Source organism: Ixodes scapularis, unplaced genomic scaffold, assembly GCF_016920785.2.
Source record: "Ixodes scapularis isolate PalLabHiFi unplaced genomic scaffold, ASM1692078v2 PGA_scaffold8__174_contigs__length_109621045, whole genome shotgun sequence".
Lineage (NCBI taxonomy): Eukaryota > Metazoa > Arthropoda > Arachnida > Ixodida > Ixodidae > Ixodes > Ixodes scapularis.
The window spans coordinates 20,996,118-21,068,206 of NW_024609883.1; positions in this window are offsets into that span (position 1 = coordinate 20,996,118).

A 72,089-nucleotide genomic window follows, 5' to 3' on the forward strand; every position below is an offset into this window, starting at 1 on the left:
CGTATATTCAATAACGTGGCTCTTGATTCTCGCAGATGATGATGATACCGTGTCTCTAAATCTCATAAACAAAGAATACTACATGTACACGGGACGAGACAGAACAGTGGGAGGATTTCTGGAGCACAAACGAGCACGTACCACGTGACACAACGCGTCGTACCGCGTTCCACGCGGCGGCGTGTGTTTCCAGAACCCCTCCGATTGGTTACATTTCGTTTCTTGTGCATTAATAAGGCAGATTTGGAAACGCCAGAAAGTCAAGGGGGACTCGCGTAGAGGTTAGCACACCTGACCGGACATTTGGAGGCCCAGAGTTCAAATCCTGGCTCCGCCGTTATTTTGGCTTTCGGCGGGTTCCTAAAAACTTTATTTCTTTGATTTATTGGATTAAGTACGGTTCATTTATCTGCATATGTTCGTTTATATCCTCCTCGGAGATGACGTACGATGGTGGGAAGTGCCCGTGTCGTATATTCAATAACGTGGCTCTTGATTCTCGCAGATGATAATACCGTCTCTCTAAAGCTCATAAAGAAAGAATGCTAAAACTTTGAGAACATAATAGCGCTTCACGACAGGGACGAAGATTAGAAACGAGACAACACAATGCATTACTCAAAGAATACTACATGTACACGGGACGAGACAGAACAGTGGGAGGATTTCTGGAGCACAAACGAGCACGTACCACGTGACACAACGCGTCGTACCGCGTTCCACGCGGCGGCGTGTGTTTCCAGAACCCCTCCGATTGGTTACATTTCGTTTCTTGTGCATTAATAAGGCAGATTTGGAAACGCCAGAAAGTCAAGGGGGACTCGCGTAGAGGTTAGCACACCTGACCGGACATTTGGAGGCCCAGAGTTCAAATCCTGGCTCCGCCGTTATTTTGGCTTTCGGCGGGTTCCTAAAAACTTTATTTCTTTGATTTATTGGATTAAGTACGGTTCATTTATCTGCATATGTTCGTTTATATCCTCCTCGGAGATGACGTACGATGGTGGGAAGTGCCCGTGTCGTATATTCAATAACGTGGCTCTTGATTCTCGCAGATGATAATACCGTCTCTCTAAAGCTCATAAAGAAAGAATGCTAAAACTTTGAGAACATAATAGCGCTTCACGACAGGGACGAAGATTAGAAACGAGACAACACAATGCATTACTCAAAGAATACTACATGTACACGGGACGAGACAGAACAGTGGGAGGATTTCTGGAGCACAAACGAGCACGTACCACGTGACACCAAGCGCCGTATTGCGCTCCGCGCGGCGACGTGTGCTTCCAGAACACCTGCGACTGGATACATTTTGTTTCTTGCGCATTATTAAGACAGATTTGGAAACGCCAGAAAGTCAAGGTGGACTCGGGTAGAGGTTAGCACACCTGACCGGATATTGGGAGGCCCAGAATTCAAATCCTGGTTCCGCCGATATTTTGGCTTTCGGCTGGTTCCTGAAAACTTTAATTCTGTGATTTATTGGATTAAGTACGTACGGTTCATTCATCTGCATATATATATATATATATATATATATATATATATATGCGTACTGAGGGAGTTACTAATACGAAGTTTATAACGACGTTTCGAGCGGGGACCGCTCTCCATCAGGTAACGAGTGTACAGCCCGTGAATGTTTATATACCCCTAAGAGAAATCAGAGGGGGTAAAGTGCAATAGACAATAGAAATAACGTTGTCAAATCAGATAGGAGTTCACACAGAAGGGAGGGAAACCCAAAACTTGCGGATGCTAAAAAAAAAAAAAAAAAGACGGTTGGCGCAGAGATTATCTACGCTCGCACAACAAATAAAGCTCAAAAAAAATTTGGTTAGAACATTAAAAGAAATAAAAGGATAAAAAGGTGAGAAGTTTCGAAGCAAAAAGACAAAAACACACAGAAAAAAAGGGGTGTGTCCGAAAGTTCCTGGTTGGGAAGGGGTGGCTCGTCTTCAAAGCAGATATAGGTCATATGTGACCTCCGACACGACCAAATCCCGAGACGTTCGTTTGTGCTATACTTCGTTTCAGCTTCGGTCCGAGCGCGCCCAATGTTATGAGCCAAAGGGCCAATCAAACAGCGCGAAAAGCGCACCGTCATGGCGTGCTCTTTGCGCTTGATAGGTCTAGCCGGCGGAGGAGCGCGCACAGAGAGACGGCGAATACCGGCTGGTCCTATCAAGTGCAGAGAGCACGCCATGACGTTGTGCCCCTTTCGCTGTTTGATTGGCCCTTCGGCTCATAACATTGGCGGCGCTCGGACCGAAGCTGAAACGAAGTATAGAAGGTCGAAGTTTGAGGTGGATTAAAACTTTGGGGGATTCTTCCTTGAATAAGGAGTGGTAGGATGTAAAACTCTATACCTGCCTGGACATTAACCACTTGACCCGCATTGATTGGTTTTGGAGGTTCTCTTCGTACTTAACCGTATTAGGTTGCGGTTTAAATATCGATTGTTAAATTTGAAGATCTTCTAATGTCTTCAGCGTGTGCATCTCGAGAAGCTCAAGGACGGAGAGGATTAGCTCTCCAACACGCCAGCTGCAAACTAAACAGCCTTCTCGGGCTTTCATTAATACCCTGGTTGAAGGTATTAAACTTAAATTACGACTCCTTTTGCTCGCTTTAAATTTTTGTGCTGAAGCCTGATTCCAAGATTACAACAGAAATGTGCTTGATTGAGTGATTAGGAAGAGACAGGTGCTTTGAGAGCGGAAGGTCGAGGAGTGTTTGTGCGTGACATTTGTGGTTGTTAAAGCGTAGTCTGAAAGCCAGTTTAGTGTGTCCGATGTACTGTTTGCTACAGACATTGCAGTGCAGAATACAAATCACGTTTGACGTGCCGCAGACGTAGCTACCCCTTATGTTCCACGTGAACTCTGAATTTGTGCTTGTGGCCTTCTTTGTTTCTGACATGTGCTTCCATACTTTACACCTGGAATTTCGGCATGGTCGGCAACCTAGGCTTGCGGGAGTGGTAGTTTTTTATTTTACTAGGACGTCCCGGAGATTCCTGCCGCGTCGATAGACGACCCGAGGAGCAGCGGGAAAGATTTCTTTAAGGCGGTCTCCTGTGACAGAAGATTGTAATTTTTGCTCAGTATGTTGTTGATGTTTGGAAGATTGCTTGTATACACCAACTCATGTTTACAAACAAACCGGAGCGCCCCTAGCGGACGCCACCGGCGCCTCGCATGCGCGATGGGGGTGTAGGCAAGAAGCTCGCCGTCGCCCATAAAAAAAATCATTGGATGCGATGTTGTCGGCGTCGGTGTGAGTCCCCCTGCCCTTTTTCGCGTTCGAACTGTTGATTCTACGTCTTCCTGGCGATGTCTGACTGCTAGAGCGGCGTCAGCGAAATTACCGAGGCTCGTTACACCACAAAATTTCGCGTGAATAATGTGACATGTGGCGATTCATTCCGCGTGGAATGAATCGCAAACACCGCAGTATGTACGCTAAAGCCTGATTCGCATGATGCGATTCCGCTCGCCATTTTCAGCCGCGACGCCGCTCGGGCTGCAAAAGCGTGAACCGTAGCTGAGATGGTCGACGTCGATACTGAAAATCGCAAGCAGAATCGGACGAAGTGAATTAGGGATAACAAGTCGGTGACGGCTACTGGTAGCAATGATCAACATCTCCTTGTATCTACTGTTTACATCGAGCATGCTTACAAACCTTCAAATTTAAGTCTTTTGAGGCCTGCTCTTACTTCTTATCGTAAGTACCGGGCCCCCATTTGGTCTACGGACCGGCGTCGTCTAAGAGAGCAGACGACAAGCAGAAACGTTTGAAGAAGCAGACGACAGTTCGAACGATCAGGCGGCCGTTTGAACTTGAAGACACACTGAACGTAGTCCGCAGGGGGTCCGCAGAGCTTGACAGTTTTCTGGCGTTCATGTTGGAACAAAACAAATAAATCTAATGACCACAAGTATCCGTGAATTCAACCCAAAGTGCTTCCCGCCCAATCAATCGTTGTCCGACGGCGTCTGTTCTTCCCTTTTCACGGCACATATCCATATTGTCGGACGAACCGAGCACGTGAAAACTGACCTTCAAACCTTCCTCGACACTTTTGGTACGGCACCAGTCGCGGTGTTTTGACGAGAACGCAGGTTTTTGTCTGGTTCCTTTCAGAACAACGCAGGAATACACGTCTGGCATGGGGACTTCTGCCCACAGCCCCAGACCGGAAGTGCGATCGACGCGCCATCACCGCGCTGTGACGTCACAGAGTTGAGTTCGCGTATACGTTAAAATAATGTTATACTGTCTGCTTTCTTGAGGACGCTCTATTCGGTTGCCAATGATGTCTGAGCGATCGAGGTTTCTTGCCTTGTTTATAGCGTCATCAATTACGTTTGTTGCATACTTCTGCTGGGTTAGTACTCGTTTCGGTTCCCGAGCGTTTTGTTCAAAGTCGTTGTTGTCTGAGCATATGCGCTTAAAGGGATACTACAACGAAATTTCGGCGCTCATTTTTTGGTCTATATGTGTTCAAAGGAGCAGCATCTCATCGAACAAACCAATATTTTGTAAAAAAGTCACGAAAAGGAATTTTAAAACGAATTAAACGATTAGCAAAGAGCACCTGGTGGATGTCGCTAACGCCTCGCTTGTAAGAACCTTGACAGCTAGTGACGGAGGTGGTCTCGCCTCCGGCCACGACGAGAAAAGAGGGGCAGGAGGAACTCCCCTCTTCCCGAGAATGCCTTTTGTGTGTCGCAGAAGTCGCTATTGTCCCCCTACAAGATTATAGAAGATTAACCCGTCACTCAAAATTCGTACAAAAGCAGCCGCTTCGGTGGCTGGAACGACTAGGCCATCCTCTCGACGTCAGCCTCGCCGTAGCTTTGCTCGTCCTGAGACGACCTACGTCACGATTGCGTTGGATGTCAAGTGGTCTCCACTGGGCCTTCTCCGAGTGCTTGCCAGAGTGGGCCGTTTATAACGAAAAATACAGCCACCAGGCTCAAAATACAAACGTGCGATTGTCATTTCCGGATATTGTGGATCATATTCAACCTATATTTGAACATGACGGGAATATTTCAAATTTCTTTGAAGTATCCCTTTAAATCTGTGCGCCTTAGAGTAGGGCAGACTAGTCTTACAGTGTCGAGGATGGCAGGTGTTGAAATGGAGGTATTGTTGTCAATCGGTAGGTTTTCTGTAAAGTTTTTCACTGAATATGTTATTAGCGAGTGCTGCCCCGTCTGAAGCCTGCTGTGGGCGGCTGCGACTCCTGCATGGGACATCGTGTTGGTGGGCTGAGAGCCACCGCGCTTTGTGTTGGGCGAGGCAGGGCTTCCTGAACCAGCTGAGTCTGGGGTTCTGGTGGCTCGTGGGGTGTCGCTCCATCCGGTTGGCCCTTGTTTCTAGTTTTGCATGATGGAGATGGAGGCCAAGAAGGCTACACCCTCGAAGCTTGGTTTTAGTCCATCGGCTGAGAGCACGCGCCGCGCTGGCAACTCTGAGAATGCGTGGCGGATGAAGAAGGTGCCCGAGGCTCAGCGGCGGAGTTTGCTTCCCTCGATGTTCAAAGTGTTGACTTGGCTGTTGAACCACCTTACCAATCGGTGGCTAGAGAAGCGCAGGCGGCTGTTGACACTACGGCGTAATACGAGGCTGAGTGAGATAGATACGCTCGATCGCTGGCCTCGCGGATAGGATGTGGCCCAGGAGCTGGCAGAGTCGTTTCAGACTTGCTTGGGTGCCGTCCCTGGCCAGATCGTTGGTTCCAGCGTGCAGGATAAAAGTGCCGACTGTTTGCGGAATGTATTCTAGTAGCTGCAACATATCCGAGAAGCAGGCGCCGTTCAGTCTTGTACACGTTACTTAAAAAAAGTAATCGATTACAATTACTATTACTCTTGGCTAAAAAGTATTCGATTAGATTACTTGATTACTCGACGGCAAAAGTAATTGGACATTACTTAAAGAAGTAATCGTTACTTTTCCGATTACTTTATTGTGTGAAGACACATCCTTAGCGCTCATAACAATGAACTACTTCCAACCTATATTTCACATTTGCACAAGTATTGACGAAGAAAAACGGGTTCCCTCTTCGTGGTCGTTGCGCCTTCACAATGCGGACACAAGCATAGAATTCGTTTGAAGACGTTTAATGATTTGGGCGTTCGCCAGTGTGTGTGTGTGTGGGGGGGGGGGGGCGGAGGGGGTTCTAGATCTTGTGAAGCTTGAGCAAGGGTTGTCGCTCAAAGTTTGCGTCGCTCATTTTATTATTCACATGTGGATGAGCTCGCATGTTATACAAAAGAGCAGCAGCTCCAGGATTTAAAACGGATCATGTGTAGTATCCATTAGCGGAAGAGATCGCCCCGACCACTTCTCAACTCGAAACATTGCTTGTCACAAAGACCACGTAGGGGAAATTGGGAAATATTTCAACTGCCTTTGTTATATTTTGCATCCGCTTTAGGCATTCTTCGGTCCTGGTTCTCCTACGGACTGCGAGTAGGTACCCTAAGCAGGATTTTTCTAATTTTTTTGTTTCTGTGTGTGTGTGCGTGAGGGGGCTAGCTTGAACGAAGGACTCACAAAGCTACATTCTGCTTCCTCAAACTTCGCCCTGAATGGCCTTTGTCACGCACTATGGCTTCCCTGGGGTTTCCCACTCCCAGTCCCAGCTCGAAAAAAAAAAGGACATTCCACAGAAACTGTACATAAAGATTGACCTCGTTTCCTACAGCTCCGCAGAAATCTTTCTTTTTTTCCGTTTGAAAAAAAAAAAAAAAAAAAAAAAAAAAGCAAATTTTATTTTTGTCATTTCATCAAAAAAGAGGCGTGTGCCCTGGTGGGGGGGGGGGGGGGCCGTGGACAAATTGTAACGGTTACAAGTAATTTTATTACTCCAAAAAGTAATCAGATTACTCTTGTGATTACTGCCTAATAAAAGTAATCAACTGATTACAAAATTACTCGAAAAAGTAATCGATTACAAGTAATTTGATTACTTGTAATGCGTACGGTACAAGTCTGGCGCCGTTGTAGGTTACAAAAGCGGGGGCATCGCGGGGTGTGCATTGAAGTGCTGGTACACGTACTTCGCTTGGGAGTCTCCAATGATGACGGTCTTGATCGAGCCCCGTGGAGAAATAGTGCAACCAGCCTCTGCTGCGTCACGCGATGACAGCGCAGCAGAGGCTGGTTGCACTATTTCTCCACGGGGCGCAGTGCCGTCGGAGCCGAGATGCGCCCCGATAGGAAGCCGACACTTAAAAAACCCGTCGAATTAGCGCTATTTTTCAGAAAGCCGTAAAATGCTGCACGTGCCTTCTGTCGTTCAGAAATTTGTTTATTTAGGTATCTTTTGATGATGCTGAGCAATTTTCTAATTGAAACCATGCGCTTGAACCCAATATTAAATATTTAATTACGCAAAAAAATTACAATCTAATTATCAAGAACTTTAATAATTTTCTTAAATAGGCCCCTGGCCAAGGACCAAAGCGACACAAGCCTTTTTTTCTTTTTTTTTGCGACGCGTAGTTTTTGCAATATCGAATTTGTCCACCTTCCGTGAAACAGCCTATATTTATATATATCTATATATATATGTCATCTCCTGACGAAGCTGAGTCTCTCGGCAAAACTATCGATTAAACTTCCGCTGTTTGTTGTTTTCCACTTCTTTATATATATATATATATATAACGATGTGAAAAACTCACGGTGAAAAACATATATATATATGTGTTGATATATATATATATATATATATATATATATATATATATATATATATATATATATATATATATATATAGTCGCGTAGGGTTGGCCGAAGGCGTGGAGTACACGAAGTTGAAAATCCCAAGTCAGAGAAACAAAAACACGGAAGGTTTATTTCAACGTTTCGGCAAGAGTCTTGCCTTCGTCAGGAATGGCCTTTCCTGACGATGGCAAGACTCTTGCCGAAACGTTGGAATAAACCTTCCGTGTTTTTGTTTCTCTGACTTGGGATTTTCAACTTTGTGTACTCCACGCCTTCGGCCAACCCTACGCGACTATATATATATGGGTGGTTTCATCTCAAATCGTGCAGGCAAAAAGGGTCGAATTTTTAATTTCGATGAAAAAATTATATGTTATGCCGCCGTTTCTAAAACCGCAGTCGACACAAACCGCAAGTTCGTCGGATTTTTTCTTCTCGACTTATGAATTTTTAAAGAGGCCGCGGCAAAAAGCAGTGTTTTTCACACCCGTCGTGGGTCGGATGTTTCGCTTGATCTCCCGCCATGGATTTTCAGTCCACATTATATTATCTTTTTTGAAGCACTCTGTGGACACATTTAAAAGGCTCCAATACCATGAAATGATTTTAGGCCTTTTGCTTTTTTTCTGTAAAAATGTCAAAAACGCCTCCTCGGTCAATTGTTGACGAACTTTGACAATTAATTACTGGCGATCTACTTGGGTTACACCAATATTTTTTATGTCCACGGAGAGCCCAAAACACGCTCTTTCTATTTATTATAAAATGCCTTGGCTGTATAAAATATTCTTTGCGGTACGTTTACGTTAATATTATGCAAAAACCAAAAAGTACCATATTTGAAATTGATTTTCTCAAAAAACCCATTTTTTATTTTTTTTATTTTTTGTTCAAATGTAGATATGATAGTTCTCTACACGAAAATCAAGCCTAGAAAGTGTATATTGTGTTTGTATGTTCTACATTTAAGCATCAATATTGTATAAAAACGTGTTTTTACGGCTCGAAATGGACTTGCGAATTGCGCGTCTTCACAAGCTTGGAAATAGTTTTTTCTTTTTTTCAACGTTCCCACATAAAACTGAAATACAGTATTTCCACCCTGATATATTTATTGATTATTTAAATTTTATTATAGGCGGCAAGCTACATCGGAGGAGTTCCAAAAAGAGAAAGCAACACTTCTTAACAGACCAGCAGGTGTCGTAAATTTTTAACGTGTAGGAGTCGGCAGACGTCTTATTGATTCGGGGCCCTCATTGGCCTGCATGAACGTCCCGCCCTTTCGGAGCCAGCAGATGACCAGGACCTTTCGCTCTCGTTGTGTTAGATGGGACGGCCCGTGACAGTAAAGCGAGCAGCGCAGCCTGTGTCACGAGGAGTGAAATGGTACGATTGTTTCGTTGACGCGGCGAACAGTGACAGCCACCCAGGAGGAGTCTGTCAGAGTATTGCACAAGGGAAAGCAAAGGAATCGTTGCCTGAAAGGATGAGGACACCACGGCCTTACAATGTCGACGGTCAACAACTGTTGTGCCAGCCAAAACAACGCCGCGTGCGCGCTAAAACCGGCGGCGCGGGACAGAAATCCCGCAGACGCACACACGAAGATGGGCCGGTTTCTTTAGGGATGTGGGGAAATTTGAAACCAGCCATCCGTGCATGCGTGAAACGATACCGCCTGTTTGCCCTAGCTTCGAGCGCCCTATCCTTACCTTGAAACGGCCGTGCTCTCTCTCTCTCTCCGGGGAGATCCGATAGCACCGAAGGGTTAAGGCCCGACCACACTAGCGTGAACGGCGCCACCGGGCGGCGCCGCCGGGCGGCACCGCCGTCCGGCGTCCCAACGCGAGGAGTCCATATTGGCCTCCGTTTTGCAGGCATCACGTGACAGCACTGGTTCCCGCGGTCGCGCCTCCCGTCGGATGTCCCGCTCTTTCGTCGTCTGCTCTTCGTTACATTCTTCCGTTCCGCACTCGCTGCCACACATGGTAGGAATCCATAATGACCTGGTGATCAGCGTGAATGTGATTATCCTAGCCTGTTCGTTGATCTTGCGACGTCGCCGCGCTCTGAAGAGAAGGAGGCGCAGGTTTTGGGTCCGGCCGAGTTGGTTCTACCGGAACACCGCGGGACAGGACAGGTCTGGCGCGCCGCCGGGGCTTTGCTGCCCCGGCGGCGCGCCAGAGATGAAGGCTACTTTCGAAAGTGTCACCAAATCAACACGACATCCGTCACAACACAGACGACATGCAACAAGTGCCACGGAGAAACTCCCTTGTAATTCCGAATTCCTCTCCTATAATTTCCCAGCGGTTGTTCGTAGCGTCCTTATCTAGGTAGTCTGGCTGCGTCTTGTCATATAAAAAGGGAAACAGTCGCACAGTTTCAAGGAACCGCTCCGTTGGGGAAGGCATCGGGGGAAAATAGGAAGAGCAGACGACGCGAAACACGTCCTTCGGAACGTGAAAGACGAGCCGAGGACCGGCTTGAGCGTTGCCATGGCATCGCGACGTCACTATCTACGCCACTTCCCATTGGCTCCTCTCTTCTGCGGCGTGCGGCGCCCGGCTTTGAACCGCGCACGGAGCGGTTGACTCTGCGGCGCCGTACGTCGCGCCATTGAAGCCGAAAACTGGTTTGGGTCGGCAAACGGCAGCGCCGACCGCCGCGCCGCAGGCCTCCGCGACGCCAATGTGGTCGTGCCTTTATCTATTAAACTTGAGGAAGAAAACGAGAAGGGAGTGTTTAAGTTTAATTATCCCCACCAACCCGCTCGTTCTGTCCTTATCAAAAGTTATCTCTTTTGGAAACAGCAAAGCCCGGAGACTGACATTAAAACGAGCGTGTTGGTAAATATGCTTGTGTTTGTAGTCTGCCCGGAGACTAGTTGGGTCGAAGTCAGCCTCCTTGTCAACTATAACCGTTTGTAAAGAGTGGGCTTCTCCCGAGATGAAACGTTAGCGCCGGCTGACGTGTTCTATTGAAAAAGGGAAGGGGAAAGAGAAAGTTTGAGTAACTGCAGAAACTACCCCGAAAGCTCCTCTCCCGATGTGAAGCTTGAAGCATAGTCTCGGTTACCTTCTCGCGCATCGCCTGCTGGAATCTATCTATTCTTCACTTTCTTTCGTACAGCCACTGTTCCGCACAGCCGTCGTGGATGTGCGTAATAGAGGGAGGAACATATTCGAGCATCATGTGGACGCCGTCATCCTGCCAGACTTCAATGTCGTGGGACCGACTCGTGTGTGTTTCTTCGCCCCGCTGAACTTTGTTTCTCGGGTGCGGTTTTTTCTGAACTTTTTTTTTTTTTTTCAATGTTTTCTTACTAACTGTTTGTTAGCACTGTTCAGTTGTTGGGTTTATTTCATCATGGCGGAGCGGCCTGGCGGTGATGTAGAGAGCGTGTTCGCACGCATTTGGTTGCGTCCCGTTTAGGGAATGCCCGGGGGAGTTGGTTTTTGTTCTTGCTATGTGCGGCTGAGTTTTCCCGTCTTTATTAAATTATTGATTTTTTGTTTTGTTTTACCTTTACGTGCCGTCGACTTCTTTGTCTGACTCTCCACCAGGCGTGGACCTATCGCCTTGCCACCGCTCGAACCTAAATACTTTATTTATTTCTTTTTAACGCAATTTTCGTTAAGATCGGAATTGGGCAATTTAATTCCTATTTATTTATTTTTATTTCCTACCCCTCTCCATGACACACTCTCTGTGTGTTTCGGAACGTTTCTGTGTCACCACTTTTGTGTATTACGGAAGTGAAAGGACATTCCCTGGTGACCTGTGTGATGTGCGGTGAACAAGCCCCAGTGTTTGGTTTCGTAAAGAATTGTATATAATATATCGACGTTGTGGTGACTTTCTTTGTTTTAGTAATATGACAGCTAATAGCTAGTCGTGCTAGTTTACTTTGAAAGGTTTATAAATCGAAACAATACAACGTCTGTGCCTTTTGGTTATTGAAAGTCTACTAGGCCTGCTGATTTGGTTAGATATGTATCTCATGGTTCCCGCTCTTATCAAAACATACATAAATATTCAATATCACAAAATCCGTTTATAATTGATTACAAAATGCAGAAGAAAATTCAAGAAAACTTTTTCACAATTCATAGAAACGCATGGGTCGCTATGTCTGACTTAGGTCTTGCAAAACAAAGACGTCTTTTTCTGATATTGAGGCCTAAATATAAAACATGCAAACAAAATATACACTTTCTAGGCTTGATTTTCGTGTAGACAACTATCATATCTACATTTGAACAAAAAATAAAAAAAATAAAAAATGGGTTTTTTTTTTAGAAAATCAATTTGAAAAATGGTTCTTTTTGGTTTTTGCATAATATTAACGTAAACGTACCGCAAAGGATATTTTTCACAGCCAAGGCATTTTATAATAAATATAAAGAGCGTGTTTTGGGCTCTCCGTGGACATAAAAAATATTGGTGTAACCCAAGTAGATCGCCAGTAATTAATTGTCAAAGTTCGTCAACAATTGACCGAGGAGGCGTTTTTGACATTTTTACAGAAAAAAAGAAAAAGGCCTGAAATTATTTCATGGTATTGGAGCCTTTTAAATGTGCCCACAGAGTGCTTCAAAAAAGATAATATAATGTGGACTGAAAATCCATGGCGGGAGATCAAGCGAAACATCCGACCCACGACGGGTGTGAAAAACACTGCTTTTCGCCGCGGCCTCTTTAAAAATTCATAAGTCGACAAGAAAAAATCCGACGAACTTGCGGTTTGTGTCGACTGCGGTTTTAGAAACGGCGCCATAACATATATTTTTTTCATCGAAATTAAAAATTCGGCCCTTTTTGCCTGCACGATTTGAGACGAAACCACCCATATATATAATATATATGTTATATGTGACGAAGGCAAGACTCTTGCCGAAACTGCTACGGTCGAGTCCTACGGTGCTACGGTGCTACGTTCGAGAGTTACGGTCGAGTCCAAATTTCGGCGGGGTGACGGTTGTAGCTTTCGTGAGAGAGAAGCGTAGGGCAGTTTTTATCCGGGTGAAAAAGCTTGACGGTCGGGGCCAAGTTTCAAGGACGGCGGGGGGACGGTTGTAGCTTCTTGAGAGGGGGCGACAGGGTCACTTTCCGTCCGGGCGGACAGGAGTGACCTGGACGATAGCGTACAATAGATGAAAGTTACAGGCGCAAACTAAAGTGCTGTTTAAAAAAAAAAAAAAAATGATGATGATACTGTGTCTCTAAAGCTCAAAAACAAAAAAAAGCTACATGTACACGGGACGAGACAGAACAATGGGAGGACTTCTGGAGGACAAACGAGCACGTACCACGTGACACCACGCGTCGTACCGCGTTCCACGCGGCGGCGGGTTTTTCCAGAACACCTCCGATAGGGTGCATTTCGTTTCGTGTGCGTTAATAAAACAGATAAGAAACGCCAGAACAATAAAAAAAAAAAAAAAAAAAAAAGAAACGCCAGAAAGTCAAGGTGGGTTAGCACACCCGACCGGACATTGGGAGGTCCAGAGTTCAAATCCTGGCTCCGCCGTTATTTTGGCTTTCGGCGGGTTCCCGAAACCTTTAATTCTTTGATTTATTGGATTAATTACGGTTCATTCATCTGCATATGTTCGTTTATATCCTCCTTGGAGGCCACGTACGATGGTGGGAAGTGTCCATTATGTATATATATATATATATATATCAGGGGTGGCCAAACCGCGGCTCGCGAGCCGCATGCGGCTCTTTGCTGGTCCAAGTGCGGCTCGCGGATCCCTTGCAAGGTGCCCCCCCCCCCTTCCACGCAGCGTTCTGCGTTTCCCAGAAAAAAAAGGAAAGGACTTCAGAATAAAGCACGGCTCGCGGTTTGGCAGCCTTGTACCCCCATGCGTACAGTCGTACAGCCTGTGCCCCCTTACGTACACTCAGACTCTGAACAAAATTTAAGCTTGCCCCCCCCCCCTCCCCCCCCCCCCCCCCTTTCCGCGGCTCTTAGAAGTTTCGTGATGTCGTTTGCGGCTCTTAGGCCGGGTCAGCCTGGCCACCCCTGATATATATATATATATATATATATATATATATATATATATATATATATATATATATATATATATATATATAGTAGAGGAACTTCAAAAGTTATTCGCTACTTTTTACGGTAGTTAGTAATTTAAAAAGTTATTTACGCAAGAATAATTAATCTAATTATGCCGGACTTTAATAATTTTCCTAAATAGGCCCCTGGCCCAAAACCAAAACGACACAAGCTTCTTTTTTTCTTTTTTTTTTTTTGCGACGCGTAGTTTTCTCAATATCGAATTTGTCCACCTTTCGTGAAACACCCTGTTTTTATATATATATTTATATATATATATGTCAGTGTGTCGAACCGAAAAAGATACGGGTTCGTTTACGGTTCAAGTTCAGGTAAATTTATTTCGTTCCGGTTCAGTTCCGGTTCGATTAATTCGATCCGCGAACCGGTTCGGGGCGCTGAACCGGTTCGCGAACCGGTTCGGAAATTATAAATGACAAATTGCAACATCAAAATTAATTGCAAATAAAACATCTGAAATCAGTACATACGAAACGGGATACATCGTAGTGTAAGGCTCAGAGATTTCTACCAGGAATGGTTTCTTTATGTGCACTCAAAGGTTACCTCACCGACGTTTACGCATTCGAACTTCATCTAATTGGGTCCGACGCAGTAGCTGTAAAATCCGCGACCTCCTTACAAACCCAAACCCACTTACAAGTAGAACTCGCTAACTATCCCGCCACCTCGGCGTGTAGTGGGGAGAAAATACAGCTTTCTTCATTTGAACTAGCCTTCGGTAACTCAAATTAGACCCTTAAAAAAGTTTTCATTAAACAATATACGGAATATGAAAAACACTTCACCGAACGCAACGCCAGAAGGACGTAATAGGATAAATATTAAAATAGAAGTGTTCGCTGTCTCACAAATATGTTAGCTTCTAAGTGCATATACGAAACCGGATGCATTATTATCAAACTCCAGAGCCTTTTCTTTTCTCAATTCGATGGAAGCAAGCTTCATGAACTCGCGCGTTCTAGAAACGTGTTATGAAATGAGCACATAGCAGCATTTAGGATTTACGAGATTGTAGGAAAACGAAATCCCGTGACGCGATTTTTTTTTTTTTTTTTGCACACCCTTCCAATTTTCTTTTTTCCGTGCAAGCCGCGACCAGCCCAATACTGGTTCTTATGTCAAGATTCATGGATGCAGCGTCTGTCAAGATTCATGGATGCGGCGTTTATATTCCTAAGACTGAGTGGAGAAGAAAAATATGTAAGCGAGGTGTGTGTCAGTTGACGGCAGTTAAAAAACAAATGGCATTGATAGCACATTCATTGTCAACAGCGCGTGGCCGAACCGTTTTGACATGAGCCGGGAACCGTTATTTTTTTTTCCGGTTCAGTTCCGGTTCGGGTTCATCGCGATAACAATATAACGGTTCGGGTTCGGGTTCAGTTCCGGAAAAAACACCGGTTTGGTTCCGGTTTTCGGTTCGGTTCGGTTCCGGTTCGACACCCTGACATATATATATATATATATATACAGGGTGTTTTTTTTTTTTTATTCTTACACATTTGTTTAAGAAAAAACGTGGAAGCTACACAAATGCGGTTTGTGCAGGTGGGTTATACGGCCAGGCGGACATTATGTGGGTGGCTAATCTTTGCGATATGTCGGCTAATTAATAAAAATTTATTAATTAACTTTTTAATTATTGAAATAGACATATGGCTTCAATTAGAAACTTGCTGAGCACCATCGAAAACCCCTAAATTAACTATTTTTAGCAGGATATAACGCCGGGGCAGCGTTTTACGGCGTTCTGTAAAAACGCTTTATTTGGACGCGTTTCTAAAGTGAGATTTAGTAAACCGTGTTTCCCGCTCCGCTAAGCCCCTCCGCTACCCGGAACTCTACAGCCAAGGCCATCGGCGCGCATGCGCAGTGGCGATTCCGCGCTCCGCTCTGCAGAGCGGCTGCACGAAAACGATGTACTAAAACTCCCTTAAATTTCGGTTTCTTATCGGAGCGCATCTACGCGCCCGCGATCCTGCTCCCCGGTGGTCGCGGCGCGAAGCCACCCCCTCGCCACCCTTGTAGAATGGAGGAAAGTAAGGCGCACCTGTGTTGCGCGTCTCAGCCACCGGAGAGCAGGACCGCGGGCGCGGTGATGCGCTCCCGATAAGAAACCGAAATCTAGAAACGCGTCCAAATAGAGCGTTTTTGCAGAACGCTGTAAAATGCTGCCCCGGCGTTATATCCTTCCAAAAATAGTTGATTTAGTGGTTTTTGATGATGCTCTACAAGATTCTAATTGAAACCATATGTCTATTTCCACTAATTAAAAGGTTAATTAACGAACTTTAATTGATTAGCCAACTTATCCCAAAGATTAGCCACTCACATAATGTCCGCCTGGCCGTATAACCCACCTGCAGAAGCCGCATTTGTGTAGCTTTCACGGTTTCTTTTAAACAAATGTGTAGGAATAAAAAAAACACCCTGTATATACACATATAAACGAATACGTGCAGATGAATGAACCATACTTAACCCAATGAATCATATATATATATATATATTAAAGGAACATCAAAAGTAATTCGCTACTTTTTACGGTAGTTAGTAATTTACTGAATTACTTTCCATTTGAGTGATTTCTACACTACTCAAGTTACGTTTGAGGCCTATACTAAGTAACTTTACTTAATTACTTTGCACAGGAACTTGTACATTTCTGATCCGAGGGACCCGCCATATGAATCTATTTATTCACGAAACTATTGCGCGATTTTCAGGACGAATATAGCAAGGTTATTGGAAAACACAATGGGTCCTAGCAGTATAGTCATCTCATATTTCATATTTGTCCTGTCATAAGCCCTTGAATGCGAAAGAATTCGGAAGAATCACGTAGGCAATCGCAACATTCGGAATCTCCAAGGGCTCGACGGAAAATTCCAACTGTAATCATTGTTCAAATCCCACGAGAAGTGGAATCGAAATAACAACAGCGAACGACACAAACTATAGCATTAAAGCGCGGCTGTTTTTTTATCAATATGGAAACTGTAAAAAATACACGGTGGAAAAGAACAAACCAAGATTTAAAAAATAAACTAAAGAAGTAAAAACAAGTAAAACATAAATTCATAATTGTAACATGCTTCGCGGTGCCTGTTGAAACAGGCACCGCAAAGCATGTTACAGGTTGGCACCTCTCTGTCGCTCCGGCCCATGGCCCTTTTTGGGTCGGTTTTTTCGAAAATGTATTAGGAATTTTCCCTTCAAAACTACCGTCCACCTCTGTGATTTCTACTAGTCTCTTCCTGACCACCCCGTATCATTTTTACGCTCTTTAATAATAATAAAATTGTGAAGAACGGAAATGCGCACGCCCCTTTTATGTCAACCACGTTAGCGTCAATTTGGCCATATATCTCGCTTTGTAACTTTAAAGCCACACAAATATCGCATTACGTTTTTGCAGACTCTGTTAGTACATATCACAAATGTTAATTACGGAGAGTTTAAAGGACATTAAAAATGGCATCTTTTAATGATTTTTGAAATAATTATTGTTAATTTCTCCCACTCACCAGGACAACAATATTTGATGCAATAATCAAATGTATACAGAGCAACGCACTGGCAATGTTTGAAGGCAATAGCTTTTAATTATAGGAGAAAATACTTCTTTAATCCAGAGAGTTATTGCGCAATGTGCCGTGTTTGCGATTTTGTTTCTTAAAATAACAACCCGAATACTCGGTGATTAAATATTTTCTGTCAACCCTTCCTCTGCCTAATCTGTCAGTAAATGTGTCTAGACCTGTAGCCAGACAAGTTTTTTGGGGGAAGCCTCCCAAAATGCCAACATCGCGCCATACGCAAAACGCGCACGCGTGACTGAGAGGGTGGTCACAAATTTGTTTCGCAAAGGTATTTGTTTCTTAAGAGCAAGGATTGATTTTATTCTTCTAGGCATGCAGCCAGAAGAATATTTTTTTCATCAAAATTAAAAATGGTCCCCGGACATGGCTGTTGGATCTTATCTGAAAACACCTTACAGATATAAATGAAAAACGCGTTGCCTGCCACGTGTCGATTTCCCTGGTGCATTTAGAGGGCAAATTTAATTTGTGTGGAGGTCATGTTACATCAATCCAAGTGACGTCATTTTTTTGTGAAATTTAGCGGGTAAACTGAATTGGTGGGGAGATCACGAAACACAGTCGTAACGTCATTTTTCCCGCTAAATTTAGCGGGAAAGCTAAATTGGTGTTGAAATAATCCGACGTCAATTTTTTACGATAAATCTAGCGGGGAAGCTGAATTCGTGTATAGGCCAAGCAACATCATGTGACGTCATTTTCCCCGCTAAATTTAGCGGGGCAACTGAATTGGACGAGGTCACGCGACGTACAAATGTTCCGCTAGAGCTAGAGGGAAAACACAATGTGTGAATAGGTCACGTGACACCAAGTCATATGACGATTTTTTCTTCTCTAAATTTAGCTGGAAAAACACGCCCAGAGACATACGTGAAAGTAAACTGAAGATCCCAAGAAAGCTAATCGCTTTGAAACCAAATTCAGTCATGGCAGTGATTTTTTTTTTCTTTCACTTTAGATCTTTTGTTGCCTGAACCTGTTCTTATTTAATACCATCTATACCCGTTTTTAGCTCAAGAACCGTAGTAAAACAAGCGCGGCTCCTCTGAGAACAATCCTAATTTTCCCCTTTAGGCGTAGAATTAAGATATTTGTAGGTGAATTTTAGATTAGATGTACGTTATCTTATCAAGACGTTCACGTTCCAAACGTCACAGCCATCGCTTTTTTCCTCCGACAACCAGATCTCGTAAGAACTACTTCGCGCCGTGTAGCAGCAATCCGCAAATATTGATGCTGTCCTTGAGGTGAAAACGAGTATAAAGCAAAAATACCTTTGCCTCCCCTTACCTTCCAAGCGTTATCATTGCTTGCGCCAACTCAGCCATTGGATCTAAGCCTGACTTCGAGTCCTTCGACCCGTTCTTTGCAAATGAGGCCCAGCCAAGCACTGACGCTGCACTCGTGTCCAATTTCTCCCCGCGCTTGATATGTCTTTGATGTTTATTTTCAGTAAAATCTGCGTGATCTTCCCAAGATGAAAGTTGTTTCGGTAATGTGGGAAGGTGTTCTGTAGATGTTTATAATAGTTTCAGGATCCCTCATCCTTGCCACGTTTGCTGAAGTCTATCCCCGTGCACGACCGTGCGAGCCACGACCTTTCATCTTACGTGTAAAGCTGGGCGAATTCCCTCAGTTTGCCCAGGATGCAGAACTTGGGTAGGCCCATAATTATTCTTCTAGCTTGATTGCTTAAGACTTCGATGTTCTGCCATCGAGCCATTGTGATCCGGTAATGCCGAGTCTCGTAGCAGATGCGCGATACGGCTAGGGCGTTCACCATTGTTCTGCTGATTACTTCTGTTGCTCCGCTCCTGGAATGTTCGTGTGTATTCTGAAGGCAGATGCCTAACATTTCCGTTTCTTCAATTGTGATTCCCGTAATTTTCCATGACGGGAAAATTGAATACTTTTGCCTGCTAGATAGAGGTTCAGTTGTTACGCAATCTTGGCAAGGCATTGTCTTTTAGGTGTAATTATGGTGACGTTGGTTTTATCGGGAGATGCTTGCATCTTTACTCCCCTTAGGTAGGCTTCGATTGTGTCTAGTCCTGCTTGGAGTGTCTTGCTGCCTTGCAATACTGTTGATTTTTTTTCCTTGTTGAAACCTCATCCGCGCACACAGTGAACTCCAAGATGGCGATCTTGGCAAGTTCGTGGTGCATGGCTGCAATTATGAGATTAAACAGTGTCGGTTATAGGACGGTGCTTTCTGGAACGCCCATACGGTTCACTTTCGGTTTGCTGCCGTGCGAGGCGCAGCGCACGTACTGACAACGTTCTTCCTTCCAAAGTTATTGTGAAAGTTCAGAGGCCTTCTGCTAATGCCGAGTCTGAGCTTCGATAATGATTGATGGGATGGGGACTGCGTGAAAAGCTTTCTTGACGTCAATTAACGATCTTTTTGATAATTGCTCTGTCGGAGCTGATGTTCTGGATTACTACTTGCCAAACGGAGGGCGAGGTTTTTTTTGCGTTCCGAGGCACGGTCGAAATCCTCTCTTGGCAGGATGAAAGGCTTTGGAAAATCCCAGATGCCATGCGACTCTTGCTAGAACACTCTTTAAAAAACATCTAGTGATGAGCTAGTAACTACACCAGTTACTACCTTTTTCAGGTCGTTAATCAAATCAGTTTATTTTTTCCAATCAGCAAAAAAAAGGGGGGGGGGGGGTCGACATAGAATGCTGACAAACTATAAAGGCAGTGCCGGCAATAAAAAAAAAATATGCGCTGATAAGTTTAGAAGCAAAATAGTAATTGAAAATACAAAAGGGCGTATCAGGAGCAAGGGTTAGAAATACTACAACACTGGAACAGGAGAACAGTCTCACAACACAACTTACTAACTTTCACTAACAATTTACTACTTCAAAGGCGCGATAGCTAGTAAAACGTTAGTAAACGCATCATTAGTACATTTTTCTGACCGTTACTACCTTTTTACAAGCTATTTACTACCCCAAAGGCGCGGACAAGATGGCGGCGTCTGGTGCACTTAATGTTTAGGAACGCAAGGGCAGGTATCCACACACGATGATAGCATCAAATATTGTAGGAGGAGGTATGTTCAAGCGTTGGAGCTGACTTTATAACGATTGCAGCCTTCGTTCCAGCACGTAGACGGGTAGAGATCTCGCGATCTCTACCCCTCCACACCCGTGGGAGAAAAAGGCACACTCTTAGAAATAGGGGGTGCACAGGGCTACACCCGTTGGCCCATATGTAACATCTCAAAACTCCATTTCGTCGTTTTGTCCGCTGACGTCGAGCTGGCGATACCAAATTTTACGAGCGGCTTGATAGCTGTTCGATATAACGTACTAAATAGCTAATGTTCGTATGAAAGACTACAAAACAAAAACCACTTGGGTTTTGCAGCCGGGCAAAAATAACCTTTGTTTTCTTACTGTAGCCCTTAATGAGTACATTAGCTATTCTAATAAGCTGTATCTCTCGACTATCAAGCCGCTCGTAAAAGTTGTTATCGCCAGCTCGACATCGGTGGACAGAACGCCGAAACGTAGTTTTGAGGTGTTACGTTTGGGACAAGGAGTGTACCCTGTACACCCCCTATTTCTCAGAGCGCAGTGGTGGACCATCGCCCTATGAAACAGAACGTGGGCAAACACAAGAAAGGCTAAAAGAACAACCCAGCAAAAAAAAAACAAAAAAACGCGGAATCCCTTTAGGACGCCCATCCCGGCTCTGAAACAGCAGGCGTCTACAACGCAGCTTTCAGAGAAGACGGACGAGGCACAGCCATTGCATGGTGTATTAACACACAATCCAAGGCAAACTTTGGTTTTTACAAGAAACACTCGACTAAAGAAGCAGAGGTAACAGCCTTATTACTCGGAGCCCCTGACCCCAGAGGCGTTCAAGCACTTACACCTGTACACGAACTGGAAAGAGGCCAGCCACTTGCCGGAAGCGAGACGGTTAAAAAAAAATTAAAGCAAAGACTTAAATCTAGATAAGTTAAAATCAGAATTTCCTGGAGTCAACTTTCCGAGGGAGGGCCTGGACCTGGTGGTGTGGGGGTAGGCGCGTCCTGGTTCGGGTAGTGACGACCGATGATGGTGCTCGCTCGATGACAGCCCCCGGAAAGTTGATAATAAAAAAAAAATACTAAAAGTTGTTCGATCCCGCTGAACACATTGCGACGTTGGTTGGCTTTACAGTGGCCAGTGTGGCCACGTTCATTATGAAACAAAACAACTCAACAGTGAGTTAAAAATCCCAAAATTAAACCCCGTACTTTGGTTCCCATTCTCCCAAAATCGAATCGAAGCCAATCGTCCAGAATCCCTCTCGGGGATCCTTTTGTAGCCTCGTAGGCCTCCTTTCCCCTCAGGGTCTAACCAATCCCTTCGAATTTCACCACTCCCACGTGGTTCACTGTTCTCCAATGATCGGCGAGCTGTCAGCCTGGCACTTCCAACCGCCAAATCCAGATTCTTTCTAGAATCAACCCCTGCATTTTACGCAGACGGGCTGGCGCTGACAGCTAAATTATTACATCGGGTAAAAAGCGACAATTTGATACTAAGCGGCAAAACCCTCTATGTACAGGCACATTCGGCTAAAAGCTACAAGCCTCTCTAAGCGCGGGCTGTCCCGCTCCCGGTCCGAGCAGGCTCCCGAAACCCGAGACGCTTCTTAACGACCGCGGGGGGAACCGCTCCCGCATCGCGGCCGCTCTGGCCCCGCCGACACAAAAATCACCTTAACTAATAAGCAGGATTTCTACAAACTTAACACCTGGGTCCCGGGCCGAGTCGGAAAAGAGGGGAACGAGAGAGCACACGAAGCCGCCCGGAAGCTCATTCATTCTCCCCACCCCTCCGCAACAGGCCAAAGCCCGATTCTCGACAGCCCTCCGCCCGTACTTACTTAAGAGGACTCTGAAGATGAAGAAAAGCCCGACTGGGATGATGAAGCTACCCTTGCCGAACTTAAGCCATGAAGGGTCCTGCGTAATACCTGAAGACGATGACCCCCTGCCAAACGGGTACGGTCGGAGGGCTACAGAGCGTCTTCGGAGACTCTGAACCGGAACGGCCGTTTCCCCGGCAGTCCGGGCTAAGCTCGAGAGATCTGCGCTCAAGACAGATTAAGAAAAAGAACACGGCGACGGCGGATCTTGCAGATGAATCATGAAACGGATTACAGTAGCTACTACCCTAATTACCGAAGGTCTTTATAATTTAGGCATTTGTTCGACAAGAATGTTATTTCAGCCATCACTCTTAACTCCATTCAGCGCCTATTGGACTCGGATGCTGTATTAGCGTTCGACGTGAACCGGAACCCATTCGTGTGCTTTACGGCGAAAAAAAAAATGGTGAGAGTCGTGTTGCTTCATGGGGATTTGCAAAGGGTCTGTTGTGTCATACGTATAGGAAGTGTGTTGCTATATAACAATGCAGCAACATGTAGTATTAAACTAGTTGCTCAGATGCGCATTTGTTCGTGCAATTAACAAGTTACAGCAATAATTATTTCTTACGACTGTAGTATTTATTTTCGGTAGCTGGGCCCGTTTTGTGCTCATTGATGTCAGTGTGCTTGGATGGTACTATCACATGTGTAGTTTTAAGTATCCTCTCTGCAATTCCTTCAAAGGCCTTGTAGGGAATAAATTAATGAACACCATTTTCACATCACTGGAGTTGGTTTTCGTATGCGTCACAGAATGCAGCCAGTCTGGTACATGTCACATTATTAATGGTGAGGGATCGGAGATGCGAGTGTCCTCAAAAGGTCCAGAAACGTGCGGTGAACATACTTGTTTGTGTATAAACTGGGGGGATCGGTGGCCGAGTGGGCTGAAGCGCACACCCAGCTCGACGTGCGTGAAGCGAAAACTCGCGCTGCTGAACCCAGGGATCCTGGGTTCGAGCCCCACCCCTGCCCGTTTTGATCTGGATGAGCATCGTACCGGCGTGCGGTCGTATCACTACTGCGTGATGCACTTAAAGACCCCAGGCTAGCAGTTGTACAGCACTGGCTAAATTGCTCTACAGCGTGTGACTCGTCACAACTTTATATGGCAGACCAACTACACGCTGTATAAATATCCCCCCAACCCCAATTATTATTATGTGTATAGACTGAAGGCGTAAAGGCGAGCAGAAATTATTTATTTGGTTAGTGTATCCAATATGTTTATTTCCACTTGATTACATAATTATTGGTTCTTTGCACATGCTTCCATAACAAGTTCTTTCTGCGAGTCTCGTGTCAGGGGTTCAGTCGTAGTACCTGTGCTCCTTGTTGTCGGATGACGCTGCTGGAACGTCGGTGGTCAGTTTGGTCAAGTGGCAACTTTGACCGACTGATGCCGTCTTGTAATCCTACGTCATGTGCGGCCACTGACATCTGATGCACTGAAGCTGCAGGGCTGGCTTCTAATCCGCAAATTTTCCTGGTAGTTTTCTGCGTCACTGCAGCAATCTCGGGCATGTTTTGCTTTCATGACTGTGCCTTTTGCTATACTGTGGACTTGACGGCCGGCAATAATGTTTGTTTGCTATCCAAGCCATTTCACTTCCATTTCGTAATGGTGATTTCTTCTGCATCCTGCGACCACTGCAACTTGTGTAAGTCTTGTGTCGCAAAGTGAAGTCGAATGATGCTTGGTGTCAACTTTTGAGAACAATCAACCATTCAATTTCCTTAAGTCACTCAGCAGCATTCTCCCTCAAAGGTGGAAATTGTGTGCTTCGTGGCGCGGACACAGGTAATTGGTGTCAGCGAATTATTAGGTATTGTCATTGGACGACAACCGAAACCAAATCAATTGTCCTTGCATTGCCACTCATCTGCTTTGTCGTACTTACCTGCCGTCGAGGTGATGGGGATGAGGAGCTTCGGGGTAATGTCGGAACCAGGGACAAAGGCCACCGAAGATAATCCTCAATGTCCCGCGGACGCTCCTCGGGACGTGGTCGAGGGTTGTTCGGCAGGAACCCTCACAGGCCAATTCATTGGTACGGGCAGCTCCGGTAGACATGGTCAGCCCCATGCAGTGATAGCAGAGTGGTTTTCGGTTGGTCATTCGCAACACCTCCGTTTTTCGTGGTGTACTTTGTTCAGCGCGAACCTACACTGGTTCTTCCCGATGTCGGGAATGCTTCGGCGTTGGGGTGTCTCGAATTGGCATTGAATAGTAACGGGCAGCCGGTCGCGGACGTGGTAACTTTGTGGCATAAGTCTCCCTCAGTTCGTCAGATGCCGCTTCGCTCGAAGAAGTCTCCATTTGAAGTGCCTGTTGAACTTGTTCCGAAACAACCTCGGCAATCAAAATAAATGCCGGGCAACTGATGGCAGGAAGTAGCTTTCTGAACTCCTCCCGGAAAAAGTCGTGGATGATGTCGCGGATGCCTGGGAGGCTGGCGTCGAAGTTGCAGCTGGACGACTCGAGTGTCAAAACGCTGGAGAGTTGTTGATAATGACTGGCTCGGGCCTGCAGTGTACATTCAATGTTGGAAGCCTCGGTGATATGAGCCCTTCGACTGTTGTCGGGGAGTTGCGGACAAGACTGCCGAAGGTGTTTGTCCCTCACATGAGGGACATCGGATTCTTAGCTTCTTGTCTTTTTATAGTATCAGGGTCGGCGTGGGTGCTCGATCAAGTGGAAAACATCCTCTACAAAGAGGTGGCCCTCTCATTGGGGCCGTGTCTTGGACAGAATCAGGAATTCGGCTCTCTCTCGTCAATGTTGGCTCATGGACGTGCACTTCGGCTCGATCTTGCATACTTCCCCCGACGTTAAGGAGGATTCGTGGTTTTCAAACCAGTGCCTGGCGGTTGTTTCCACAAGAAGTCTAGGTTCTACAGGGGCTGGTTGGCTGTCCACCCACTCTGGCGGGCGACACGGTCATATTGTTCAATCCAGCGCCCGACGTCTTCATACACCTGGCGTGAAAGGCGTCGGAGTGTGAGGCATGCGAACAGTGGTGGGAACGGACGCCGTTTGCTGCTAAGGGTTTGTCATTGTTAGCTTAGTCAGCTTCGGTTTTTCTGGCAAAAGACCTAATTCCGGTGGTTCTTGCTGGTAGCATCGACTCGTTTGGATTTAAGGTTCTTCGAGGTGTATTTTCAAGGTTCGTTTTTGCGGTACTCGCTCGTCTCGCGGTTTCTCTGCCGGGCTCGGGATAGGACTTGGTTTACGGCTCGCCGGGGGTTTAAGACGCGGGATAATCCGCCACCCGTGTCCCGTTATCGGGGAACTTCACTGAGGAGCCGCCAGGGTGCACACAGAGTGAAGGGCTACGGGTAAATTTCCCAGCACCTCCACCAGAACATACGATGACAGCTGAGCATGGCCTGGAACTTTCCAGAATAGTAAATATTGATAGAAGATAGGACTGGAGGAAGTATCCGTGACAATATAACAAAACTGACAGAGGAGAATCTATCCTGACCACTAATGAAATTGCATTGCTTTAGTGGTATAGTGTCCGAATAAATCCTCTTCTTCGGGGTTTTGGCAGCTGCCGTGGACGGACTGAACTGAAATGGCTGTGGGACCACCTTTCTGGTAATGAGCCGCTGCACGCTATCGTCGCAAAGCGGAGTGAACGGGTGAACTGGGTGCGCAACACGCTCGATGAAATGTCCATACAGCTTGCAATTCGCGTAACGAGCGTTGATGAAACTTTTCTGTCGACGGAACTTGCGACAGACCGGCGGAATCAATACCAACTGCAACACCTGTGCTCTGTGAAAGTGCACGTCTACGCCAGAACAATTCAGGAAGCAGCACGGCATCACTTAGCACTGTACAGGAACTACCAGCTTGAAGGCAGCTCTTCGGTGCGCCGCACACCTGTGCTCCGTGAAAATGCACGTCTACCCCAGAACAATTTGGGAAGTAGCACAGCATCACTTAGCACGGTACAGGAACTACCAGCTTGAAGGCAGCTCTTCGGTGCGCCGCACACCTGTGCTCCGTGAAAATGCACGTCTACGCCAGAACAATTTGGGAAGCAGCATAGCATCACCTAATGCACGGTACAGGAACTACCAGCTTCCAGGCAGCTCTCCGGTGCGCCGCACACCTGTGCTCCGTGAAAATGCACGTCTACGCCAGAACAATTTGGGAAGCAGCACAGCATCACCTAAAGCACGGTACAGGAACTACCAGCTTCAAGGCAGCTCTCCGGTGCGCTGCACACCTGTGCTCCGTGAAAATGCACGTCTACGCCAGGACGATTTGGGAAGCAGCACAGCATCACCTAAAGCACGGTACAGGAACTAGCAGCTTGAAGGCAGCTCTCCGGTGCGCCGCACAACCAAAGTGAGCCTTCGGTCATTTGAACGAAGCGGCACCAAGATTGCACACTGCCAAGCACGACTCACGCAATTTCCGTCGCAAAGCTGTGTATCAAAATATATTGTACACTCTTCACTGCAGACCTCGAAGATTCCGATGGTCAACAAAAGCACATATATCCGAATCAATCCGAGCAAAGTATTGCCGATTGTCTCTTTCGTGGCAATATCCCCGCCGGTTACCAGCGAAATGCACACCGTTCCTCCGTATGTTCACGTTATGCCTCCGTCAGACACCACGCAGAACTCGGAAGTCGCTTTCGACCGGCCTCATATGACGGTTTCCGCCTCTGAAATCAACTCGCCGAGACGAACGACAACAAAGAAAGTATCCGACAAGCTGAGGGTAATACTGCGGCCTAGCTGGGGCCAGCCGGGGCCTGGGCGCTGCCATCTTCCCTATGACGTCACGTAATTGGTTTGGTCATGTGACGAGTTGTCGAATTTGCTTACAATGGGGGTCACTTTCGAGTGCAGACCGGAACCCCGGTTTATCGCTCTAAGCCCCTCTACCTCGTTGTGGCTGCACCAACGGTACATTGGCTAGAGGTGATATAACTCTACCAAAAAGATGGCCGCCAGTGGCCGTATTCGAGAAGCGGGCAAACGCGATCCTGCAATTGTCATAGAGATCAGTGTGCTAGCCGCATCCCGAAAGTTAGACCTTATCTTCATACATGCCAAGTCATGGCTTATCTTCATACATGCCAAGTCATGCCTTTTCATATAACCTCCCATTCCAACTTTTAGAGATTACCATTTATTGTGAGCTAGAGATGTTCCCCTCGAAGCACAGAAAAGGGAAAACTCGACGGGCATCTTGAACAATCTCTTTGAGCTATCACATCTGCGCAAATACACGAGACGCTCCCACGAAAAATAAAATTTTTAACTTTTATACCAGTCGCGCCATCTGGTGCACGACTGCAAACTCATCGCCAGGTGAAGTGCTAGAAGCTCTAGAAGATGGCAGCGCTAGAGCACTATATAGCTCCTACGGAGCAGAGTAGAGCACGCAATCCTTTGATCCGCGTGTTTCGCCGACAACATGGCGGACACAGCAGCTCGGCGCGTGTCACGTGGTACTCAGGGTTCCAGGGGCGGCCCGCCCCTATGGGAGAATACATGGAGATCGACTCAACACGGCTGATAAAAAAAAAAAAATGCCAAGTTCACACTGTTCGAAACTAGTCTGTCGTGAAGTTGGTAAAGCACTAAACACTTTATCAAAGTTTTAATAATATTGAATGCGTGTGAAATTTTGAGAGGGCAATTTTCAAGGCAATGGCGTTTGAAGCAGACGATTGTTCTACGCAGTGGAGATGGACTTTATTGATTGGCCGGAGCGGGTCACGTGAACGGTGTGACGTCACCGCATCGTCTGCTCCCTAATGCTGCTCAGGCAATTAAAAAAAATTACGTTATTACATGGCGCACAACTTAACGCAAATTATTATAAACTGTTCCTTTATTATGTCAAAAACTATTGTCGTTCCGGACATCAGCAAAATAATCAAGAAACAGCGATTTTCTCGCGTCCCCCTTGCATTTGTAGCCCGAGTTGGAACTTACGGGCGTTCGCCGCTAGTCGCCGAGAGATGGCGTTCTAGATTGCGCTACTCTGCTCCGAACTAGCTATATAGTGCTCTAGGCAGCACCATAGAAAGCGGGATGTATGCGTCCCTTAGCCGTTGCCAAACACTTTTGCGTATATCACGAACTGGGACGTGTATGTCCCACTGTCTTACAAAGGGCTAGAGTATATGCTTCCGTGTACGCCTCCCTTGAGTGAAGTTCTCCAATCGTCATACTTCGCACGAATATATTGGTTTCTGGATTTTCAAAAAATACACGGCGTGTTGCAACTTTCAAGCACATTCAAGGGCCCTTCAAAGGCGTTTATCAAAATCACGGGTATAAATATTTAAAGGAGCTGTATGAGCCCTGTCTAGTTGTTGGGCGCACACCTTGGTTTCTGTGACTCTTCTTATGACATACCTGCTCTGCGAGATTTTGCGCCCCTTAGGATACTTCCGCACCACCTGCAATTGTGTGGCCTAGAGTGTGAGTAGGGGAAGGTAAGAATTTAATGGCGTCTTCTGCGACGTTCTGCTTTCACTATGGCTGTTTGCACAACGCTGTTGAGGAGGATTTCGATACTAGACTCTTCGAAATTGTCTCTCTTTAGGGCGTCTCTAAATTTGTCCCTGTGAATGGTTTAGCCACTCGTGTCTTTTTTAGGCCGAAGCTCCTTAAGGTCTAGCCTTGTTCGTCCGTCCGTCCGGCCGGCGTCCGTGCTCACATAAAAAGAAAAACGTTCGAGCAGTCGGCAGGACTCGAACCTGTGCGGGGAGACCCCAATAGATTTCTAGTCCATCGCCTTAACCACTCGGCCACGACTGCGGGACGAGTAGGGGGCTCTGAGATATGGTAGTAACTCAAGAGCTGGGGTTTCTGTCATAGATGAAACGTTGCATGTAGCCGCTCAACGTCAATACAGCTAGGAGAGGGCGCTGCGGTCAAATGCGTATATAATCGCGTTAAACTTTGCATACATTGGCTCAATGTTTATAGACGAGACTGCGCTGCGGTCAAATGCTCAAATGAGTATATAACCACGTTCCATACCACACATTCTCTTTCTGACATGGACCGTTGACTTAAAGGTGGAGAAGCGTTCCCAAGGCTTCTAGCGAATCCAAGCTGATCCGCTAGAAGAACCACTGGCTCTGCATTTCATCGACCATAAAAATAATGGTGAAGTCGAAACGCAACCCGGAACTCAGCTCTACCTATGAGCGATACAAAAAAACAGCACCATCAGCACTACTTATGAACAATAAAATCAGTATCATCAGCACCAACAGAGCTTCGCCCCAATCAACATCATTGATTACGTAGAGATGCGGTCATTTTTTCTTGTCCTTGATCTTCGTTGAGGGCGAAGCTTAAAAAAAAGACAGCAAATGGTCGCTGCCTTCTTTCCCGAGATGCACTTCGATTTTTGATGTCGTGTGTATTCATTTGGCGTCCACTACAGGTTTGGTGTGGTGTCTTGCTCGGCTCCACTTATTGTCATCTTGGTTCCTTCGGTGTGTGCCAATTGCAAGCGGAACGAGTGCATACCGCCTGCTAGATCTTCTGCACCTGGTGAAGCGTGTGATTAGCCCCACTTTGGGTGTTGGAGGGTTGAAGTCTCCTCCGTAGTGTTTCTGTTCTCGCGGGTATATATCGTGGAGGTTCGCAATTAATCTGTGGTTTCGTGTTTTATTCTTGCCTTTGAGTGGACAGTACATTCTAAAAAAAGGAGTGTAGCCCCTTACACCCCTTGTCACATATACGACACCCCAAAATTTGAGTTCGCCGTACAGCGCGCTGACGTCAAACTGACGGCCCAAACTTTTACGAGAGGCATGAGATGCTGCAATGGAAGATATTAAACAGCTAAAGTACGCATGGAAAAGTACACAAAAAACACTGATGTTTAACAATAGGGCCAAGAAAACCCCGATTACGTTTTTTACACTCAGTTACACCTACTCTTTTCTTTATTCTTTATTCAGAGATTACCCCGCAGTGCCCGAGGGCGTTACAGCAGTGGGGTTACAATGCTGAAGAAAACACATCTTCATTTTCACTGCCCACTTGCAGCTCCGACAGCCCATTCCACTCTCGCATCGTTTTAACAAAAAAAGAGTTGGCGTACATGCTCGTCCTGGCGTGGTGCTCTCTAATTTTGAAAGCATGATCGTTTCGTTTAGAAATATAATATGGTACTTTTAAGTAGGTTTCACTGTTAATTCCAGTTTTATTTTGAAATATCAAAAACAGAAACTTTAAACAATTTTTTTACGGCGGGCTGAGAGGTTCCCAATTCAGTTCAGTCTTCATTTGAGTACAGCTGTCTCTCCGCCCGTACCGTCCCAGAACAAACCTACCAGCTCTATTTTGTATTTTTTCTAGTTTGTTTATTAATGTTTTTTATTCCCGGTCCCAGACGGGACAGGCATATATCGAAATCGGCCTAACACATGTTAAATATGCGGTTTTCTTTAAGTTAGGAAGTGAACATTTCAGGCTTCGTTAAGGGAAGTTCAGTGCCCTGCCAGCCTTTACAACTGTTGTAAGTTTGAACTCTGACTCGGAGCTCGGGAAGGCAAGAAGAAGAAAAAAGAAAGCCGACAGCGAGATGGCGATAAATCTCACGTGGTACGGCGCAGCGTAAAAACGTATACAGACAGGACGAAACACTAAGTACACAAATAAAGAGAAAAGAGACGAGCACAAGGAAAGCACTTGGATGCTCGGGTAATGTCAATGGGCTCCCGACGGACTGAGAATACCCGTGGCCTCACGTGATGTTTACACCAGCTCGGGACGAACTTGAGCAAGACGAGATGTCCGCCGCCGCCATAAACCATCTGGGGGTGCGAAAAGCGGACGGGAAACGAAGCGGAATCTGAAACGTATATCGGAGGAGGAGGAGAAGGAAAATCACGGGACGACCCGTGATTTGATCACGGGACGACGGGTAGTCAAAAGGAGATCGAAAAAGAACGCCACGAAAGACGCCACGCAAAGAACTCTTCTCTGTTTTAACAAAGCTTGAGTTGTAGATTTAGACTAAAAAACAGTTCGTATTCGGTTAAACCTTGCGGTTGTCATTTAACAACAGCCTGATCGGACGTCGGATCGGACGGTTTCGTCGTACATCTGTTCCGCACTTTAGGGCCTCTGCGTGCGCTGCGCCGCTATAGAGAGGGCTTCTCTGGTGGCGTTTTTTGGAACTACGCCGTGCGAAAGAAAATGAGAGCCTAGTTCATTGATGACGCGCGCCAACCAATGGTAGCCTGTCCATCAGATCGCGGTTTCACCTCGCGCCATTCGGACAGGGGAGTTTAGGTGCCGTTTGGAGCGGCTTCAAAACTGATGGCGTCGGTTCCCTCCACGGGACACTCAATGCTTTCTAATTAAAACAAAGCGCCAAATTCCAAGAAAGAAAACGCACACACATGCAAAGTTTCCCTTGTCGAGTTAGGTTGCCGTGTAGAAGAAACAGAATAGCGTAAACATGGACAAATTCAGACTACTTTGCCTCTCCTAAGTTAATACCCGCTAACGAGAAGTCTTTCCCAGTTGGTGCACTTAATGCCTGGGTGGCCTGCACGAACTGCGCTACAAGAATGAGGTGCCGAAACTTGAGATGGCGAAAGTTTCACCACTCCAGAGGATCGAATTCTATCTCCTCGATCTTCTTGTAGGCGCAGAAATCACTTGCATGCTTTTACTTTCTTGTGGCTTGTAGGTACGTTTTGCTATGGTTGTTGCTGTGTTTTATTTATTGTTTTCTGTTTGTCAAAAGTACGTTTTTCGCTTTTCCCTGCCAGACAAGTACAAGCTTTCCCGGGACGACTGATGCTGCTGCATTGTTTATTTTTTGTGTGGAAAGCATTTTTGGCGAGGTACTACGTTTTAAAACGATCCATGTAATCATCAAATATTTCTTGACGTAAAGAACAACTTAATTTCCGATTGGCACTTTTTATCTAAGAAGGTAGTTTGCTCCCGGAATACAATCGATGACGCATTTCATTGTATCACCCACTTATTCACTATGAACTGTACAGTCGCACATGTTGGCGGGCCGCCTCGATAAAAGTGTAGATCCGCACCCGCGGATTTCCGCCTCCGATCCGCATCCGCAGCCCCTATCATCCGCATCCGATTCGCAATCTGCGAAATCGAATGCATTTTTATCCGCATCCGCTAGTTTACTGTGGATATCCGCAGAGGATCCGCGGGTAATCCGCGTATATGCAGGGCTGTAATGAGAGTCCGTGAGAACGTGACGCTAAGGGTTGTGACAAAATGCGAAAGTTTGGAAGCAGGACGTTACCTCAATAAAAAAAACACAACGTACTTTTTTTGTTTTTTTATGAACCGAGGTTTGCACTCTTAAGAAACATTTACTACGCTGGGTGGTCAAATGGCGCTTTGGAGACTTTGACTACCCCAAAATGCGAGTTACTAGCGTTTGGGCAAAGTGACGACCCCAAACCGCTGTGGGAATAACCGCCTTTCTTCAGGTGACGACGGGGTGTGGTCACTTTCGAATTTGATATTCACGTGCAGGCAGTCGTAAAGGATATTAGTAACTTGGATAACTACTGGAAGACTATAAATGACATGCTTCCTTAGCTTTCGTGATCTTTTAAGATCCGCCAAGATCACATTTGCTGTGCAATTCGCGTAAATTGGTGTAGTAAACATTTTCTCAGCGCGAGCAGCAACACTGGTGTCGACAGCCGTGGACCGTGGTGGGGTGTAGCTGTGGCATCATGACAACAACAAACGGCGTGGGTGTCTGCCGAACTGAGGTGAGGATATCTTTCTGCCCTATTTTATTGCAAAAAATATTTAAAAAAAATTATTACTTGTATATCTGATCGTGTTGAACCATTGAACACTGGGACCGAGGATCGGCAGGGTAAACATGCTCAGAGGTATGTGACTGTGTCGCCCGTACTTTTCTCATCAATCTCGGACTGGTTGAATTTCTGAGTTGCACCAGTCGTGGTTGTGATCTCCTGGCTGTACGTACGTAGAGCGCGAACTTTCCAATTCAGTAGCAGGTTGAGATTCAGTGGCAGCGTAGTAATTGGCTTTTACTAGATGGTTGTGTCGTCACGAGCGCTATTGGTGCTTTTACAAGCGCCAGCGCGAGCCCGAATTTGCTCCTCTTTCACCGTTTGCGTTCTTCTGGTTTGATGCTCTGCTCTATGATTTATTAAACCTAAATCTAAAGATCAATCGCCTCTGCCTCGTCACCCATCAGGACACCCCATAGCGCTGCCGCTCTACCGGCCCTTCCTGGATGTCTCCTGCTGCCAAGTAGCAGCCGGATCGTTGAACCTCCATCATCCTCGCCTCTCCACCGGAGGATCACTACATTTTGGTGCGTCAGCTACCGCTATTTTATGGTGCGTCGGCCGAGCCTGTCGGCCCGTCCCGTTTTTTTAACTGTTTAACTCTTTTCTGGGCACAAAAAGAGCCCCCACGGTTTTTCACAACGTTCTTGTGCTCGTTCAGTTTTTTTTTTTTTTTTTTTTTTTTTTTTAGGGGCAGTACATAAGCTTTTGAGGTTCTTTGCAGTGTTCCAACACTTCTGTTCCTTCAGTTCTTTTAGGACAGTAAATAAGCCCCTGATGTTCTTCACAGTGTTCCAACGCCCGTGATTGTTCCGTTTACCAGTCTGCCTTGCAATACGTGGCCTTTCAAACCTTCTGATCTTTTCCCCTTGGCCGGTCGATCTGCTGTACCCGGTTTTGGACTTTACGAAATTTCATTGCATTGAGACATGCTGCCCTATACCCCGTTCTCTCCTAAGCTGAGAAAGAGCCGTATATGTAGAAAGTTTCGCCATTCGTTGGGAAGTATAGGAGACAAATGAGGAAGTGCCATTGGCTGAGAGCAGGCTGGGCGTGTTCCAGGGCGTCTTCACAAATTCGAATGTGGCCAATCAGAAGCTGGAAATAATACCCTGGCGGTGGTTGCGAGAAACAAAATTCATAAGTGCGTCGGAGTAACTCTCGGTGACTGAAAATGTGGTGCACGTGATGTTTCAATCACGGTCATCCGAAATTATGGTGAAAGAGTGCGACTGGCGGAACAATGGACATAATCCGTGCGCCGAAGGCCGGGAATCTAGCATCTGAGCGGTCACACTCTCCGCGAGCAAAACAGAGTTGAGCGGCACATTTGTTTCTTACATCTTTTTGCATGATCATGATTGTAACATCTGTGCACCCTATTTTAAACCATGAAGGGTCACTACACTTAGCACTTACGTGGTCATTTAAACCATACACCAACATATACCTATGGTTAAAACAGTTTCCCGCTACTACCGCTAGGGATTCTTTCAGGCTTCTGGTTGGCCAGGAGAGAATGCCAAGCCCAGTTTCTGCTTCTGGTGCACGCCCAGGCTCTGCCTGCGCCTAGCGCCGACCAAACACTCTCTAAACACGGCTCTGAGCTGAGACTAGGGTGAGAACTACTTGCCCGCCGAACTAATCAGCCGCCTCCCTTTCATGACCTGACCCAGCTCTCGGTCTGTGGGTATGAGCGGGAACGTGATCACGTGGCGAAAGAGGGATGTATGACTGGTCCACTGAGGACATAGCTTTCACCGCAGTTTCAGCTTAGGGAAGAATGGAAGATAATCAGCGCGCAGGATGGCCACCCAGCTCCGGCCTCCCAAGAAGTTGGTGTTTACAAGGCGGCTGCTGTCTTCATTGGCCTCTTCGCTCGAAACCGTATGCTGAAGAACCAGCTCGCACCAGCATGCCACACGAAGCTTTATCGACGGCTGCCCGTACGCGGACGAGCTAGCATCTCCTCCGTTCTAGACGTGTGCTTTCGGTGAATCGCAGTGCTGTGAAATTAATTGTTTCTCTTTCGATATTTCTTCTAAGAAAACGTTTTTATCATAAATGCCCGTGACCACAATAGCCGCCATTAAGTCAACATTTTTCTCCGATTGCGACTATCTCAAATATGACAAACTTTCCTCGGATATGAAGTTTTTCCAATATCATTTCTCATTGACAACTTGTGTTTATTAGAAGATAAGTGTTGTGTTCTGGTATTTTTATTATTGTAGTCTCCCTATAGCTACTGTTAAAAAAAATATATTAAGAATGGGGGAGCAGTAGTTTTTCGTTCTGCTTTAATTGGGTACGGAAGCAACATTTTAGCGCCTACTTCTTTGTGTAGACATGGTCTGCTTCATGACAGCAGCTCACAAACAGCAGTCTTTCGTCCATAAATGCAAGAAAAGCAACTTTAAAACAAATAAAAAAATGTCCTAATACCACCTGGTAGTTGAGGTCTGAGCTTTGTTGGAATGTCTCACGTCACGGGCCCATCAGGAGCTACGCCACGGTGTAGCGTGTCCGATGGAGGCATGCGGGAGCGAGCGACGCTTGGCGCACGTCTCAGGTTTAGTACACCGTACCTCGGGCATTCCGACTTGTCAGAATTGTAACGCGCTGACGATAAAGCTGGCGCCACCTATTGGCGGCGATCGTAATTACTACACCTCGCCCTCGTATGGGTCCGTGACGTTGTGAGCATGACGTCACGGGTAAATATCCCGAGATTTTCGTGCCGACTCGATGGCTGTTTTTAAAGCGCTCGCCAGAATCTGTTGGAACAAAAAATATAGCCACCTGCTAAAAATACAAGCGTGCCATTATCATTTGCGGATATCGTGGATCATATTTCACTTATTTCGAAGTGTTCCGGAAATATTCCAAGTTTTGATTCTGTACCCCTTAATGTCTTTCTTAGGGTTTTGTTTGAAAAAAATAGAAGGAAAGGAGAATCTAATAATTGGCTTTTACTAGTTTGTTACATTGTCACAGACACTCATAATAGTGCAAGTTCGGACTCGAACTTGCACTATTATGAGTGCAAGTTCGAGTCCGAGCTTGCACCTCTTCGCCATTCTTGTTCTTCAGTTCTGATGTTCTGCTCTATAATTAATGAAATCTAAACCTAAAAGTCAATCACATCTGCTTTGTCGCCGGCAGGGTTCACGCTGACTGTGAACCCCGCCACTACTCGTCTCCCATCAGGGAACCCCATCACCTGGCCGCTCTACCAGCACATTTTGGATGTCTCCTGATGCCAAGGAGCAGCCTGATGATTGGACCACCGAACCTCCAACATTGTTGCCTCTCCGTCAAAAAACTACTACAGGTAGGCTGGCCCACTTGTGGGGAAGCTGTGTCCAGAGCTGATCTGCCTGGTGTCGGTGCTGTCCTCTTGAGGTGCCTACTGTTGTCATTCGTATACCATCAAATGAGCAGACAATTTCAGGAATCCACCATAGGCCTAGTCTGCACGCCCACACAGTCTGTCCCAAACCAAAAGGATGGTTGCCTCCCATGTGCAGGGACGAGTCCAAATGCATATAGACAAAAATCAATCGGGGAGGATCTGATTTGGTAGCCAAATAACAGTTAAGAAGAATACTTCCTATCTTTTGCTGAGGTTCTGCAGCAGTGGATCTTCAACAACAGCGGGGAAGTGCTTGCAAGCCTGGTTCCAAGACTGTGATGTTGAACCTCATAAATTCCCCATTGTCTCCACATATCGCATGCTCGGATAACCTGATGAACTGTGGGTGATAAAAAGGTGTGGTGGGGTGATGTACATGACTGTTGTAAAAACTGTTTGAAAACAGTACTATTAATCTGGGTTCGTTATCGTCAAACACAAGTGTCCTTGGCTGTCCAAATCGATCAAAGATGTCGCACTGGGCTTCCACTGTGGTCTCGGTCGATGCTTCTATCTGCTTTGTGCCGATCAGTATCACGTAACTCTCCAGCTGTACGGCATAATATAAGCCATGTTCAGCGTTGCGTGGTATCTAATCAGCTGACCTGAACCTGCACCAGGTGCATTTAACAGGACTGGGCACATGTTTCACACCTTCTTACATGGTCTTAAATGTCCTTGTCAACACCGGGGCACCAGAAGATGGTTTGTGCCAAGCTCTTCATGACTGACCTGCCTGGGGCCCTATGTCGCGCTTGGTGGACTCCCACGGCGACTAGGAGCAAGGAAGTGACGTCAACAACGCAGCAAGCACAGATTAAGTGTTGATTGGTGAAAGTCGCTGATGACGAATTTCCGCAGAAGAAAACAAAGCTCACTTTTTCTTTGTTTCTTCTGCAGACATTCGTCATCAGCAACTCCCACCAATCAACATCAAATCTGCGTTTGCTGCGTGTTTGACGTCACTTGCTTCTCCCTAGTCGCCGTGGGAGTCCAAAAAGCGCTACATAAGGCCCCAGGATAGGCGTCATGGAGCATAGCCTCCTGTATACGGATAATGCCTCCTCAATTGCCAGTTGCCAGCTATCACTACAAGGGTGTGACGCCTTCCTATACAAGGCGAAAAATGTGAATGAAAATAAGCCTTTCGTGCGTTCTTGTATTCTTAATGCTGTTTTTGTCATTTTTCGTGGTACCTGTGGGCAAGAACTTGCAGGGGCTGTCATTTCACGAGACCCCAAGCAACACTCGGGATCATGGAAAGTGACTGAAGCTTATTTTGAGGGAAGACTGCGTCCCAAATTCGACCTTCTATATACTTAATAGTGTGTGGTAGGCACCTTTTTGTGACGTACATGAAGGAAGGCCTGTCTGGTCCTCCTTCGTGGATTCTGCTGAGGTTCCACTCCAAGCCCAACTTGGCTCAGGCCTCTCTGGTGTCAAAGCTGGATGAGCCCATGTACCCTTCCAGGTCCTGTTTTGGTGCTGCTTGACTGGCTGTTACTCTTTACCTACGCACATCTTTCTCGCACTGCTCGAGGTATATAGTGACGGGCGCCTGACAACAGGCACAGTGCGTCATTACGAAACGTGAGCCCTGGCACAGCTAACACCTTCCACAATGCTTATGCGACTTCGTAGCGGTCGTTACCCCAGAGGACCCTGGCTGTTGCAATTCCTCTTCACCTTCTGAACTTTAAAACAAAACCAATTATGCAGCAAAACCAAAGCATGCACTACCTTTCAGCATTTTAGCACCGCTTCTCGGCATCATTGTCGTTGTTGCAATGCTTTGTTTGTTTGTAGTTGAGATGGTGATATCACAACACCTTCCTTGTCATAGTGCTTGCAGTAGCTTCGCAGAACACGAAACCAACCAAACTGCACACACCTGACACTGCAGTGAGATGACCAAAATATGCGGTTGCAATTTCTGCTTGCGTCGGCCAGCTCCCCACAATGCGACATCGGGACGTGCCATGTCACAGTGTCATAGGACGCCAGCTACGATTGATGGGGGAAGCATCATACAATGCCCGTCTTTGTCGTGCACGTGTTTCACATCTACTTTGCCAACTGATGCAATGAAAAGGGTTTTTGTTGAAGGCTACTGAGTTGGCAGGTTACAACCGCCTGAGCATTCAGTTAATTGGTGATTTCACTTGGCTACTCGTTTCAGTGGAATGTGTAATCTTGATTCTGTTTGTCCATAATCTATTTATTGGCTGGTTTGTTCGAAAGTAACTCAGTCGGTCTATCTAAGGAAGCCTCAAGAAAAAGCTTTGCTAAGGCAGCACTAGCCTTGACATTTTTTTTGTTGAGACCAAGATAAGGCCACCTGATTTTATTTTGAGCAAGCCAGCACACTGCAGAGGAGGAATGACCCAGATTTAGCATGAAGTTATAGGTTTCACATGAGCAATTCTATTTGTAGCTGAAAAAGAGGTGTCACTTAATTAGAATGACAATTGAAAAAACAGCATTCGTAGGTATTTCGGTTAAGAAAGCTGTGCATACTTTAGCTCAGCTTTCAGCATTTTGGGTACGTTTTGCTTTGTAGCTTTGAGTTTATCTATGATAACCATTAGTTCACATGGAGGATGTAAAATACATTGGTTTTGACAGAAACCGCACTTGGCCATCTACCATATGTCTGAGCTGAGCCTTCATTTTTTTCAGTTGAAGTGTATCTTTCGCTTGGCTTGATCAGTATCTACTTCATGTACTGAATGCCTTTTTACAGTGTTGCATTGCCACAGGAGACTTGTGCGCTTGTGGGTGTTGGGTAAGTGGTGTCACCAATCACCATGAGCCCCGAGCCCAGCATGGGTTCAGAGTCTTCAGACCCCCTGCAAGCCTGGCTGTCCTAGGTGTCCCCGTGTCTGATGAAACTGGGGTCTTGGCAGTTGAGCCAAGCCCGGGCTAGGTTTCCTTCAAAGGCCGCCCAGGTTAGGCAAAACACCACCCCAGCCCACGCCCTGCACGAACAGGTGTCCTGTGTTGGCTCGCCTAGGACGATTCGGTCGGTCGCTTTGCTTCACCACTCCTTTCCTCTGACGGTCTTCTCCATCCCTGTTTTCAACCTCTCATCTTTCTGATGTAACAGAATTCCTTGAAAGTGAAGAAGAATTAATACCCATGGGTGTTGAAAACCACCAGGGTGTGACATGACGACACCAGATACTTTACTATGAAAATATCTCACCCCATGAGAATCCAAAGGCCTGGACACAAAGAGGTTTTGCATGGTTGGAACGACTGGATGTGCAGCAGCCTCAGGGTTTTTGCCTTTGAATAGACCAATCTCACCAGCCAGTTTCATTAAGCCGCCGCTGCCACAATGCATCAAAGAAACTTAATCTGCATGTGGGAGAACCCCGCTGGAGCTTTGCACGTGACGAGACGACACGAGCCGTCTTGTGCACTGCCTCCTGTGAACTAAAGCTCTGGCGGCATCACGCATACGTGGAATGCTTAGTGAGATCTGCCTATTGGGGCAGTTGATGGCAACAATAGATGACTGTTCCCATCTGGTTGTGGACACCTGGAGCACTAGTCGAGACAGCTGCCTCTGCTGTCTCGGCAAACCCGGTATCTCGGCGTGCCCATGGCAGCTCTCTCCCTTGGTGCGGCATGACTGCTGTACTGTGTGGACGGTGTGATCCTCATGCATTCTCTCAGATGCGTGGTTTCTACACCGTTAGGAGAGCAACATTTGGCAGTGTGGGTGCGCTGGCGTAAATGAATGGAGACAAATGTATTTTTCCTGGTAAAGTATTTGGTGACACTATCAACTGTCATGCTTGCAGCCAGGCTAGCAATGGCCGTGGTAAGGTGACTCGTATCCCAAATGTCCCAAGATGTCTGTCACATTTCAATGACTGCATTAGATGTGCTTGCAAGAATGGGGCATTAACAATACAAATATAGCAATTCACTCAAGATAGATATTAAACATATTTTTTTAATTAACCTGTATATGCTTGTAGTTTAATTTCATTATCACTGCAGGGTCAGAAGGTTAATTGACAACAAAATTTGATTGCTTTATTTTTTTCTTGTTTTGTAATTTATGGTTCTAGGTGCATCAGCAAAAGACATAGGCATAGTTGCAAGTGATCGCTCCGAAAGTTTGGGTCTATACAGCATGAACTAATTGTATTTAGGATAGTGATCATACCAGAAATAGCACGTTGCTATTTCAGCGCTTGCTGCTCGTGAACTCAGGAGACTGGAATTGCAGCTATTGCTACTTCAAGACGTAAGGAGATTTCAGCTGCTCGCCAGACCATGGCCAGGCGGTGGAATGGATCCTCAATCCTTTGGGGGGCGGGCTTGTTGGTTTAGATCGTGAAACTTCCAGAATTCTGTTCGCCTTGCAACGTCAAAATGTTGAAAAAGATTTTTTGTGTGAAGCCAGCCTAAAACAAATCTGTTTGCTACATTGTTACAGGTTTGTCACCCTGTTTTTCTTTTTTTTTTTTTTATAGTGATTTAGAACTGTTATGGGAAACACCAGTGACCACCGCCGAGCACAGCACCTCATGTGGCAAGCACCAGAAAAAGATGCGAAAGAGGGTTCGCAGAAAAGGCCCACCATGTAATAGATGCCACCAGCCCGACAACCCACAGGACCACGTATTGTATGCAATGAATCAGTTGTCGTCGTTAACCTGTCTCGACCACGACATGCCGGCAGCGGTGGGATCCAGTGTTGCCCATGAGAAGAACAAAGGCTATATCAGAATCATAGAAGACGAATGAACATTGCAGTATGCGCTTCTGCTATTTGTATTGCAGCCAACAACAGCTTGTCAGCTACCCTTGAATAGACCCTTTTCAAAAATGTGCACCAGCTATACTATGTTCACCCTGCCGGACCAATCAGCCGCTTCCCTCTTATCACCCAGTGATGTGATTGCTGCGCCAATTGTGCCAAACTGTGCCTAAGTGCTTATTCTGCTACACCTGCTACATTTGATCAAAATATGAGGAATTTGCACCAACATTGCACCAGAAGTTAAGCTCAATTAAATAATACTGAAAATACAACAGCTGCAGGCCTCGCTGCCGGGGCGAATCATTAGTGTAGGCTCGTGCGGGTTTTCAGGACTTTCGATAATCGTCTCAAATAACATACTATTCGATTTGATTTCGCACCAAGCACTGACAGTGCCCAGAAGTTTCAAAACAAGTCTCGTGTTCGTGGTCTGTTGTGGTGGGTTAGTTAGCTTTGTTGAGTGCGCTTCTCACCGCGTGGTGTAATGCAGTGAAGCAACAATTGCAAATTAGGCGTCGGTATGTTGCGTGTCTTGCTTCGCCGCAGCACACCCGCGTACTAAGGGGAAAGGTACCCTTCCAGAGCGAGACGGTGTGCAAGAAGGTATATACGGACTCTTGTAGGTTTATTTCTTATGGGTTTTTTTTTTTTTGGTCTGAATTAAGAGTTGCAGTTTTGTTACAACCCCCCTTAGAACTTGAAGGACACATGAATCTAGGTGCTCAAAATGATTGTATTTTCACATTTTTTCAGTGGGATTTCGTACCTAAAATAATCATCCACAGCAGTTTGCGCTGTTCTTCATCCGTCGTCGTCTTGTTGCCGTGTCTGGTGCTTCCACAAGCAACTAAACAGCTGGTGTTTGTTCTCCTAATATTTGCCATCTCTCCTCATAATTGCAGTGATATAAATAAAAATTAAGTGTGCAGTTGTGCTCCAAGAGCTCTTTTTGCTTCTCCAAAATGAACTTTTGACTGCTCAAACAGCTGCTCCAAAATGGCTATGACCAATCACATCACTGCTTCTATCACCTGACCCATCTCTTTGCGCGGGGTTATGGCCGGGAGCGTGATGATGTGGCAAAAGAGAGGCGTATGAATAATCTAACGAGGACGTAGCTTCCACCACAGTCTCAGCTGCAGAACCAATTATCGAAGTCTGCCATTATTTGGGCACACACTGTGGCTGATGTTGCTTGATGTTACAGAGAATATTGCCTGATCTCAATGAAGCTTATGCGAAATTGCTTGGTAGTCTGACAACACTGAGAGCGTCACTGTTTTAATGTTAGCAAGCGTTGTCGGTACTGAAGCACGGTGGAGGGCAGTGTGTGATGGAGCGGCAGCTGTGTTTTCCGCCTTCTGACCATGGAACGGGGACGAACAGTTTAAACAACCTACCGCAACTGTCTGATGAAACTTTCGGGGGCCTGTGCACACGCTGGCGACAACCCGCAGTGTGTAAGCTTGTACAGCAAAGGCGAAGGACTTGCTCCGCTGCTTCGACGAGGTTGTTGCCAGCGTGCACAGGCCTCCTAGAGCTTCATCAGACAGTTGCGGTAGGTTGTTCAAACTGTTTGTCCACATTTCATGGTCAGAAGGCGGAAAACAGCTGCTGAGCTATCGTACACTGCCCGTACAGCTCTCTCTGATGCCTCCACCGTGCTTTGGTACCGACGACGCTTGCCAACATCAAAAATGGCGACGCTTTCAGTGTTGTCAAATCACCAAACAATTTTTCATAAGGTCTATTGAGCCTCTTTGACTGGTTGCCATCTTTTTTTTTTTTAAACATGGCATATATCGAAAGCTTTTGGTGCAGTGATTCGTTCCAGGTGTGATGCAAAAGTAACCGGAATGAATTTCTGAAAGGCGGGCTGTTTGTAGTACCAGCTTCCGCCGCGAGCAGCGCTTTGCAGCACCCCTTCCGAGCGAGTTTGCCGGCTGGCATTCTCTGCTGCAAATATTTTTTCGAAGCACTTCAAACTTTTTTTTCAATATTTGGTATGAAAGAACAACGCGGGGCTGTGAATTATTGCTTTAAATAAAACTGCCAGAAACTCTTGTAATGCTTCAGAGAGCTTACAAGGAAGATGCTAATAAGAAATTGCAAGTAGTTTTCTCGATTTTAGACAGGTGATTTTTTTATCGATGAGAAAACCTCGTTCTGGGCGACCTTTAAAGGGCAACTCCGGGCCATACTTTCGATTTTGATATTATGGATGTTTTCAGTGCAGTCAGCGTCCCTGAATTGCAAGGTGTATTTTTTTTTTTTTCTCGTTATTGTGCGTAGATTTAAAGATATCGACGTCTCAAACTTTTGTTTGGGGCGCGGCCGACAAAACCGAAACTAGCCGCTCGAGGTTCCAGCAACACTGGAAATCACCCGCCATGTGGACGCGTGACGTCAAGATCGTTCTCGTTCAACGAGTACGCAGGCCAAGCGGCACCTACCTCTGTTGCGCGAGCCGTCTAAAGATAGGAGGTAAGCTGATTTTGTTTTAATTCTGTATACGTGGTAGTTATCCAACATAGTAGCAAGAGTTAGTGCGTATACCCAAAAGCTAGCGACTGGAAAACCCGCCAACTCGTTCCGTGCCGTACACGGCGGCCGCCGCCGCACGTGCGCTATACCGTGCCGTACTCGTTGCTTGTATACCCAAAAGCTAGCGACTGGAAAACGAGTGAACTCGTTCGGTGCCGTACTCGGCAGCTGTCGGCGTGCGTGCGGTCTCCCGCACTCGTCGCTAGGCCTAAATTGTCATCGGGGCTCCGTGGATGAAGCGGCGTTGCTCTACGCCGCGCTGCCAGTGACGTACAGTACTGGGGGCCCTCCCGCTTTCGCGGTGCGGGTCAGTCCCAGACACGAAACTTTCGAGGCTCTCCGGCGCGGGCCGCGACGCCCGAACAGACATGTGCTAAGCTCTAGACGTCTGTTTTTTCGTTCTCTTTTCCTCAGCGCGTAAAAGCCAAATTTGTAAGCTACGACACTAATTCGCCACACAAGTTCGTCCAGGTAGTAAATCTTTGTAAAACAAAAAACTTGCCGCACTAAAAAAAAAAAAGAAAAAAAAAAAGAAGGAAAAGTTTTTTGGGCAGTCATTTTCTTCGCAAAGCCAGCAAAAGTTTTTGTGGGTGATAAAGGAAAACAGAGAAAGTTAGCAAGGTGAGAACACTTTCTTTCCCTTCCGCATTCCCACCCCCAACCACATTTTTTTTATTCATTTATTCATATACCCTTAAAGGCCCTCGTGAGAGCATTACATTATTAGAATACATAGGATTTTAAGTTTTCGTTCGTAACTTTTGAATAAGGCAAGTGTTTTTTGTTTTGTTTGTTTTTTGCATTTTTAAATATTATATTTACCTCCAGCCGAACTGGGGTAAATTAGAGAGTTGTAACTTACAAATCCGAACTTTCGCGATTTCTTTAAAGTCCCTTGTGGTATTCACAAGCGCAATGTTAATTAATACTGCTGCGTAACGGGTTCGAACGATTGGGAGGCGAATGCTTATATTGCATGATCTTCACGCGCCGGCTGTTCGCTAGTAGTCGTTACGGACCTGAATACTACACACGAGATTGCGAAGTAAACAAGCAGTGACGCAAAGCAGAACATTGTTTTCCTTTTCATTATAAAGTTCAGTGATTGGAGCTAGTGGTTGTACGTGCCCACCATTCTCCATTCAACAGACATTCAATGGAGCGTGAATGCTCAATCTTCAACCCTGCACTTGACAATGACTGTTTCATTTATTGATATGGATACTTTTATCATGTTTACCTTCTCTGTACATGTGCGGTGGGCAAAAAGCGACGGCACGGCATCATTTTTAAGCCTCGACCCCTTCGCTGACAAGCCACAAGCAACCAACACCTGTAGGTTTCGTTCGTCTCTTCAGCGAAAAATGATCGGAGCAGAGCTTCGATCTGGGGGTCGGCGTCCAAGGCTTTCCAAAGTCCACTAGTCGAACAGCGTTCACTCACACCTTCTCTAATTTCCGATCCGTTGGAAACTTGTGAAAAAGCACCTCCGGGTTGCTCAGCGGGTTGTTCGAGCAGCCCACAGGCGCTACAAGTTGTACTCGGCATCTTTCGAGGAACACCTGGCCAGTCTTGGCCGCACCGAGTTGCTCGCTAAAACGAGTCTTGGAGTCCTCACAAGCAAATAAACAAAAGGCTATACCGAAGCTACACCGAAGCCACGCAGGTAAAAGCAACGGCTAAACACGCAATGACAAGCCGAAGTAGCGGTGGTAGCGGCACAAAGAAGCGCGCACGACGGCTGCGTCGTGCGCCCGTCCGGAACGGAGGAAAAAAAGAGAACGATGTTGACATCACGGCCCAATGTTGCTTTAGCAATCGGCAACCCGCTGGCCGCCCGCTAAGGAGCAGCGGCTCGCGGCGGGTCGCATTTTTATTATCGGCATTAGTTGAGAATGTGGCGTCCCATGGACGTGAAATTTCGGCTGGGGTCGTATTTTGTTTCACTAAAGTGATACCAGTAATTTAATTCATTTTGAGTTTTGGCCGGAGTTGCCCTTTAACCTCCTTAACTGAAGAAGAACACAAAAATATTTGGGCATTGATCGCTCAGAGTTTGTTCCTCTTGGTGAATCTGTTAACCAGGTATTTTACCGGGGAATTTTGCGGCACTTGGCGAAACTCAGTAAGGCAGAAATGCCCCGATATGAGGGAAAGGGGGAATGATAGTTCCATCACAACAATGCCTCAGCAGACACTGTCCTAGCATGACACCGCTTCTCAACCTCCCATATTCTCAGGACCTCGCCCCGTGTGACTTTTTTTCTGTTCACCCGTATGAAAAGTCTTGAAGGAAATCATTTTATGGATGTGGAAGGTCCTTCAAGTCAGACATTGCAAAAAAGAAGGAATGACTTTGAAGTGCTTGGGGAAAAAATTCACAACATGCCGCTAGATCCTTAGCAGACGACGCCGGTCGGCAAACTAACTTGGGAAGGCTGCTGCAAGAGGTGGATGCTGGTACTACTAATGACCGGCCTCCTGAAATTCATTCCGGTTATTTTTAAGTACCCACTCATACTTTCTTTTATTGTTGAACCTTTGGTTCTATGGCCCAGTATCTTGCTTGGTGTGAATTATATCCCTTTTTGTGTTATACATATTTTCAGGTATTCTTTTTTTTAGAATGGTGAAGTGACTGTGATGTAGCATATTTTGATGACTTAATATGTTTGTAATGCATACATAACATTGTCTTTTGGTTAAATGTTCCCTGTTTCCATGTAAGTTTTCTGGTTTGTTTCATATTCAAAGGGTTGTTTCTGGCTTTTGAAAGAATCATTACTATAACTATTATAGTTCAATAGTCCAGTGCTGGAAAAAGACTCCTTTTCAGATTTCCATTTCCACAATGTGTCAAAACTACCTACAAGGTACTTTTGAGTTTTATTTATTTTTTAGAGGAACATATTTTCAATATAAAATTGTGTAATCAGGTTTGGAAAATAAAAGAATACAAACAATTGCCACCTGAGCACTTTTTCTTCATAATAGCCACTTTATATATATATACACAGTATAGTTTTTGGTTGTAATGCCCTAATGTTTTGAGCTTAATACACTGTTTATATCAAGTGTCCCCATACTTGAAAAGTGCCAACCTTTTGTTGCCAACAAAAAACTGAAAGATTTAAAATAGTTTGATATCGGTGTACATGTTTCCCAAATGCAGCACGAGAAAAAAGAAGAAACCTTGGCTTTGCTAGTTGTTTTTGTTTCTTTTACAGGTACCCCAATCCTTTTTTTTTTCACATGAGTATAATTTAGGGGATTCTAAAGTGGAGCGAGTAGAGCGACTCATTGGTTACACGATCAACACGGGAAAGCGTGCCGCCAGTGTTTGCCCGCTACAATTGTCACCTATTCTGAAGCACTAAATTTAAGTGCTTGAGCAATTTAAGCCCAAACAAATTTCTAGGCAAATTAAAATTGCAGAAACTTGTGTGCCTTTATTTATGGCTAAGGTAAATACATTCATACAAAAAGAACAAGGAAATTTCAAACCAGTAAAAAATTATTGAACGTATCATATATGATACACTGGGCTTTTCTGCTACGTCCTTGCCAGCTGCAGTCTCGTGGCTTGTGGTATTCAAAAAAACAGTTGCGTCGCTTTCTCAGACTCGGAGTTACGTTGCCTTTCGCGCACACAATTGTGCTAAATCTGTTCACGCTGGGCACACAGTTCCTGCATCGAAGTCGGTTGCTCGCCATAGTTGGAAGATGCCCAACCCCGTGTTTTCAAACGTCATCTTGGGGATGACTTGGCGTGAACTTCCTCTTCTTCATCGGAGGCGAAGGCAGACTGACCGGCCGTCCTCTTGGCGCATTTCCAGAAGAGATTGGGCTTTCTGATAAACTGGCAATGAAGGTTCTCAGCTTGAGTGGCCGCTCCTTCAGCTGATGGCTTTGGCGCCTGTGAATATTCCACGCATTCACGACACAGATGAAGATAGCATGATATATGAGGTACGTGTACCAGCGCCTCGACCGAATGGTGTATTTGTACAGGGACACCTGATAATTATGCTGGTCGATTCCCCCCCCCCCCCCCCTAAAACGGTTGTACACATCGCGACACTGTTAGCGCGAACACGACTTCGGCGCATTTTCGCATTTTACTTCTAAATAGTATTAGTGAGCACAAAATTTTATCGCTCACATTATAGACCTAAATGAGCTCTTTCCGCAGCAATAATAACTCGGATGACATCCCTTGGTTTCAAAAAGAAAAACTGGAAAAACCGGCGATCGCTTGTTCGCGCTAACAGTGTCGCGCTCTGTACATACCAACAATTGCCGGGCGTGTGATGCCAATGTGGAGTTTGGTCTTCCGGTCATACCGTTTGACTTGCTGAATTGACTCAACAGAGACGAAGTTTGACACTAGGGTGACAGCTTTCCTTTCAAACCAGCGAACTACCACAATTCCTTTGTCATTGTCAACTCTGTAATCATGTGAGCCTTGGCCAACTTTTCTCAGAGTCTTCTCATCCTGGAGTTTGCAGTCTCTCAGCCGATTTTGCCTCAGAGTTCCAACGTAGGGTATTCCTCTCGTTAGCCCTTCAACAAGGTTCAAAGAGCTAAAAAAATTGTCAGCTGCAACCTTGAAGTCTTCATTTGAACGTATTTCAGAGCAGATGCTCGGGACAGTATCACCCCAAGTCCAAAAATGTAGTTTTCTTTGGAGTGGCCTTGGTATACCTCGAATTGGTAAAGGACACCGGTTGTGCTGCATGCCCGTCCCCAAAGCGTAAAACCCCACGGCGTCGGTTTGTTTGGGATGTACTGTTTTAGCGAGCTCCTTCCTGTAAATAACATCATGATCTCATTAACCGCATTGAACTCTTCTTGTTCAATGCTCTAGAGGTTGTGCTGGAATAATAAAATCCAAGGACGAATCTTCCACAACTTGTCCTCCTTCGCTTCTTTGGCGGTTTCCATGTTGTTTACAACATGCATGCATTAAATCAGCTTCAAGAAACAATTTCTCGACCTCTTGTCAGCGATAGGAGAATACCTTGTCCCATTCTCGCAGTAGCACATGACGTTCGGCATTTTGTAAGCCCCACTTTCGGGTATATTCTAATATACTGCTCCAGCTCTTGCAGAGTTGTGTCACGGAGCTGCCGTATTACTGCGTACTGTACACATTACAGAAATTACAGAGAAGATGCAAGCGAGCTGGTGAACTTTCAACATTGTAAAACCCGAGACGTAGGACAAAAGGAGAAGAAAAAAGGGGACAACACAGACACAGGTCTCAAACTCAGCTGAACATTTATTTCCCCTGCCTCGCTTATAAGGACACCAAACCACCATCCCTCGGCGCATGACGTCACACTGTCAAACACTACTCTCTCACCCACCCTTTCCACTGCCCCCTCCGCAACTCGTAAACTCGATCAACAAGCCAACTCAGACACAGACGGAATCACTTTCCCCAAAGTTCAAACTTGACGCCGACACCAGGCGGGAAGCAACAACCGCTCCACAGATCTCTGGACCAAACTACGCCCATAATTTTAACCTTGAGGACGTCGGTGAAACGCGACAAAGCGTGTGGCCTCCAGCGGCGGTACTTTCTACCCGCCCCCCTTCTAATCCTATAACTCTTCCGAAAAAAAAGTTAACAACAAAAACATTTTTGAGGAACCTTAGAAGAGATGTGAACAAACACATACTCCCAAAAAGAAAACAAAACTAGGAAACTCTGGCTCTCACAAACAAAACACGCTCAAAGGCTTAGAAATCTCTTTGTTGCCTCCTTTAGAAATGTTGACCGGTTACTAATACAGTTGGCTGTACTCTTTATTTTAATAGTCTCGATAAGGATTCTTTTAGGTGCATCTCTCTCCCTCGCCAACATCGTTGTCTTATTCCACAGCGGCTTGCACTCGTCGCATTCATCTACGTGTTTCGCAATCTCCGAATTATGCGAGTTAGATGCGACTGCCCTCGTGTGCTCAGCAATACGATCATTAATACACCGCTTTGTTTGGCCCACATACGCCCCTCCGCACTCGAGTGCAATACTGTACACGACTTCTGCCTCAAAGTCCACCTCTCTTGCCCTGTGTTTCTTTACACATCCCACAAAAATTTTTGTAAAAGGCGTCAACTTACTTAGCTTAAAATCAGATTTAAATACTACCGAAACACCGAAACGATATGCCACCACTTTCAAATTATGAGAAACCGCATGGTAAAAAGGTACAACGACAAAATTCTCCAGCTGTTTTTTCTTTTGTTCCTTGCCACTGATCCGATCAGTAAGTCCCGAACAAACTTTTGCAACGAGCTCTGATGGGTACCCTGCCAACATTAATCTTAATTGCTGGCTCATCAACGCTGATTGTAAACGATGTGCACAAGACTTCCTCAAGGCGTTGTGCAATACCGACATTACAACACCTCTTTTTACTGTTTTTGCGTGGCAGCTTGCAAAAGGCAACAGCGGTTTCGGCTGGGCCTTCCCATAATCCCAGCACAGGCCACCCTCTTGAAATAATCTAAGATATAGAAACTGTAAACATCCATTGCTTGGCACTTCCATTGAAAACTCTAACTCAGGCATTGAGTCCCTTACACACTTAACAATTCTTACTTCCGAGAGGTCATCGAAAGTGCAAATCAAAATATCATCAACAAACCTTTTAACAATCGCGGTCCCTTTCTGCATACCACTTAAAAACTTCTCAACCTCTCGATCGAGAATCCTCAAATAAATTTCGGACAAAACCGGAGCAATCGCCGAACCAATGCACACACCCTCTTTTTGCACGTACTCGCATCCCTCATACCCCACCGTGGTCGAACTCAAGTACGTTTTCAACAATTCAACGAAACTTCCCACATCAATGCCGGTCCCTGACTGAAATCTAAGTAAGTTCTCCTCTAACCATTCCCTTACGCTAAGAAGCAGTTTTGACTGGTTTAATGAGTAGTACAGGTCCTTTATGTCTAACGAACACATTTTACACGGCCTGCCATGAAAGCCATTCAACACCTCTACCAACTCATCCGAATTCCTCAGTACCAATGGGTTCACTAATTCCACGGCTGTCAAACATTTTTGCAAAAACTTAGCCAATGCTCCTTGCCAAGTCTCGTGTTTTACAATGTTGAATGTACACATTTGTTTGCTCCACTAGCATAGTGAGCATATCAGTACTTAGAAACTGGCGGAAAAGGAACAATGGTGAATCTATGGCATCCGGCTCAAAGAATACTTTGGAAAATTCAGCATGACTGTTTTGGAGCAATTCCTTTCGCCATTTGTTGTATGGACGAGAAGACGAAGCTACAGATGATCAGAAGGAATTTTCTACGGTTTCTTTATCATCACTTGTCTCAGAGGGCTGAGCCACGGCAGGGGGACTAATTTTCGTCACTTTCCGACAGATCACTAAAATCGCTGACATCTTCGCCGGCGACGACGATGTTCAATATGTTCCTAACTTAGGAACCTAAAATTAGAAGGAAAAAAAACGGTTAAAACGTGTACTATTCAAAGCTTTACCAAGAAAACGTATCAGAATTGGTACAAAAATTGTGCCATCAATTACGACCCACTGTATCGAAAATGATTCGCAGAAATTTGAAGCAATGTTACAAAGCGGACAGGACTCAAAAACAACAGCGAACGGAATAATGTGGTTGCGCAACACTTTCTGAGCAAAAAAAAAAAAGTGCCGAATATAGGCCGGCTTACTGTTTTTCGAGTAAAATGACGCCAACGGTATGCCTTCGAGCGAGCTGCTGCGTGCGGCCATCTTGCTCTAGCTGCCAACAGCACCTGGCGGTGCCTTGCTGAACTACCCAAATCGGAAAACTCTGTCAGCGTATCAAAACCGATACTGCAGGCTTTGGTCTTAGAAATAGAGTTATTACAATAATAACGCTATGGTCTCAGCTTTACGCAATTTATTGTCACTTTTTGAGTTATCAAACTCCACGTAGCAAATATGATACGCTGGGCTTTGTGGGGTATTTAACAACACAAGACTAAGAATTATGTTACCTTTAGCCGATTACTGACTAGGATTGCAGATATTATTGTAACCTTTGCTGCTATTACACGCGCGGAACGAGCATGTGGCAACATGGCATTAGTAAGCTTATCACTGCGTGAATCTGAAACTTAATCTGATCGGGAGCATGCCATGTGGTGTTACTTTAGCCGATTACTTTCATATCATGTTGCCTTTCAAAGCGTTAGATTAAGAGAGGTGTCTAGCCGGCCAATCTAAGTACTCGGAACAACTGTATACTAATATTACTTGCAGATACTTTTTGTACTCATCAACTAAACAGCGGCAGTCACTTGCCTAATCCTTGTCAGAACCGGGTAGGGCATATATACAAATCGGGTCGGTAGGGTGGTCAGAATAGAGAGTCGCGGTGGTGTTGTGTTGCAGTTGCTTGTGCCTTGTACTGTTTATATGTATATGCCCGTAACAGTGTTCGGTATCGTGGTTGGTGTGTGTTGGCGCATGAGTTGTCATAGGAGCAGTACGTACGTAGTTCAAGAGCCTCAGGAGGGTTAGTGAATGAGCATTTTTTTTTAGTGCATCTAGCGGTTACTACTACACCTCCTAGGTAGCGCAAGCTGCCGCCTGATTCATTAAGCTAAGTGTTGTGAAGTCCTGTAGCTATTGACTACAAACAGCTGGCTACGGTCCAGCCGTCCAGGCTCTCCGCTCCACTGGGCTCCCTACGTGAATCTCAGATTGAAAACAATCGTAATAATTGTTTCACTCGGCCACCTAAATTATTGTTCTGTGTCGAAGAGCTGCGAAGTGCAGGCAGCAATGGATAACCACGTCGGTTGAGGTAGGCCCAAACAAGAAGAGATACGGGAAAAAAAAGAAAAAAAGCGGGGCATTGGTGCGAGTTGAACGCCTCCCGTCGTGTCGACGAAGGTGCCCAGCGATTCATCGCCGCAAGCGACAAGCATACGCTGTCTTCAATAAAGTCAGCATACCCATTCCTCGCGTTACGATTTCTTTTTTGAGCGTTCTCCGCCGGCGGTAAAAATACAGTCAATCTAGCGAGATGCCGTCGGGTGCAATCGCGACGATTCCGGCCAACACTCTGCCGTCCTCCCCGCTAATAGGTACGGTACCAGTGTCTAAGGACGGATGTTTAGGGTGTCTGGTGGCGCCTGGAAGACGTCGAATAGGCGTATGCGCCCTATTCTCTAACTCGGCCGAAAAGCCGTGCTGTTCGCTAGGCCTTACCGGGGAATCCGAGCCTCGCTAATCGTCCGCCATGTTGCTTTTGGGGGTAGTCAAATTTCACTACCTGCTTTTTGACTACGTGTGGAGTCGTCATTTTTCCCCTAGGGGTCGTTATAATTGGGACAACTTTTTACCACCCCAAAGGTGGTAAACCTGTGACTAGCTTCTTTTTTAGAGTGTATCTGTCTTCCAAAAGCTTATGTTATACGACATACCGCACCAGGACGAAAGATGTCCTGTTCCCGTCCTCGTCCTCTCTGTTTTATACTTTCAAGTGTTGTATCTAATAACCAACTCGCTCGTTTTCAATCGCGTCAAAGAAACGCATATAAAAATAAAAGCCAGAAACACCAGTCCGTTGTGGATGTTTACACTGCCGGGTTTGTGAATTGACTTGACGCTACGAAAAAAATGTTACAACGCCGAATGACAGCTTTTCTGAAAGCAAGTTTAATTATCCGCACTGCACTTGAATTTCAGGAATAATAACGTGTTTAGGCTTAATCAAAAAATAAAACTGCGGAGCGCGACCTTGATACGTAAAACCAGGCGGCACGCGGGGAATACCACTGATCTACCAGAACAAAATTAAATTGTACTTTCCGGAAGTAAAACAATTAAGAGCTAGGGTTAATACGTAGCGCGCTATGAGCTCAGGTTAATAACTGCCTTAAAATAGCGGTATTTTCGTTTCAGTGGTGGGGTGAACATGATCGCTTTCAAACAAACTTCGGCTTCATCACTGCGGTAGTTTTATCACTTACACAATTTCCCATTCCCATTGAAAGGACTTGCGCTGTTTGCCTATTACCTGGTGATTCAAGGAGCGGCCAGGCTCTTTAAATCGACCTCAAAGTTCGGTTTCTCAACCTATCGCGTTCCGATTTTGTACAGCGTTTGCCACAGGCGGTGCACTTTTTTTATAAAATTCGCAAAGAGCGAGGTTACCTGAGGAAGAAGTAAAAAAAAAGGCTTAACTCCTGTGGAAACGCAGCGAAGCCATCTGTCTTCCAGCCATTGGGCTTCTTCCTCGGGAGAGCTGGCTCTTTGCGAATTTTATAAAAAAAAAATGCACCACCTTCGGCCAACGCTGTACAAAATCGGAACGCAATAGGTTAAGAAACCGAATTTTGCGATCGATTTAAGGAGCCTGGCCGCACCTTGGATCACCCAGTACACTGAAACACCTATTAGCACGGAGGTAGCGAATCATCCCGACAAAACAAGAGGACCACGGTTTCTCCATCGCATGAATTCAAACGTGGGCTCGCACTTTCTATTTTCACCTTCTGTGCAATTTTTACGCTTAAGTGCTGTACGGACGACCGCAAAAACATAAACAAATATCTAAAATATCAAAACTAAAAAAAGCTTCAACAACAAAAAAATAAACTTTCTTCTACTGGCCATCCAACCAATGACCATGAGATCAGCAGAGCAGCGCCTTAACAAAATGTTCCTGCAGCCGCGCGACCGGTTGACTCTGTTTGTAGGAGGTTACATATATTTGCTGAATTCGTTTGGAAGTATTGTACTGGTAGTTTCGTATTTTATTTTGCTACGTGTTCGGAACGTATTTATAATATTGTGGCAATATTGACACGCTCAATAATGTTTTATTACTGTGTCTTCTAATAGTCTTTTATGTGCTTTGATGATTGTTTTATTGCAAGCGTGTTGAAGATAAACGAACATAGCCTCCGTAAAGTCGCTAAACATCCATAATAGCCAACGAACGAAATCCAATGGAATCCACAGTCTGTTCCGCACGTTTGTCGTGTGTGCCTGTGTAAAGCGGCTTTGGCCTGTGTGTTGAAATCATTTCCCAATTAGTCGTGATGCGTGGAGTTCGCCTTAGTTTCAAATGCGTCCGAAAAGGACGGAAGCAACTGTGAGACGTGGAACTACGTCAAGTAGGTCTCACGCAGCGGGTGGAATCTGTGTGCGTATTTGAGTGCGGAGAGCTGAACCAAGCAATAAAGGCAGTGAGTGATTGATCGAGCAGGATTGTGGCTTCCGGCGCCCAGTTGTCTGAAAATGACTTAATTTTCGCGGCAAGTAATCCCAAAAGAATTGCCGAAAATTGTTGCCGCGATCAATTCACCGCATGACGATTATTAATGCATAGCATACCAATTTCGATCGCAAAAATTTGTGCCCGCGAAATAATGTTGGTCGGCGGCACTTGAAGTAATTCCTCGCGGAATGTCGATCTCTGAAATATAAGTTGCTGTAAACGTGTTTCGTATGATCCAACGCAAGTGCAACTAATTTCACACCCTTAGAAACACTGGGGCAGCTATTTCCTAACCACGAATACGTGACTGCGGGAGCATGGTATGCATTCGACATACTCTATTTGACAAGCTGCAGCATCATAAATGTCATGGCCACGACCCTTACTACACCTGTGAAGTTTTTGGCTGACGGTGTCATAGAAGCTGTGTATGGGCTGGAACAAACTGCAATCAGCCTTGTGTTATGTGGCACTGCTCTCCCTGTATACAGAGGAGCAGGAGTGCAGCCGCATTGCTCAAAGCTGGTGGGAGGTTGATTGAATAGGTATATACTCGCCACCAAACTCTCAGCTATTTGTGTAGCACCATGCACATCTTGTGACACTGCTGCACACTGTTTTGACACATGTCATATATTTTTTTATATTTTTCACAGCACAAGTGGCAGCAGCACCAGCTCCTGTGATGCAGAGCGTGTGCCACGCAGATGCAGCCTTGGGTGCTGCAGCTGCATTACCTGCAACTTTGGAGGGAGCAGCTGGTACAGTCGGACATGCATCCGCTGAGGCAGCTGCTAAAGCACCCGCTGAGGTGGATCCATTGCAGCTCCTAAACTTCCTGCATTGTGATAAGGTAAGTTGATTTTTAATTGTTGGCTTTATAGAAGATACCTCTGGATAGAAAGCATTTCTATGCTTGCACAATGTCTTCATGATGAAAAGGCCTTGGCGATTTGCCATTGACCATGTAGATCTTGATAAATGTTGCTCAAATGAGATGTCTCAGCACCATCGTCAAAAATTATTGTTTTTTGGTGTTGCATCACTTCCCCAGCAGTGGTGTAAGAACCAAGCTTATAATGTCTTGAAAAACATATCTAAGCCGACATCCCTTTTCAGAAGATTTAGACCTGCATCTATAACATTCTGTTCAACATTCTGAGTGCATAGGGCAGACAGACTTGAAGTGTCACATTCCCCATTAATTACCTATGGCCCATACAATAAACCCTTTTCATAAGTGTGTGCATGTCCAAGGCCGCCATTTCTTAAACGCGGATCCCGAGTACGCATTGCAAGCAAGCGCCGCGTCAGTGATTGGTGTGGATAGACGTGAGTGCAACGACAGCGTTCCACGTGGACTTCGATCCAATCACAGCTTTCGTGTCTAATAAAAGGCGGCCATCAAGGGAGGATACCCAAGTTTTGAAAAGGGTCTGTTCTTCCTATGTACACCAGGTACATGGGAATGAAATTCCAGAAATCTTGGAGCACAAAGTGGCCTCTTTTCTTTTCAGCAGTTAGTTTTATAGTCCCAGCCACGCTTGAGGTTGCATAAGCACAGGTGAAAAAGTGGCAAGCGTTGCACCGGTAACTGAAATAAGTAGGCGCATTTTCTCATGTTCTCTATCCATCACACCGACCGAAAAGTTCAGGGGGTGGGGAGGGAATGGGGATCATGGAACTCCATCTAAGGAGCTGGGCTAGGAGACAAAGAGGGCTGGAAAGGGAAGAGCGAAATCACAAGGCGTACGGTCAGCCAGTGTTTTCTGAGCTGGCCAAATAATCTTCGCCAGCAGCCAACGCTACAAGAAGGCTTGCCAACCAGTGCCCCTTGCAGTTCGACAGCGGCATAATTAGGAAACGTAACAAAAGAGCTCGATACCTCGAGCAGCGTAGTACTGTTGTATGCGTTCTTCCCAGGGCGTTTGAAAATAATTCGATTAAAAAAACGGGTTAAACTAACGAAAGCTTACTTTAATCAATATGCACGAAGCAGCATTCCACGAAAAGAAGATCTCACCATTAAATACAACGGCTTTCCTCCTCTTTTAATTTTTTTTTTAAATGCATTTCTACGACATTGATGTCAAGGTGACATGGAAAGCCTGAGGTGACAGCATAGTGAACCAGGACATAACCTGGTCATTGCTCTGTGGGGGTGCAGTGTCCTTCTGCAGAGAACTTTGACCGAAGTGGTGTCGAATGTCAGCCTCGACAAGGACAGCAGGCCGGCTTTGACTCCCAAGAAGGGTTTATTGAAGAAGGAGTCCCAAGAAGGTGTCCTAAGAGGCGAGTGAAAATTACCTCAGGTAATCGTAACCTAAACAGTTATTTGAAAAATCTACTCAATCAAGTCATTATCTTCGCGGCTAGTTGGTATGATACTGGGAGTTCGCAATGTTTCGGTGGTCTTTGGAAGGACCGCATAAAACTGACTGGATTGAGCACACAGGTGTTGCATAGTGGTGGAAGTTTTCAGTAAAATTATGGGAAGATTAGGTAACCTCAGTAAAACACAAAAGCTTTATTTTTTATACTTTACATGCAAACACCAATTTTTTTGTGCCACTGGCCTTTATTTTGGCTGTATGAAGTGAGAAATGCGTAGGGCATATCCTTTTTAGTCCGGTCATTTGCAGTTGCAGTACATGCCACAGTGACCCTGAAAGATAACTGATGTCTTCATAAAGAAAAAGGCTCTGCGAAATTTTTTTTTTTGTTGGAAAAAAATTCTCTTTTTCTTCTTCTTTATGTCCTGATCTTTGAAATGCTGAAGCTACCGCTTTCAGGCATGCCCTTGTAATAAATAAATCATAGCGCAATATGCCCATTTATCTGGTCTCTTCGATGTGCCCATGGAGCAATGTGAACTCCCAGTACGTACTGCGAAACATTACTGTACCGTAGAATACCGCGCATCCGCCCATTCCACATTAAGCGCCCATCCCCAATTTCGCAAGGTCTAAGAAAATACGCACAGTACATTTATATGTAAAATTGATGACCGGACAAGCGCCCATCCCCCATTTTTTGTGATTATCTCTGAAGTTTGAGTGGGCGCTTGCCCGATATTTTACGGTAGCTCTAAGTGCTTGTCATGCTGTGGCAAACAAAAGAAGGGTTATAATATATGATGTATATTACTACTCTCAATGAGTGGTAGAATGATTCAACACTCTTAATCACTTTCTCTAAACTGAATTCAGCATCAGCAGTGTACTTATTTTTTAATGGTTTGATCTTGGCTTGCTCAACCACTAGACAGGAGAGGGGCACAATATGTCGGGTCTGATACACGCAGCCCACCTGGCGTTTGCTAGCGGTCCACGCAGTCAGGCATAAGTGAAAAACAAATTGCATTTAGCACTTTTTTCTAGGGAAAGGGCCACGGACCTTCTTTTTGGTTGTGGAAAACGGTGACGTGGTGACGGTATGTTTCATGAGCCCGATACTTGTCGAAACCAGGAACTGGACGTAAAAAGCTTTCAAATGGCGATGATTGTTAATTGCTATACAGTCAAACCCGCTTATATCGAACTCGCAAAAAAACGTCTACCAGTTCGATATAGAGGGTAATTCTACATGAAAGTTTGAATGAATCTGACAACAAACAAACATGACATATTTAGAAAAGTTGTTTACTCTCGAAGGAGCGTCTGTACGTTATGAGGGACGCTCCACGTGGCTATTCAGTGGCTGCTTCTTCGTTTTTCAGGGACTCACCGGCTCATCCTCTCCCCCCCCCCCCCCCCCCCCCCTTCCCGGCCGTCAACGCGGTTGCCCCCAAAAAAATAAAAAGCCGGCTTTCTCTGCAAGCTGCCTTCCCATCAGTGGGTTGCGCCCATTGGGGGAAAGCCAGCTTCCAGAGCTAAACGGCGCTCTTGGCAGTTCGATCTATCGGGAGACGCTGCAGTGTTCGTTCAATGTAACCACATTTTTTGCTATGCATTTATATTGCAGCTACTAGTCTGTTCTTAAAGAGTTTGATAGAAGGGATAGTTCTATATAATCGGGTTTAACATTATACAGGGTGTGCCATTTTAATTCGAACATATTCTTTTAGAAAAGGGGGCGAGAGTTACGTGGATGCCTTTTTCAGTGTGTATTTGTGGGGCTCGGCGTACATAGATAAGGGGACAACTCTCAGAATATTTTGACTAATTAACCAAGATTTGGTAATTAACTTTTTAATTATTGATTTTATAGGGCATGTCGCAATTGCAATTTTCAAGTTCGTCATTATTAAAGGCTATTAAAAATGAAACTGTTCATGACAGTGATGTGGTATGTGATTTAAATGAACATTTGTTTAAGCCTTACGTCTACAAGCTGTGCCCTTTAAATATTTCGTCATTGCATATTTTTCAGAATTCCTAGTGATGAAGCTCCGTGGCCAAAAACATCATGCGGATGTCATTGCTGTAATGTCGACGAGGGCAAAAGTGAACCACATACTAGGAGAAAAATAAATGACCGGCGAAAGCAAGAGAAATGAAGAGCCAAGCAGTAAATAAATATAGAACCAGCCGGTTCTTGGCCATGGTCTGCAGTGAAATACTGTGTCAAGCATGCATTCCCCCACAGGTTCCCACGCAGATTGCCCACAGAGCATGGGGTTATGAAACCCTATGGGTTACCCACACGGCTCCCACAGGACTCTGGTCCTACCCAGCTCCTATAGGATCGCTGCAGGACCCACACAGCTCCCGTAGACCCACACAGACTGTATGGGGACCCATGGGGACCTATACACCCACACAAACTCTGTGGGGACCCACACACCCAAACAAACTGTGCGGTGACCCATAGGGTCCCGAACACCCACACAATTTCTGTGGGACCCACACAGTTTCATAACCCTATGGGTCTGAGGGTTTTTTGTAGCGGGGCAAGAACTATAGAGCATCGGTTTGATTTTTAGAATAATATTTCTATTTACGACGTATTACACATCTTTTATCAGTTTTGAAAAATTGAGTTTATTTAAGATGCTCATATAGACACAGTTTAGTTGGTTGTACCATATATAACTAAAGTATGCAACGCAAATAAGCAACGGTGATGACGCTTACCGCATTCCGTTTCACACTCGTCCGCAGATGAAAAGCAGTTATCTGAAGAACGACAACTCCCTAACGTCATAACTTGTTGGCACTGTTTGAATCGGGGATCAAAAGTCCATTTTGGTATAACGTTTCCTCCTCTGCCATTTCCATAACCACCATTGTACCGGGGTTCACATTTCGCTTCTGCTGTTGTCAAGAGCCCTGTAAAATCAACCATATCTGAGATTAACTAGCCTTAATTATATACACGTAGACATAAAACAACACATTATTGAAACGAGCCGTCATAAGCCCCGTCGTTCCTAACGTAATAGGAACTGATATGTTCAGAAACGCAGAATGTGGGGAGTTCCTATAGCATCCGATTATCGCTCCGCAACCATTGAGATGGCGGCATTCGGCGAATTATATGCCGAAGAACAAACCACGAAGCAAAAAGCATGAACATAATGGAACAGAAAGTCAGGCTGCAAACAAACTAATGAAGGTTAGACATCGAGCCAAACACAACACGAGTCCAGTCTGAGACTTTGTTTGCATGGGCGCGTGTGTGTGTTTCTGTGCGTGTGTGTGTTTCTGTCCATGTGTATGTGTGTGATTCTGTGTTGTGTGTGCGTGTGGTTTTTTGATTTCTGCATTCTCAGGGTTGTGTTACTTATAACATAATATGCCACATTCGGCGTTTCTTGAGCTGTCTGATTCTGCGCCGCAAAGCTGAAGGAGAGGAAAGGACGAGAGCGTGCGGGGACGTGAGAGCGCCGAGCTCTGACTGGAATGATTAGTGGGTAGACGCAAAGCTAGCTGCCTTCATCTGTACTCATACTCTGAACGCGTTGAATTGCCGAACGCCGGCGTCTTGCGTTTCGCGTTTGCGTTCAAATTGTCTGAAAAATGAATATGCACAAAGGGTTACGTCTAGCATTACATCTACCCCCTAATCCTTCCAGTCAGACGTCGGCGTTCTGACTTCTTCACGCGTTCTCGTCTCCTCTTATCCCTCCATTTCTCTGCGCATAACTCTCCGACGCATCCGACGCATAGCCCTCCGCATGACGCGTTTTGGAGCACTGATACGTACGACGGAGAAAATATACCACGTGGTTGTTAACAGGCTCGTGATTGGACCTGGTGGCCTGTAGCATTGGGCTTAAGTCCGCCCAGGGTGAGACGGAGTATGATAACTTTTTGTCGGTATTTTTTTTTATAACATGTTTTTGCATTCGTTGGGGACGATTATGAATTCTGCGTCTGGCAGGTCTTCGTCCCAAGCTTCAAATATGCAAACTGGAGCTTTTTTCTTCTTTTGGAAAAGCACGGTAAATTTGTTTATTTTTAACTTAGTAATGTTTTAAATTTCCATATAATTTTCTGTCGTTACTCTAGTTTAAGAAAACATCCTTGTCCCATTTTGTTGGATAACAATCAAACGCATAATTGTTTTTTCAATATCCTCCCTTGAGATAAAATTACTAGTTCTCTATCCCGATTATTGCAAATTAAAAAAGACCCCCCCCCCTCCAAAGTCAGTCCTGCACCCATTTACTTTTATACACATCCTGGGGCTCTACACTCGCCAAACACAAAGTTGGAGCCGAAAGTTTGCAGAGTGCTCCGATTGGACGCCGGCGACAAAAGCGCAGAATCATCGCCATGACAGTCTAATCATCCGTGAACTTCGGCCCTCACTTTGAGTTTGACGAGTTTAGGGTCCCCGGACTTTAAAAAATTTAATAAAATCACCAGCAGACCCATGTTTAATATTTTAGGAATTATAGTGAAGAAGTAAATGCTCCCAGTATATAAAGTGTACATGACTAAGTCTTAACAGAGTTAATGAAAAAAAAAAGTGTTGCATTCTGGAGAGGCACACAATTTAAAAGTCTAACTCAAATAAAGAAAATGAAAACCAACAATTATACGAAATTAAAATTAGAAGAAGGGAGAAAGTTATAACGATGAAATAAATATCTGGATATATTTGGCAAACTTGGGGATCAAAAATGCATTGTCCTTTATAGAAGAAACATGCTACGCGTATAGTTAAAAAGCGAGGACTCGGGAGTTGGTGCAAACATAAAATTACTTTCTTACATTATTAAAAACTTTTGCTTTTGCAGATAGTCTGTTGCAGGATAAAATCTGCGAAAGAGGCACCACCCCAAAAAAGATGCTCTCCACTCAATGTCTTATGCACATTTAAATCGGAGCTTTATTTTAATTTTATATTTTGTGCCAATATATCTCTAGATCACCAAATGAAAGGATCGTACGGCATCACTTATATTTTGTTTTCAATTACCCATGTACAAGTCAATTTGATTTTTGGCCATGCTCGTTTGCCATACCTTGAATATCTTTTGCCGCAGAGTCATATCTGAAGTTTATAAATCTGGCAAACTTCAGCCGACATTTATTTGACTGTTGCGCATAGTATGTGTATAGTATAGGATAACTATGTGCAATCGTCCAGATTGTAAAGTAATTTAAGCAACACCTTGATTTATATTGTTTTAAATGGGTCTTACGTGAAATTATGAGACATCGATAGTACAGAGACATAAAAAAAAAGTTCTCAATAAAGAATTTTAACATGTTTGGTGCCGTACCATTGGTTTTTTTACATCTGAATCTTATGACGCTTTTGTGCCGAGGAAAGTATAGAGGTGCCATGAAGATGACTCTGGTCATCTTCATGGCAATAAAAATGAATTAAACAACTTTTATTAAAAGTCAAATTGTTCGTTTAGTGCAGGGTGATTTTCCATAAATAATAATGTTGTAAATGTAATTGTGTCTGTCTTTCAACGTAAAAGGGCAGAAACTAAGCAAGAAACGACATTTGTCCCGACAAAGATATGTGTATGTCACTGTAATGCTACCACATTTAGTTAGAATGTTTGACAACATAAATGTTTCAGTTATAACATATGTTAATTAAGTCAGAGGATATTATGTCCTGTACTAGAAATGACCACAAGCATTAATATCATACTAGTGAAGTACATAGAAAAGAAAACACGACGAGGAAAAAGTGGATATCAAAAAACAAAACCAGTTACAAGAACCAACGAATCCTCATCGCTGCTTTGATTGAACATCAAATGTTACAAGAGTAATGGCTGACAAAAAAAGACAAATTTCTGCTTTTCACTCGACAGATTCTAAATTCAAAATAATGCCCAGCACAACCGAAACAGCGGGGATGAAAATAGCCACGGAAATCATCACACCCACACCAACACAGGTATTTGATTTCAAATAAACCCACCGAATAAATTAATGACCAAAAATTATGTTTATGAACTAGAAATGTTCATACGCTTTAGTATTAGGGTGACAAATTAAATATAAAAAAGAAATAAACAAGGGAAAAACAGAAAATAAACAAATCAAGGTCCAAGAGCCTACTCATCCAGCTCGCTACCTTGATTCAATATCAAATGTTACAAGAGTAATGGCTCACAAAAGAATTGCAAGGTTGTACCGATTCTTTGGCACCCATTCCAGTTCAAAATTAAGGCCCAGTACAACCGAAGCATCTACGAAATGATACAAGATGTACTACGTACCTGTTGTGTCAATAGAGATAACGACGGCAATCAACAGGAGCATCGTCGCTTATGTTGATTCCTTCTTTATGGGATGGCGTTTCTGCGCAAACTGCTTCTTACTTAATTGAGCGAATTGGTGATTTTATACCTTCGACACATAGCGTAAGAACCACGTGGGCAATTGTAACTTTCTTCATTTCCGCCGTCATGACGAAAACTGTCAACTGTGATCATTGTTAAAACCTCTCAAGAAATAAAATAGAAGTAAAAAAAAAAACAAAAAAAACGACAATACACAATTGCAAAGTGCAGCTGCGTTTGTTCGGTCAACTTGTGGACGGTAAAAGAGCTCACCAAATAAATTAGATACTATCAAGGCTACTTTTTACTTCCGGTTTCAAAATATTTGTTGCCCGAACGTGTACATATCTGAATACTACGTTATACTTCGAAATTTAAACTCAGAGAACGAAGCGTTGCGCATAATATGGGCCTTTGATTGGCCGGTGATCAGGGACTGGATATCTGCGATCAATCTCGTTACGTTCGACGTCGGAGTATAACAGATAGCCTTGATGCCACCTCGACGTCATGAGCGGGCCTTGTCTTCTACGTCGTACCGTCAGAGTTCGGCCCTTCGACGTCGCCGCGAACTCTTGTTTCCTCCTCACCCTTGTTTTTGTTCGTGTGGTCAGTGACAACTACTTTATGTAGGTTTAGAAAACTTGCACTTTACTTGAAGTACATTCTCTGAGCGTGTGCTAAATTATTTTTGTTTTATACTTTTTGGACTTCACAGTACATTCCCCAAATTTGAAAACACAGAATGGCGTACCGTCGTGTGAAAACGCGCTATCTTCTTTCGAGAGTTAATCTGGTCATTTCTCTGAGTGAAGTAATGGAGGCTATAAGACCGATATAAATAAGTGCCTTATAAGATAATTCTGTTAAATAGTTTGTGAGCGAGAGTAAAACAACTGCTTTGTGGCGATTTGGCTTTGCCCAATATTTGCGCCATTTCGAAAATACTGATGCACCTCCGATTATTCCTCGAGCAATGCATACCAGTTAAGGAAGCACTGTATAGGTGATGAAAGGGCGTCACGAAAGATTGTGTTAAAAAGTACTTGTACTTTACTTTGAAAATACATTGTATTTATAGTATTTCGCGTTACATTGCACTCGGTATGCTTAGTACTTTACTTGAAGTATATAACCTCTAATTTACTTTGTACTTCAAGACCTTTTTAGATGAACTTAACACAACACAGTAAACGGGCAAACACTGCCTGCAAAATCAAACTCAAGCAATGGTAACTTCAAACTATAAATAATACATCATTGACGAAAAAAAAAAGTACAAAACAAGCCACATGATATTTGGCTAACAGGATTTCGCTAACTGATCTAAAGCTATACATTTTCTTGTTACCATAAATATATATATTGTTAGGAAGATAAAGACGAGGAACGGTTGGGTACGAGGGAACGTGCGAGCAGCTCGAGAGGCCGCGTTGTGAGATTACGAACGGTTCGCGATATCTGTCGCTCCCTCGCTGCCTCTTAATTTATCCCATTTCTCACCTTTGCAAGTGGTGGAGGTGCTCTAGCTCCCCAACCTCTCGCTCCCCTCCAACTCTCCCACCACATCGGTCTGGAACTCCGTAGCGGTCGCAAGATCACCATTATGGCTGAAGAAGCCCAAACCGGCGTCACCATCCGCGCACCGACTGCCGCTCCAGCCACCACACCACCAACCGTCAAGAACCGGCAGCGGGAACCGCCACTTTTTGCGGCCACACCAGATTCCGATGTCCACGACTGGCTGAAGACCTACGAACGGGCAAGTCTCCACAACCGTTGGGATGACTCTTTCAAGATCGCGAACGTTTTTTTCTTCCTCGAAGACACTGCTCTGAAATGGTTTGAAAATCACGAAGAAGAAATTAACTCGTGGGACGCCTTCAAGGCCACTTTTGCAAACGCCTTCGGCAAGCCAGAGTAGCGTAAGCAGCAAGCAAAAGACAAGTTGGCTAGCCGCTATCAGGCAAAGACCGAGTCATCCACTTCTTACATTGAGAATGTACTGCGGCTATGCTCCCGCGTTGATCCTGAAATGCCAGAAGATGACCGCATTCGCCACCTTTTTAAAGGACTCTCGCAGGAGCTGTTCACCATCGTTGCGCCGAAATCTCCATCAACAGTACAGCAGCTCATTGACGAATGCAAAAAGTATGAAGAGCTGCAGAGTGCCCGAATCGCTAAGGCACCTTTCGAGCGTCTCCCCGAGGTGTGTCTTGCCATCGCCTCCAGAACCGACATAGCTACATTGATTAGGACAATCATCCGCGATGAACTACGTCCTTACCTCGCTCATTTAACGCCAGCCGCTGCTCTTGCCCAAGAAATACCACAAGTGAAAACTATGCAGCAAGTTGTCCAACAAGAAATCCGCGCTGCGTTAGGTCACCTTGCCCTACCAACTGCCGCTTGCCCGCCAGCGCCATCGGCGCCTCCACTCATTTGTTCAATGCCCCAAGACTCATACCCCCGCTATTGTAGGCCTGCGGTTCAACAGCCGCCCCAATCTTCCCGGCCTTACGGGCCCCGGCGTCGAACTGAAATCTGGCGAACCGAAGATAACCGCCCCATCTGTTACCATTGCCACACACCGGGCCATGTCGCACGCTACTGCCGCCATCTAGTGGACACTACAATGTACCGACCCTTAGCGGCGGGCACTTCCCGCACCTTCCGGTATGAGGCGCATCCTTCTGACGATCGACACGACCCACGTACTTCTTCGCCCATCACCAATCGCCGTGGCCGATCACCATCACCCTACCCTCGCCGTCCACGCTCTGTGTCGCCCCTTAACGCCGTTGCCGAATTCACCGAGACGTCAAACTAAAGCCAGCAGTCTGTGCGAACACCGGAGGTCAGACTGCACTCTCCAATCTCGACAAAAAACCTCCTTCTGACAGCCCAACGACTGTTCAAGTTAAAATTGACGGAAAGACGTTTACAGCCCTAGTGGATACAGGCGCCGCCAAATCATGTATTGCCGAAAATATTCGTCGTCGTCTACGAAAAGTGCTCACGCCTGCTGACGGACGGTTGCTACGGATGGGTAACGGGGAACTGGTCCGACCCCTTGGCTATTCAACCCTTTCAGTGCTTCTTGGGGGTAGCCGATACACAGTCATCTTCACAGTGCTGGCGAACTGTGTCGCTGACGTAATCATTGGGTGTGACTTTCTGACAGCAACCGATGCTTTTATTGACTGCGGAAGTCGCGAGCTTCATCTGAACACTTACAACAAAGATGCCACCTCTTTGGATTTGACTCCGGTTGTCCTTCGTGTTAAAGAGGACGTATCCTTGCCTCCGTTGACCGCAGTGTTTGTCGAGCTCGTTCCCGAGGCGCCCTTTGGCGGTTCCTTCGGCTTTGTCGAGCCCATTCGCACCAGCTTTGGAAAAAAAGCCGTTCTTGTACCGTACTCAATTGCCGTACAGAAAGCAGGACGAGTCCAGTTGTTACAAACCCTTCAGCGGAAGTGTTAATGCTACCTCGGGGATCTCGTGTAGCCACCATTCAAACTTATGACGAGCATACACTTGCTGCTTTATCTCCGGGAGCTCTCAACACCTCTCCGCGGTCACCTTCTGCCACTCCTTCAAGCTTCGAGACAGTTCAGATGATCGACCCTTTCCTGACCAACACAGAGCATCAGGCTCTCTCTACTTTGCTAACCGCGTACAGTGATTTATTTGATTTTGACCGACGTGCCCTCACGAAGACAACGACTGTGAACCACAGCATTGACACCGGTACGGCAACTCCAGTGAAAAGTCGAGCTAACAGAGTTTCACCAGCAGAGCGCCGAACGATACAAGAAAACGTCGCTGACGTGCTCAAGAAAAACGTAATCGAACCTTCATCCAGCCCTTGGTCGTCGCCTGTAATACTCGTGAAAAAAAAGGATGGTTCATGGCGATTTTGCGTTGATTACCGCCGCTTAAACAAAGTCACCAAAAAAGACGCGTACCCGTTACCTCGAATTGACGACACCTTAGACACGCTACAGGGCTCATCCTTTTTCTCTTCTGTGGACCTACGCAGCGGCTACTGGCAAATACCTCTCTCCAATGACGCCAAACCAAAAACAGCATTTATCACTCCTGATGGCCTTTACCAATTCAACGTAATCCCGTTTGGACTATGCAATGCCCCCGTGACATTTGAACGAATGATGGACAATTTGCTTAGGGGCTTTACGAGGAACATTTGTTTATGCTATCTGGACTACGCTGTTGTTTTTTCAGCGACGTTTGACGAGCATATACGCCGACTGCGCCAAGTTCTCGATTGTTTCCGTGTAGCTAAACTACAGCTAAACTCCAAGAAGTGCAGGTTCGGAGCGCGGCAAATCAAAGTACTTGGCCACCTGGTCAGTGTCGACTGAATTCGCCCCGACCCCGACAAGATTCAAGCCGTCTCCGAATTTCCTGTGCCTAAGAACTTGAAAGACGTTCGTGGTTTTCTTGGCCTCTGCACCTATTTTCGAAAATTTATACCGGCATTTTCCAACCTTGCCGAACCGCTGAACGAGCTACTTCGAATGGGCCGAGCCTTCCACTGGGATCAACCCCAAGAACACGCCTTCAACTCTCTTAAGCGGGCCCTCATCTCTGACCCGATTCTTGGACATTTCTTAGAAGGCGCCGACACAGAATTACGCACCGATGCTAGCGGTCACGGATTAGGTGCTGTCCTGGCGCAAAACGTTGGTAACACAAAGCGAGTGATTGCATACGCAAGCCGAACTCTTACGAAATGCGAACGTAACTATGCAATCACCGAACGTAAGTGCTTGGCTGTCGTATGGGCCATTACCAAATTTCGCCCATATCTTTTTGGAACCCACTTTCGAGTCGTCACAGATCACCACGCCCTTTGCTGGCTTACGAATCTTAAGGACCCATCTGGACGCCTTGCACGTTGGTCCCTCAAGATTCAGGACTACGACTTCAGCATCGTCCACAAGTCTGGAAAGCTGCACCTCGATGCTGACGGCTTGTCTCGGTGTCCACTGCCTAGTGAGCCTTCTGGACAGGAAGCCCAGGGCTCCCCTTTGCTCTCTGCAGCTTTGGACACAATGACGTAGCCGACGCTCAACTATCGGACCAACACTTAAAACCTATCATACATTACCTATTGGGAACCGCCACACGTTCCACGCGCCAACTGCAACGACATGCTACCCTTTTCACGCTTCACGAGGGTGTTCTTTATAGAAAAAAACTACGAACCACATGGGCGTCCGTGGCTGCTTGTTGTACCCCGAATAATCCAAGGAGATATCATACAAGCGCATCATGACGACCCGACTGCTGGTCACCTTGGATTTAGCAAGACATACTTCCGCATCCGTGCACGCTATTTTTGGAACGGCATGTACCGCACCATTAACAGATACATCCGAACATGTCGCCTTTGCCAAACGAAGAAAAGCCGTACGACCAGGACACCCGGTCCTCTTCAATCTATTACTCCACCGGACACTCCCTTTAAAAAAATTGGTATCGATTTTTTAAGTCCTTTTCCGCTTTCCGCCAACAACACCCGATGGGTTATTGTGGCCGTCGACTACCTGACGCGGTACGCTGAGACGACATCTGTACCAAAGGCCACTGCCCAAGAAGTAGAGGAGTTTTTTCTCCATAAGATCCTACTGCGTGATGGAGCACCACAAGTCATCATCAGTGATCGAGACACTCCATTCATCGCTCAGCTTCTTGAGGAGATTTTACGCCTCCTCAACACAGTTCACAAGTGGACGAGCGCGTACCACCCACAAACTAACGGACTGACCGAACGCCTTAACAAGACATTATCACAAATGATATCTATGTATGTCGACGACCATCATACCAATTGGGACACCGTCAACCCTTATGTGACTTACGCATACAACACAGCACACCAGGCTACAACGGGCTTCTCCCCTTACTACCTTTTATACGCCCGCGAACCTCTCACAACTCTTGACACAGTTTTGCCCTTTATCAACCACCCCCCAGTCAGTGGCTTTGCCGCCGACATCGTCTGCCGAGCCCAAGATGCTCGTCACCTTGCCCGCCTCCACACCAAGTCGCAGCAGCAACAGCAGCTTCGCCACGCCGAGTCACTCTTCCGTCACCTACGAGATTGGGGACATAGTTCTCCTAGCCACACCGCTGCGTCAACCGGGACTATCTCAAAAACTTCTCTCTAAGTACATTGGACCCTATCGTCTTGTTCGTCGCCTTTCCCCCACGAATTCTGAAGTGTCACCGCTGTCGCCTCCACAGGATCATCGCTCGAAGACCACAGACATTGTTCACGTTGCCAGGATGAAGCCATTCTACATTCCGGACAACCCCCATTGATCTGACCTATGTCAGCTCTTACCCGACCGGCGGGAAGTGTTAGGAAGATAAAGACGAGGATCGATTGGGTACGGGGGAACGTGCGAGCAGCTCGAGAGGCCGCGCTGTGAGATTACGAACGGTTCGCGATATCTGTCGCTCACTCGCTGCCTCTTAATTTATCTAATTTCTCACCTTTGCAATATATGTATATATATATATATATATATATATATATATATATATATATATATATATATATATATATATATATATATATATATATGGAAAGTGAGAGAAAAAAAAAGACGTAGCGCAGGATGACGAAAAGTATACGGCGAAAAATGCACTTGAGATGGTTGTTGGAATTTTTGAAATATATTATTCGTTCGTCGACGTTTCGGCCTGAGCCAGACCTTTTTCGAGACTGGTTACATCTTACGAAATATTGAAACACCTTGGTTACATCATGTGGCCCATGACCGCCAAGGGATTATTCGAATTCTAAACACCTGACTCCTTCAGAGCCCCGGGATAGATTCGACACAGCTTTCGCCACAGAAGTCGATTATTTGGAGCCTAGCCCGAAGGATAAGACCTCAACGTAAACCTCCTCCCCCCGCGAAAAATAAAAAAATTACGACATTGGAATATTTGATTGAACGAAAATGGAGAGGCAGCCACAAAACTGCAAGCGCCAATTGCGAAAAAAAACAAACGAAAAACACAGCATTGGGGAAAACACGCTCTCAGCTGCCTTTTCCGTTAGAAATATTATTAGATCGACCTCCATATAAAATAAATCGTGGATGGCCTATAGCCTGTGGAATGTGTGCGCTGACGCTAATACAGGGGGATTGTGTATGTTCACCGTCTGAATTGCCGGGATGAACCAAGGTGTGTAATCGTCAAATGTAACCAGTCTCGAAAAAGGTCTGGCTCGGGCCGAAACGTCGACGAACGAATATGTTTCAAAACTCCAACAACCATCTCAAGTGCGTTTTCTGCCGCATATATATATATATATATATATATATATATATATTGTTACGAGCGTTCCAGCCGTTGTTCTTTTCCTACTGTCCGTACTTCGTCCTCTTTCTCCTAATGTCCCCGTTTGTCTTCTTTACTTTCGCCCGTTACAATCTCCCCCCTCCAAGGGACTGTCCGTCTTGGACAGAACCAATGTAGTCATCGCGGGCCACATAAAGTTTGAGTTGACTGACATGAGCTGTCAGAATCCGGTGTCTTCCTCGTTGAGGCAGCGCTCGCAATTCCTGGGGGCGATATGTCACAGGACCGAGTTGCCTGCTTATTTTGAAGGGTCCGCAGTACCTTGGGAGCAATTTCTCGGATCGCTGCGGCCGTCTGAGGTGACTTCGAAGAAGCACTAAATCTCCTGAATGGAACGATGGTCCAGAGCTTATAACAGATGTTCACATGTTCGCCCTATAATTGTGAAGTTTTCATCATTTAAGGAAAAAGAGGGCATTCTTTCGTCGGCATTTAAGCTTAAAGGGACACGTGTAGCCATCAGTGAAGATTTTCCCATTTCTGTCCGACTTGCGCGCCGTCACCTTCTTGATTTTGCCAAGCCTAAAGGCACGACTTACAAGCTGCGTCACGATAAGCTGTTTTTAGATAATAAGTGTTATGTATATGACGCCGCTCTTGGTGCCGTGAAGGAAAAAGGTGCATAGCAATGCCAGCGTTCATTTCGTTTTTCATCACCCAATCAATTTGCAAAACGCCGTGATATCTGTAACAAACCTTCTTATCATTCTATTTTATTTACTAATATTAGAAGCTTGATACCAAAAAGAGAT